We start from the raw sequence: 72,089 nt of genomic DNA on the forward strand, positions 1-72,089 counted from the left end.
GATCCTAATGGATTTCTTAGGCTAATGGCCTGGGAGGGGCCCCGGAAGTTTCTCAGCCTCCAAATTGTCTGCTGAAAGCAGAAGGGGAGGGTGGGGCAGATTCATTTGCACCTTGGGTACATATCTGTTCCTGGCTGTGATTCACTTCCCTCTGGAGCAGGGTCTCAGGTGAGATGTTTACCTGTTCCACCTCCCCTTCACACTGCCTTACAGCTCCCCTCCCCGTGGGGCGGATCTCTGACAGCACAGAGCAGCTCTGCCCTTCTGTCTACCCCACGGAGCCCTCGACCATGGCAGCGCCGGTGGCTAGAGTATCCAAGTAGCAGGCGGCAGCTGAAGGTCTTGGCTCCAACCAGAAAGCCGTGAAGTACTTGGGCCAGGACTTTGAGACCCTGAGGCAGAAGTACTTGGACTCAGGGGTCCTAGTTAAGGATCCAGAGTTCCCAGCGTGCCCACCAGCCTTGGACTACGAGGATCTTGGACCATGCTCCCCGCAAACTCAAGGCATTGTTTGGAAGCGGCCCGTGGTAAGGAGATGGGTTTGCTGTTGAGTGTCAGGATAGAGGGCCCTCGCTTCTGGTCAAAAGTAGCTAAGGGAGAAGTTATGGTTCTTGGCCCTATGTTCCTGTATCCCGTATTTCAGCCTACCCCCACCCCTCCACTTTAAAGAACATCTTTTCAGAGGTGATAAGGTATAGAGGGAAGAGCATTCACTGGCTTTGGAACCAGACGAGTTAGATTTGAATCCTGCCTCTGCCTGTGTGGTCTTGGAGAGATAATTGCTGGGATCCTCAGTTTTTTCATCTGTAAAATGGTGCTACTGGCATCTTATTTTTCAATGTTGGTACAAGGACTGGAGATAAAGGTCAGAGCACAGTGCTTGGCATATAACAGGCACAGAAGGCATGGTAGCTATTGCATAGGACCCCTGGGCCAGTGCAAGATGGAAAAAACCAATGCTAGAAGTAATCAGTCCTGGGGTACATTGTGACGTCGTTGCTGAAGTGTGCAGGGTTGCGAATTGTCATTGTTCTATTGAGGCTAGGGAGTGGAGAGGTGGGGCTGGGGGTCTGTGAATACAGATGGGAGTCAGGGACTCTGGGATGCTGTCACTGATTACACCCCCCCCGCCCCAGATCTCAAGGGCAAGGGATGTAGAACAATCCCCCCAAAACCTGGGCCCATGACCTACTGCTCTGTGACCCTTGTCAGTTATTTAACCTCAAGGATAGGAGCCCCCACACACAGAGTGGTTGTGAGAATTGAGATAATCCTTTGAGGTGCTCTGCTCAATGCCTGGTCCACAAGTCTCATAAGAGAACACGCTCTGTGACCCTTGGCCAGGGTGCCGTTTGTCTTCTAGACCATGATGGGAAAATCAAGCCATGGTCCTTATTTTCTTGGCAATGGTTGAAGAGGGAGGATAAGGAGAGAATAACTCCTTGGATGTGGTCAAAATCAGCCTTTAACTCCAGCTATCTCTACCCCTTCTGTTTTCATCCTATCAATTTTACACAACAGTTACCACCTCTGAGCATAACTCCTTTGCCCTACTTCCCTCCAGCCTCCCATAGCCATCTTCCATGCCCCTCTGGAACCTATGTGGGTGCTCTGGGATGTTGGCAAAATCAAGGTTGGGAACCATGGTTTCATATTCTTTTTTTTTTTTTTGTGGTACGTGGGCCTCTCACTGTTGTGGCCTCTCCCGTTGCGGAGCACAGGCTCTGGACACGCAGGCTCAGCGGCCATGGCTCACGGGCCCAGGTGCTCCGCGGCATGTGGGATTTTCCCGGACTGGAGCACGAACTCGTGTCCCCTGCATCGGCAGGCAAACTCTCAACCACTGCGCCACCAGGGAAGCCCCATGGTTTTATATTCTAATGTCAAGAGTTGGCAGCCACATTTCATTTCAACAGACAGTTATTTTAGGCCTCTGTTTTGGGCCAGGCATTGGCTATGCCCTGTTTAGAAAGGTGGTTGGTGAGAAACTGAGGAATGAGCTGGGATCTCGGCTCTGAGGGAGATTGTGGGGAGGCAGACAGATGAATAAAGGACCGACATCCTGGGCAGAATGAAGGAAGTGCTAACAGAGGCATCAACCACGGGCATGGCAATGTGGGATGTTAGGACTGAATGACGGAAGGACTTAGGGGAGCAGAATACATTCGAGTGGAACTGAAGGACCCCAAGGAGCTTGGGGGAGGCGAGATGGATATGGGGGGAGGGGAGAAGGTTTCACTCTGTGACCAAAGTCAGGTATCTTTAGCCTTTGCCTAGTTTTTCTCTTTCATTTGAAATTCTTAAAGCCCTCACCTCCTCAACCACATTTCACGTTCTCCCCTAAACTGTGTCTTTACCTAGTCTCACTGTCCACGTAAATATGGTAATTTCAGACTGGAATGCTGATTTGTGCCTGTCAACAAAATGCTATAAAAGCCAGACCATGAGGTAGTAGAACCTGATTAATGTGGAACTGAAGTACTCCCATTATTGGGAGTTTTCAGATGAACAAATAAAAGCTTGTCAGAATGTACCCTCTCCATCCCCAGTCATCAGTGAAGGATTCTCACTCAGCTGCTTTTGACCAGGCTGTGCTCACACATCACACGATACATTATAGGACCCAGTTTTATCCTCTAAGATCTTACAGATTATTGAATAGACTCCTGAGTTTGTAATGACCCTGATTCTATCTCTATTGGGGATGTGCCTTGGAATCTGGGAAAACTCAGCCTGTTCCTAAATGCTTCATTTCTTTCTTTCCTTGAAGTCTCTCAGGGGCCTGTAGGAAGGTTGGGGTGTCCAGAAATGAGGTGCACCAATGAGTTCATTTGCTCTTCTTTCCTCCCCTTCCCTCCCCTCCCCCTCCTCCTCCCCTCTCCCTCCCCCTCCCTTCCCACTTCCTCCCTCCCTTCCCCTTCCCCCCTCCCTCCCTCCCTTCCTTCCATCCTCCCTCCCTCCTTTCCTTCATTCCTTCCTTCCTCCCTCTCTTTCTTCTTTTTTTCTTAAATTGTGGTAAAATACACACAACATATAATTTACCATCTTAACCATTTTTTTTTTTTTTTTGCGGTACGCGGGCCTCTCACCGTTGTGGCCTCTCCCGTTATGGAGCACAGGCTCCAGACGCGCAGGCTCAGCAGCCATGGCTCACAGGCCCAGCTGCTCCGCGGCATGTGGGATCTTCCCGGACTGGGATACGAACCCGTGTCCCCTGCATCGGCAGGTGGACTCTCAACCACTGCACCACCAGGGAAGCCCTGTTAGATTTTTTTTTTACCCATATGCACATATTTTTTTTTAATAGAAAACAAGTTAATGATTTTTTTTAATATTTGGAAAAAAAAAAAAAGCCAGTCCAAAGGCACTGTCTTGGCCCATTTAGGTAGGAGCTAGCAGCTTTATACAAGGCTGTAGGGCTGCCACTTTGAGGTAGGTGAGCAGGGAAAGCGTAGGTCAGATGTGGGAATGGAGCTGAGTTCTCCTCTGTATAGGACACTTCCTGACGCCTCAGTGTTTCCATCAGCACACGGGGTCATCATTGAATCAAGTATTTAATGAGTGTCTACAGGGTGCAGGGCATTTTGTTAGAGTGTTATACATTAGCCTCATCCTCTCCCTGTACATAGGGATGTTGTCTGAACGGGTGAGATCACAGTTCCTCATGTCATTATCTCAGCCTTTGCCTTTCTCCTACCCTCCCCCATACCCGCTTTCACACCCACACACCCACACAGTATGTATAGCGATAAAGAGCTGGCCGTGGGCACCAGCTCCTGCTCTGCCTCCCCTGGCTGTGTGACTGTGGGTGGCTCTCCTGCCTTCTCTGGGCTTCAGCATCCTCAGCGATAAAAGGCGGTATGTGCAGTAGATGTTCTCCTAGGTCTCTTCCATGAATTTTGAGACTATCACGTTCTTTCACTCTTGCTGCCACCATCACTGGGCATCTTGTGACTTGTGTTTTGCAATTGCTTTCCCGATTGGTTTCAGGAATTGTGTCCCAGCCCTCAGTTTATCGTTGGTGGAGCCACGCGTACAGACGTTTGTCAGGGTATGCTAGGTGAGTAACTGGGGAGAGTCCTATTTGATTTGGGAGAGGGCAAGCGTGTATGTGTAATGAGTAACGTCAGATTACGCTGTTAGAGTTGACTGACTACATTATGTCTGTGACTTATCCGTATGGGTTTGTGTTTTGAGACTGTACTCTCCATTCTGGGTCTGGAATGCTGGAAGTATATTTGGTTCCTCCTAACAGGAGATTTTCCATAGGCTCATTAAACCCCTTTTAGTGCTAGAGTCACGAGCCAGAATTATAGGCATGCAGTAGATAACCACGCTGTGCTGTGTTTTGATAGTAGTGACCTTTAAGTGGATGTAATTTGCCCTGTGGAATGGCCATGTCTATATAATTATGGGCTGTCATAATACATGCTCTTAGCATGAGCAAGAAAAGAAGAATCCCAGCTTTCCAGCCAAGCTTCTTTCCAGCCCGGAATCCTGGGATTAAGAACCTTCACTTCCCAACCTTTCATATTCCCTCCAAATCAGGCTCAGTTAAGTTGAGGAAATAATTTATTTTGTACATTCTAGCCTTAAGTGTTGGAAACCGAGGTTCTCCTTGATAGCAGATCAGCACCGTTGATCTCATAAGCCCTCCTGATCCCAGGGCATCACAGTTTCTTCATTGAGTGGGACAACACTGACGTTTCAGCGACAACACGGCTCTGAATTGAATTCGCTGGGCTTCCAAACGGCCAGCCAGTGACAGCTGCAGGAAATAGACCTGGAAACGAAGGCAGGAGGAGACAAATCCTATTTGCTGAAAATTAGCCAAACAAACAAAATCTCAGCATCCATGCGGCACCAATCACCCTTTATCCTTCAGGAGATTTCCCCTCCATCCTTTTTCTCCTTGTTCCTCCTGTTCTCTTGAGCCTGTGGGAAACTTTTATGATTTTGAATCACCGGCATTTATTTTAAATGCTTCCAATGTTCTCTCCTTTGACGAGTATAGCCGATATCCCCTTAGCCAGAGCTCATGGTGCGTGAGCACAAAGCAGTGAGAACGATTCGGGTACCACACAGACGCGAGCCCTGTTCCCTGAAAGCCACAGTCTCCTAAGCCTTTGTGTGAGGGCTCACACAGGGGTAGCGTTCTGACCTTTTATTGCTCTGGATGACTGTGCTGTACCCTTTTACTTCCAGCTAAACATTTAACCTAATTTAGCACATGTCTCAGGGAAACACAGCTTCTAATCTATGCTTTCAACAGCTTCTTGTTGTAGATGTTTTGACTTTGGCAAAGGTATTTAATAAGTGTCTTTTAATTGATCAACTTGGATAGATCTTCCTTTGAATAGTTTTAAGCTCAGAGAAAAGAAGGGTTCCCAAAAGAGGCCTGAGCGTTACCATGGTGAGCGTGCACTGCTGATGGAGCCTGCAGCTAGAGGAGCAGTAAATGAACCTGATTCTCCGAATCCAACTCACATCAAAGTGAGGGGGCCACGCCGTGGAGGCTGCTCCGGGTTAGCCCTGCTGCAGTGGTGGTTTTTAATGAGCAGAGCGGAAAGGGGTTGTTGAGTCCAATTTCCTGAAGGATGCTGGGTACGGGGCCGGAGGGCCTGTGGACCAGGTGGAGCCTCAACATGTATCGAAGTGGGTGCCTGCACGCCAGGCCTGCAACTCAGCACCAGGGTGGTTGCCAGGAGCTAAGTGACAACAACCTGTGTGGCCTGTGAGTCTTGAGCTCGGTGGCGTTAACGATGGGTGGATCGTGGCGAGATTAAGAAGAAAACTTCCTGATCAGAGAACCAGGGGGTGTCATGCTGCACCTGTAGAATCAGGGTGTGACAGGGATTCATGTTTGTTCAGTGCCTTTCAGGCTTGACACAGTCCAGCACAGTGCAGTGGGGTCTGTTCCAGGTTTAAAACATCTTTGTTATGATTTTTTATTTATTATTATTTTAAAATTTTATTTATTTTATTTATTTATTTTTGGCTGCATTGGGTCTTCGTTGTGGTACGCAGGCTTCTCATTGCTGTAGCTTCTCTTGTTGCGGAGCATGGGCTCTAGGTGCGCGGGCTTCAGTAGCTGTGGCATGTGGGCTTCAGTAGTTGTGGCTCGCGGGCTCTAGAGCGCAGGTTCAGTAGTTGTGGCGCATGGGCTTAGCTGCTCCGTGGCATGTGGGATCTTCCCGGACCAGGGCTCGAACCCGTGTCCCCTGCACCGGCAGACGGATTCTTAACCAGTGTGCCACCAGGGAAGTCCTGTTATTATTTTTTAACAGTTGATCTATATAATGAAAATGACGTCCTTTACACAGTTTTGTGTTATCGTGATTTTATTATTATTTTGAATACACACTGTTCAAAAATGAAAACCACTGAAAGGTCCACCGTGAAGATTCAGCTTCCTGTCTGTCTCCATCTATTCCACTGCTTGCTGTCCTGTAACCTTTTTTTTTCCTTATCCTTTCAGTGTTTCTTTATGCAAATTCAAGCAAGTCTAAATACGTATTCTAATTTGCATCGCCTTCTTGCCTTGAAGGCAGCATACTGTAAACATTGTTTAGCACCTTTCCATTATTTGTTATTATTTTACTAAATAAAATGTCTTGGAGCTCTTTCCATGTCAGCGTATGAAGGGCTTCATTCCTTTGTAACCACTCAGAATATTGCAGTCCATTGCAGTGCGAAGTACCAGTTGATTTAGCCTGTCTCCTACTGATGGACACGTGTTATTTTCTCTCTTCAGCTATTATACAAAATGGTGCAGTGAATGTCCTTCTCCGCGGTAGTGTGTGTGTGAGGGTTTTTGTCAGCAGGTTTGAAGTGTGGCTGCTTCAGTCACCATGGAATATCTTTCCCTTCTATTTGATTCCCAGTGCTTAGTGACCTCATATTCAGTCCCACTATCACCACTGTCTTATCTACTCTGAGGAAAGGGCCCGGGACAATTATTTACACTTTAGTGTGAATTTGAGTCAGTGGGCTACCAGAGGATTTGTATATTGAACATTATCTCCAGAGCGTGAAAGAATTGTACCGTTACATCTTTAGTTACACCAACTCTCACTAACTTATTTCCTTTTGGTATGAATGCAGACAATGAAGCACAGTAATAGAAATCATGGATTATATTCATATTACATTACAATTGTTGCAAATAATTCAAAATACCACATATTCATCATTACCTCATAATCATGGTGCTTGTTACTCGCCACTCCAGAACTTTTATATAGAATGTTAATAAAGAAGTACAAACCTTACCATATTCTAATGTTAAAAACATATTTTGATAACTATTTCAATGTAATTATATTATATATATACAATGTATTTCTCGCCAAGCCAGGCTTCATCCTCGCCATGTGAGCCCCTTGCTTCCCACCAGAGCCTGTGCTCATGTAGAGTCCAGGAGCTAACTTTCTTTGGAGACATTATTATAGGAAGAAAGACTGGGAAGCCTGCAATGCTAAAGTTTCAATTGCTCCAGGTAATTCTTACTGTGTAATATGACTTTCTGTTGGGTGACTCAGTCTCTGCCTGAGGGCGGTGTGGTTTGCCTCCACAGAAGTAATCAAATGGGTATCTGTTGATGAAACAGCCCCCAGATAAAATCCTTCCCTGGATCCCCAGGCCTGGAGTTCTTCACCCGGACACACTGAGGAGGGGTTCCCTGCAGCTGCAGCCTTACCACGCTTGGTCTTCCTGGCAGAGCCCACGCTCACCAGATCTAGCAAGGGCCACACACACAGCATCCCTCCAGTGTGAGGAGATCTCAGGGCCACACCATAGTGAGAGGGAATAAGTTGTTAAGTGTGGGATTATGCCCTGTCGGGCACGTCTGCGGTGCCCACTTCCAGCGAAGGCTCACGGTTGGCACGTCACACAGGGAACTGCAGGCACCTCGCTTGTCCCTCTGCTGCCTGTCCCAGCACCGTCTGTCTCTCCTTTGCATGTTGGCCCATGTGTGTCCCTCTGAGGCCTCTGTGTCCACAGAAATAGATTCTGTCCCACCACGAAGTACATGCTTCTGGCTTCTTTCACCCGACGCGGTAAGTCATGACTCTGGACTGGCCAGGACTCCTTTAGTCATTGGCTTCAGAAGTTCAACCCAACCAGCTTAAAGAAAAAGGAGAAGTTATTGGCTCATCCCACTAGACCATGGAAAGGGAAGGGCAGTGCTGGCCTCGAGAAGCCTGGATCTAGGGATCTAGGTGTTCCTGGAGCTCTCTCTGCCTGTCCTGTCTCCACTCCACCCTCTTCCATGCCAGGCAGGCTTCATGCAGAAGGAGAGATGACCACTAGTGTTCCAGACTTCGACTTGGTAGTATCGCAAACCACCTTTGATTTTACAAATCTCAGAAAAAGTCTCTGATCTGGTGGTTGGGATCTTTGCCCACTCCTTGGTTTCAGTTATTTCAGCCAGAGAGGTGAGGTACCATTTGATTGGCTCAGCTTGGGTCATGGGCTTTGCTCTTCTGACTGCCAGGCTCCCCCCAAACCACAGGGGGGTTCTCCAAAAAAAGGGGGCAGTGTGCAGTGGGCTGACAGAATGGAGAAAGTGTATCTCAATATGCCAGTGGGGTGGTGGGGACCAGGTCTGGCCAGACTGTGCTCTCCCCGCCCCAGGTCACCTTGGTCCTGCCATCTTCTCCCTGCCCCTGAATCCATCACCCTGCAGTGCTCTGGGACATGTCCCTCCCTGAAGGCTGCTCTCTTTCTCTGGTTCTGTGCTACCAGCAGTGCCTAATGATACTACCATAAATCCCTGACATCCTTGAGAGAAAGAGAGGGAATCACCACCTAGCCCTTCCCTGCCCTGCTGAGGTGCAGGACCTCTGGTGGCACAGAGCCCCTGGCACCGACCCACACTCAGCTCTTGCTTATTACAAGGGCCCTCCTACCTCTTACCCACTCAGAGATGAATAACGTAAACTCTCTGAGCTTCAGCTCTATGGGTTCTAACTAAAGGCAGGCTATCCTCTGAGATGTGGCCAGGAAGAGGGACGAAGTTTTGGAGGAAAGTTGTAGAAATTGTCAGTTAGATCTACACTCATTCTAAGAAGGGTGTTTGGGCTTCCCTGGTGGTGCAGTGGTTAAGAATCCGCCTGCCAATGCAGGGGACACGGGTTCGAGTCCTAGTCCGGGAAGATCCCACATGCTGAGGAGCAACTAAGCGCATGCTCTACAACTACTGAGCCTGCGCTCTAGAGCCCATGAGCCACAACTACTGAGCCCATGTGCCACGACTACTGAGGCTGAGCTCTAGAGGCCATGCTCCGCGAAAAGAGAAGCCACTGCAATGAGAAGCCCGCACACTGCAATGAAGAGTAGCCCCTGCTCTCCGCTGCTAGAGAAAGCCCACGCACAGCTTCGAAGACCCAATGCAGCCAAAAATAAATAAATAAAATAAATAAATTGAAAAAAAAGAAAAGCATTAAAAAAGTATATCTTACTGTATGTCATATGGAAAAAAAAAAAGTATGTTTGTACAGGTAAAGCAGTGGAAACCCATAGGATCTCCAAAGAGAAAAAGGCAATAAAACCTGCCCCAACTTTCAAGGTGGGGTGTGATGGTGGGAAGGAAAGCAAGTATTCCTTACGTTTCAACCCAAGGAGAAAGGATGGGCTGAACTTTTCATTATTTCTATTTACCATAGTCTGCTTACCTCCAAAAAGGATGTGCATTGGTTTACAATGAAAAACATGGACACAATAAAACCATACAACAAAGGTAAAATACACCAGACAATCTAGGCTAAAGACAGTGCTCCAGTTGAGAAATTAATTTTGTTTTGGGTTTTCTGATGGCCAAAGCAAAAAAGGAAACGCAGTGGTTGTCTCAGTTTTTGTTATTTATTAAAAAGGCATGAATGTTCATTACGTGTGTTTGTGTTTCACAAATACGCTCTTTAATGATGTCAATTCCCAAATATGAATTGAGCACATATATGTAAACACTAGGCGAGGGCATGACGGGTCAGACACTGAAGACAGAACGGTCCATCATGTTTGCACGTGTATGCAAAGGCACACGTGGGGGCTCCTGGTGAGTGTTCCGCAGACAATAGGGGAAGGTGGATGTATGGATTTCCCACTATGGGCTTTGAGACAGACTGCCTGGGTGCCTGTCCTCCATCTACTACTTACTAACTAGGTAATCTTGGATAACTCAACCCCTCTGGCTGAGTCTCAGAGGTTTTTTTGTTTGCTTGTTTGTTTTTTTAAATTTTTATTGGAGTATAGTTGATTTACAATGTTGTGTTAGTTTCAGGTGTACACCAAAGTGAATCAGTTATACATATACATATATCTACTCCCTCTGGGTCTCAGAGTTTTGAGAGAGATGAAGATGAAGATAATAACAGCACCCAGTTTATAGGATTGTGGTGAGGTTTAAATGAGGTGATAATGCATCTGAGCTGCCCAGCTCCATGCCTAGCTCATACTACCTGCTCCAAAAATGCTAACTGCTCTGTTCTTAGTATTTGTTGGAGGGCATTGATTGTCAATAGGTCTCATATATTAAGAACTGAGTCAGTCAACTCTCAAATTTTAATCCAAGTTAAAGCAGATAGACACTTGTTTTTATGCTGGACTTACTATATTCAACCAGATTGTGGAAAATAGAGTAGTTAGCTAAGGCTCGAAAACATGTGTTAAAAGCAAATATAAGTGGTTGTTTAGGGGCATTTGAGGAATTGAATGCAGGTCCGCTCAGGCGAGGACATGAACGCAGGGCAGCAGGGGTATGCGTGGTGATTCAGTTGCCTTTGTCTGCGGCCCTTGCAGGTGGATTTCCGGGGCCATCCAGAGAAACTGATGAGACTCCGGAACCCGTGGGGCGAAGTGAAATGGATGGGGGCCCGGAGCGATGAGTAGGTTCTTTCCTCCCTCCAGCCGTGCTCACCTCTCTCTGCAGGAAGGCATCATGCAAAACACGCAGTGATCGTGAGACCCACAGTGGAGTACGCTCGGCAGTGCTTTCCGTCCACAAAGCACACAGCCTGTTCAGAAAAGAGCGTTAGGTGGTTCCAGGTGGGGAAAAGCCAAACAAAAACCACTCAGCTGTAGTCTTCGATTCCTTGCTCCGCTTTGGCATTTGCAAGTTTGGCAGCTCAGTGGAATTTTGCTGAGTGCTGGAGGGTTGGCTGGTTTTCTACCTACCACCGCGGTCTTCCCAAGGTGAGACCCATCACTCTCCATCGGATTCTTTCCACTCCACAAAGCCTGGTCACTCGGACAAAGGCCAAACCCCTCAGCATCAAGAAGAAACGTGCCTAGAAATAGGAACTGGATCCTAGGAGCCACTGGCCTCCAGAGGCAGTGAGGATGAGTGGGAGTGGCGCCCGCTCCCCCAGAGCTCATTACGGGCGGGTATTGATCTCTCCCGACAAAGCCATTAATGAACGGAGGGGCCCAGACCTCTCACAGTGCAGAGTGGCAGCCAGTCAGAGGTGGTGCCTGGACACAGAGGCCTCCTGTGGTGTCCTGGGACAGCTGTGCCCTGGAATCGATGCCACTGTGGTACCGGAGGATGGAGAGAGCATGGCCCAGTTTCCATCCTAGTTAGCCCCACTGGCACGGGGGAGGCAGGTTGGCACTGGGGAAGGATGGAGAATTGGCCAGTGTCGCTGATGAAGAGCCACCAGAAGTGGGAATGGTTATAATAACAACTCACCCCCTAGCACATCCTTAAGCCTCGTATGTACCTCATACGTGCCGTCCACACTGCATGATGCCATCAGGGCTTTGGAAGGGAACTTTATTACATTTATGAACTAATCACACATCATTAGTGCTCGTAACTGGTACTTCCCTTGAGGTTTGTGTCATGAAGAAACACATCCCCAGGGCCACGGATCTCCTCTTATATTAAAGGTTTTTCATTCTCCTGTCTATGATGGAGCAAAACCCAAAACCTTAGTTCTGCCAACTGCCCCAAAAGGATGTCATGGCTGAATGAAATTGAAACCCCAGTTTCGGCCATTTTAAGCAGCAGCTGCTTCCCAAGCTGCTTACGGGGCTTATATGACTTTATCTCCTTTCCCCAAAGATGCTCAGTCCCTAACAGGCTGGGACAGGTCCAAGGGTGTGAGGTGATGAGAGGCAAGCCCCGCAGGCTACATCTGGAGACGCAGCCAGGGGTATTTATACATGGCTGCCGCGGGGAGGAGGGTGCTGCATCTCTGAGGTAACATCCCTAGTCTCAGCTCAATGTCTTTAAATTAGAACTGTTTTTTTTTAAGTTTGAAAAAACTAACTGGGAGATTTAGGTCAGATCTCATATTCTCCAGCTAGTCCCCTAATCTTTGTTTCTAACAAGCACATTCTGAGGTTTGGCTCTTTTTTTTTAAATACATTTATTTATTTAATTTATTTATTTTCAGCTGTGTTGGGTCTTCGGTGCTGCGCGCGGGCTTTCTCTAGTTGTGGCGAGTGGGGGCTACTCTTCATTGCAGTCGCGGGCTTCTCATTGCCGTGGCTTCTCTCGTTGTGGAGCTGCGTGGGCTTCTCACTGTGGTGGCTTCTCTTGTTGTGGAGCACGGGCTCTAGGCACGTGGGCTTCAGTAGTTGTGGCATGTGGACTCAGTAGTTGTGGCTCGCGGGCTCTAGAGCACAGGCTCAGTAGTTGTGGCGCATGGGCTTAGTTGCTCTGCAGCATGTGGGATCTTCCTGGACCAGGGACCGACCCCGTGTCCCCTGCACTGACAGGTGGATTCTCAGCCACTGCGCCACCAGGGAAGCCCAGGGAAGCCCCTGAGGTTTGGTCTGATCCAATGACTATTTCCATGAACTAAATAGGCCCTGGGTGCTCCCATCCCTGATGCCTAGGGGTCCTGAGAGCCCCCCTGGAGGAAGAGGCTGGGCTTGGGTATACCCCAGCTTTTATGCAGCGACGGGGAGGTCTTCACGTTTTGCTGAAAGCAATCAGGGAAGGGATTTTTTAAAAGATGGATCTGGATACTGCTCAGTTATTTAGCGTTGCATACATATTTCAGGAAAACCTAACTCCTTAAAGGTCAGGGAGCTGGAAATGGCATTTCAACAAATTATGTGGGTATTGCTATGGAAAGGCCACCAGCAGGAGGCCTCACAGGGTGACATTACTTCACGGAAATTGTCACAAAACTGGGCCTGATTGTCATTTTGCAGGCTCAGGAAGGGGACCATGTTCATGTGCCCAGAGATGCTCAGACCCTCTCACAGTATCTTCACTTCAGACTGTTAGATAAGCCAGAAGGACGTCTCACCAATTGAGAAGCGGTGGAGTGGCCTGTGGCGGCCATTCTCGCAGCTCCTGCCTTGGACTTGCCCAGGCCTGTGATCAGGGCCTGGGGGGCTGAATCAGACATGAATGTAAAACTTGCCTGGAGAGTGAACTTAGAGCAAAGCCATGGCGCAGTGTTCCTGCTGCATGCCTGGGGTCACCCTGTTAGGGCCCGTGGAGCCCCGTCCCTTCCCCAGGCTCCACCCCCCTCCCACCCCTGGCTATCATTTCGGTATTCCCCATTTCTCAGGGGGAAGTTGAGCTGCAGTAAACAGCTTGCACTGCAGCAAACCCTTCAGGAATGATCACCTCTGCTTCCTTTAAAAAAATCTTTAAATGCTATTCTTTCTTTCCCAGTGCACCAGAGTGGAATTACATAGATCCCAGGCAGAAAGAAAAGCTGGACAAGAAAGCTGAGGATGGAGAGTTCTGGTGAGAGTCACCTGCGGGAGTGCTGTCCCCTTAGTGGGTCCATTCCTGGTTCACAGGTGGGCAGCACTCTCTAGGTGTTCCAGGAATTCCACATGGTTCCCAGCCAGGAGGGCTTGTTTCTCCTCCCCCTTTTACCCCAGAGTAGTTCTACCTCCGTACTAGTACGTCTAAAGCATTGAAACCAAGATATCTGGGCCTCAACACGGATTAGCTATCAGCTTGTCTTCCTCTGTTTCCATATCTTTCCACTGAAATAGGAGCACTGTTCCTATCTCTTTAAGTCCAAGATTTAGCATAGCATCAAAATAAGATAACTTGGGCTTCCCTGGTGGCACAGTGGTTGAGAGTCCGCCTGCCGATGCAGGGGACACGGGTTCGTGCCCCGGTCCGGGAAGATTCCACATGCCACAGAACGGCTAGGCCCGTGAGCCATGGCTGCTGAGCCCGCGCGTCTGGAGCCTGTGCTCCGCAACGGGAGAGGCCACGACTGTGAGAGGCCTGTGTACCGCAAAAAAAAAAAAAAAAAAAAAAAAAGATAACTTCCTTCACTCATGGGCTAAGGAAGATAATAGGGACGCCGCTAAGAATATGACGTGGTTTAGGGGCCATCTCTAGGCTCCAACTTGAACACCAGTTAGATGTAAACAGGAGGGAACTTGGAGATGGTGGTTTGGTTCAATTTACCTGCCAGGGTCTCTCCAGTTGATGGTTTCGTCTCTTTGCGGGGTTGGTTAGATATGAGAGGGGGTTCTCTAAGAAAAATGGAGATGCTAACAATAGTGAGGAATGTGGTCAATGACCCCTGCATATTTGTACAGTGGGCTGCAGAAAAGACTCGAGCTAGCCCACGGCCTTTGGTCCGTCCTGGGCCCAGGGGGCACGCCTTCCATCACTCTTCCAGACCAGCTGTCTCGACTGAGAGCCCACCTGTCCCTCTGCCCCCAGGATGTCTTTTTCGGATTTCTTGAGGCTGTTCTCTCGGCTAGAGATCTGCAACCCGCCCCTGGACTCCCTGAGCAGCGAGGAGGTGCACAAGTGGAACCTGATTCTATCCAATGGGTACTGGATACGGGGCTCCTCTGCCGGCGGCTGCCAGCACTACGCAGGTGAGGTGGGAGCTGCCGTGCTCACCTTCTGGCTTGTCCTCCCAGGGCTGGGCATCCTTATATGTTAATCTTGGGACAGTGCCTTTGCACTCTGTTCTCTGGCTCCTGGCACCTCTTCGCGGCCCAGCTTCTTTCTGGGGCTTGGAGGCCAGGTCAGCAGTGGTGCATGGTGGCTCTGCAGCCATTCACCCGGGACCTGATCTCAGGTAACATCATTCTTCAGCGTCTGTGTGTTCAGACTATCTCTGCTTCATCCACCTGCCCCCTGCCCCACAAGGCCGTTCTTCGTACTAACCATGCACTTGTCACCCTGCACCAAGGCCTCTTGTTTTTCTCTGGGGCTTCCTCCATCCCCATGTGGCCCGGCTGGCTGGCAACCGGCCCACTGCGCCCTGGGACAGTGGCTAATGGTGCGCTAGAGGGACACGGGTTCGGCATCACTGTATCAGCAGACCGCATCCATCCGAGCGGCCGTTCTGCTTTGTTTGCACCTGAGTCACACACAGGGTGTGCGAATGGCCACTGTCCACTCCCCTGGTCATCATCAGAACTCCCTCCCTGGTGGGGATAGTCTGGCGCAAACCGCTGCCTCTGCACTAACCCGGGCCCTCATCTTATTAAAGGTGGGAAGCCTTCCCTGTTCGCGGGAGACCACTAGTATCTACACATATAGGCTCCTCCTAGGTTGAATCAGCTGAGCCAGCACCAGAGGAAGAAACTCCGAAAAACAACCCCACATCTCTAAGGAGAAATGAAAGAAAGCAAAACCCACCCTCTCCACTCCCCACCTCCCCAGGCCCCATGTCTCTCCTGGTCTGATGTTGACATTGTTAACCGACTTCGACTTGTAAGCATTGGGCCTTGTTCTCACGACAGAGCTCATCGCAGTCCTGTGCTCAGGGCATGGAAGCAGCATTAGAATAAAATCCCGTGTGGGTGCAGTCCTGGGTCTTGACCGGGTCTCTTGTTCATTATCCCCATCCAACCCGAGCTCCCATTTCTGACGGCAGAGATGGAAGGAGGGTGGTCCTTTCCTGCCACTGTCGCTCAGATACCTGGTGCAACAGCTCTGGGACCCTGGGAGGGTCGTCTCCCTGGTCTGAGCTTCAATTTCCCAATCGTCAAAGTGGAGGGATAATACCCACCTTTGGAAGTGCTTTGTAAATGGTGTAGTGTTATACAAATGGGATGTGTTATCTTTATGACCCATTTTCCTCTTCCAGCTCTGTTAAGGAGTAAACAAAAAGTGTAGGGATTGCAGTGATGTTGCATTTGGGAGAAATTAAAATATGCTCACCATTAGCAAGCTCTTAGAAAATGTGTAGGAAATTTGCATGGATCATTTTGAGAGCTCGGAATTGTAGGGGTGCCTAAGGTATCTGTCTGCATGAAATCGCTACCCCATCTGTGCCGCCAGCTAGCTGTTGGGACAGATGGACTGTTCCTGCCCTTTGGTGATGATGTAAGTTTAGAAGATTACAGAATTGTCTCTGGCTCCTCTGGAATCGACAGATATTTGTTTTAAAATCTACACACTTGTAGGGGCTTCCCTGGTGGCGCAGTGGTTGAGAGTCCTCCCGCCGATGCAGGGGACGCGGGTTCGTGCCCCAGTCCGGGAAGATCCGACATGCCGTGAAGCGGCTGGGCCCGTGAGCCATGGCCCCTGAGCCTGTGCGTTCGGAGCCTGTGCTCCACAACGGGAGAGGTCACAACAGTGAGAGGTCCGCGTACCGCAAAAAAAAAAAAAAATTCTACACACTTGTGCCTTAGATTAAAAAAAAAAAATCTGGAAGTGGAAGTTCTGGGAGAGTGGAATTGAATAAGTAATTTTATTGTTAAGAAAATATAATAACCAGTGTCTCTTGGTCACGTGTGAATGCCCTGTTATTGTATCAGGTTGGACCCTTACCTAGAAGATCTAAGCACTCTCTCCATCCCCCACCCCTTTCTTCCCCCAGGGCACATCGTTATTGAAATTACTGAGGCCCTGGCATGGAGATGGCTGCCAAGCCTATCTTCCTCAATCATACTCTGTCACTTGAGTCAGTCATAGAATTGCTGTGTGTCCCTGGATGACCCATTTTCCCTCTCTGTGCCTTGGCTTGTAGAGTCACTATTTGGAGAGATTTTTTTTTTTTAAGGTCATATTTGAAATGAAGCAGTGTTTTAAAATATCCATAGGTGGTACGGCAGGCATGCTTCTTAATTGCCAATTATTATTCCTTGGGCATTATTAAATGACGTACTCTTGAGGGAGTGTCCCTCATCGCTGGCTGCCACGCTGAGCCATCTAGTGGGGCCCCTGGATCAATGGACAGAGGATCAGCAATCATGGCTGTTTTGGGCTGTGATCTGAAGCGGGGGCCCGTCAGACAGGCTTCCCAGGGGGCAAGAGTGGTTGGTCATCTTCTTATAGTCTGTCTGTCAGGAGAGGCCTCCTTGGTAGCTAGATTTTGCTAGAATTGTCCTCATCTGTTTCAGGGACCTGCTTTTCCCCCCAGAGACCTCCTTCCTCCAGGAGATGGGTTCATCTTCACAGGTCAGTTCTTCACAGTCTGAGAACAAGGAGATGTTAATCATTTCCCCAGAAGACTTGGAGTTTCCTTCCCAGGGGGACCCAGTGTAGCCCTGGGACCACGGGACCTTGAATATCCCGTCAAGTATATCTGGGCCCTGGTTGATCAAATGGACAAGTGTAAAGTTTCCACATGCTGTGGGGTGTGTGTGCTGGTATGTGGGTGGGGTAGGGAGATAGGAGGAAATGCTGACCACCTTGTAAAGCAAACTTGCCAAGGCCTGCTTACCCGGCACAGTTTGGCCAGAGTTATGCTTCCCTTGGGATGATCAAAATTCCTTCCTCTATTTCATTCTATTCTTCCCAGATCTCCTCACACCCCCTGGGGGGAACCACCATCTCCTGGGTGACTTCTAGCCACTTACTGGACCAATCCCCAGTTCAAAATCTGTTTGGACGAGGTGGGCGACCACCAGGAGGAGAGCATTGGTGAACCCGGCTGCACGGTGCTGCTGGGGCTGCTGCAGAAGAATCGCAGGCGACAGAAGAGGATGGGACAGGGCATGCTCAGCATCGGCTATGCTGTCTACAAGGTACTCTGGAGCTGGGGTCAGCCGTCACGGCACGCCTGATGTCTTTGGTCAGAATATTTTGCCCAGCAACTGAAGCGAATCTTTCTTATTGTTTGGATGTCCCTAATCAAGCATTTTCCTTGCTCCCCAAAATGCCTCCCCCAGTGGCCTTACTGAGGCCTGAATTCCACAATTAGAGACTCATTCCTCTGGCTTAAATCTCTACTGTTAACACTGAGACGTGTAATTCATTAAGCTTTGTCTGTCATTGAGGGTTCAGTGTAACTACACTTATTAGACTCTCTCCAGGTATAGGCTTCTCAGGGGACAGGAGCCAAGAAGGTGACACAAGGAGTATGAGGACATCACAGAGTGGGGGAAGGGAGCCAAAGACAAATCCTCTTTCTCCCTGGGCAACCTTGAAACACTTGTTGGGACACACAAGGCGTGGGCTGCGGTGAAAGGAGCCCCAGGTCATTTTCAGTTCTAGTGTCTCTGGACTGAAGGTCACAGCTGGCTCTGGGCTCAGGCATACCCCAGTTTGCCCTGTAACCACCCCTCTATAGATTTCACAGCCTAACAAGTAGGTTAAAGCAAGACCTCTGGGTCTTGACAAGTCTAGCCAGGATCAAATTGGAATCCACTTATTTTACGTAGGCAAAGACTTTTTATAACGAATTCCGGAGGGATTCATGGTGGTTGTTTTTATAGAATTTTGTCAAAAGTGAATTTCTTGGGAAAAATACAATTCTAATGAGAAACACCAAGAGCTGGCTGGAAGCCCAACATCTCAGTATACATAAGTGCATGGGAAAGAAATACTGTAATAAGAAACCAGTAAGGAAAAGTGCAATCGTCGAGCTCACGTGACCTCCAGCCCCTTTCTTTCTCTTATTTTGGAACTTAGAGCTTTAGAGTTTAGTGTGTGTGTGTGTGTATGTGTGTGTATTTTGTGTTGGAGGAATGGGAGTTGGCAAATAATTGCTGCTTGATGGCTGGAGAAAAGTATTTCAAATAAATAAGCTCCAATTCTACTCCAGCGTATCCCTTCCATCCCCACCTAGAATGTAAGTAGGACCAAAACAGATTTTTTGCTTATAGGGATAAAAAACCAAGAAAGCACTTACCCTATGCATATCGATTCAACACTTCTTTAGTGCGCATTTGCCACGTGCCAGGTGCCGTGCTGAAAGCTGAGATCCAGAGGAAGAGCAGAAGGTTATCGACCTCAGGGTGCTCACAATCTAGAGGGGAAAACCACACACACACTCCACTAACTACAGGGCAGGTCAGATCTGCAATGACGGGGACCAGCACGGTGAGCTGAGGTCTCCTCAGAGAGGGATAGCTTCGTGGAGGAGAAGAATTTGATCAGGGTATCAAAAAATGAGCTGGAGGGCTTCCCTGGTGGTGCAGTGGTTGAGAGTCCGCCTGCCGATGCAGGGGACGCGGGTTTGTGCCCCGGTCCGGGAAGATCCTACATGCCGTGGAGCGGCTGGGCCCGTGAGCCATGGCCGCTGAGCCTGCGCGTCCGGAGCCTGTGCTCCGCAACGGGAGAGGCCACAACAGTGAGAGGCCCGTGTAATGGAAAAAAAAAAAAAAAAAAAGAGCTGGATTTCAAAGGTGGACGAGGGAGAACATTCCAGCCATAGGGGACATCATGTGCTTCTTGACAGCTGGAGAGGAAGTGACAGTTTGGGAGAGCAGGCAGGAGGTGGGCGTGGCCAAAGGGTGGGCTGTATGGGGACTGTGGCCACCAGCTCTTCATCCACCAGCTCTACCTTCTATAACCGGATCAACAAAGAGTTCTTTCAAAGGTACGTGAGCTAACACACGGAAATAGCTTTGTGGGCATGGCATTTGCTCTCGTAAATAATATATACGGCATGTCAAGTTTTCAGACATTAGTTTACAGCTGCTTATAAAATAACCCCATGTATGTGATCCGTGGACCTTCCTCTTACAGCCAGAGGCATATAAATTAGAGCATGACATCTGTGAACACAGCCACTTTAACGTTAGGGTGAGGAAGGTGTACAGCCCTGTAGGGAGTGTCTGTGCCTGGACTTGTAGAAAGTACCTGGTGTTGGAGAGAGGCCATGTAGGGATTGCAGGGGGTACCATTCTCTGACCCCTGGAACTGCCTCTTCTGGCTTTAACTGTCTGCAAACTGGAGTCTTGTTTGAGGTGGGAAAACTGACAGTGACTGAGGAACAGCCAGAAACCCCCAAAGGCTAAAAAGCCCTGCTCGTCCGGCCCCGCTCTCTCCCCTGTAATCTTTCCTGCTGTGACAACAGGCTCCTGCCACGCAGACCTGTCATTTGCATTCAGGATATCTTGCATTTCAAAGGTGACTGTCCCTTTCCATCCATCAGTGGGCAATGCTGGCCTGCGCTCCTGTCTGGATGCTGCGGCTGGGGACTTGTGCCACCTGAGGCCTGGCTGGCTGGCTTGCTCAGTTCCTGCCTGGGGCCTCTTGGCAGTGGATTCAGAGCATATCGCCTGCGGCGGTGGGCGGGGTGAATGCAAAGACAGCCGAGGTGGTTGAGAGTCCCTGCCCAGGGGGTGAAGGCTGTTGGGAGGCAGATCCCCCGAGGACCTCTGCTCTCCCAGACAGCCGGGGCCTCTACATGCGGGATTTTAGCTTTAGATGCAAACTTAGAGGAGTGACAGTGACTGCAGACTTTTCTACCTCTGCTGCCAATTATAAACGGGGGCTCCAGAGTGAGGATGCCAGCTCATCCAAATTTTCCCTAATTTTTTCCCTCAGAGTTGGCAGCTGCCCACAGACCTAAGCCACAGACAATGCCCTTGCTACTCTTCTGGTCAAAAGAGCCTGCTTGGGAGGGGCAAAGGTGGGAAAAGGACAAGGGGGGATTGAACCCTCTTCAGAGCCTTCTCTGGCATGGGAGGACTCCCACTCTGCATCTGAGATCTCCTGTGGGCATCACCATTTTCATTTGCAAATAATAGGACCTAACTCTACCTAGACTAGTGAAAAAGGAATTTACCAGCTCATGTCACCAAACCCAGGGAAGGACAGGGATGCTTAGGACAGGGGACGTGCCTGCTGTCAGGACCCTTTCTCTTCACATCTCCCCTCTGGTGTCAATGCCATCTTCCTGGTCTGGCTTTCTGCACAGTCTCTCTAATATCACCCACATAAAACAAGGGGGCCCCTTCCCTTAGTTCCAATTTGAAAATCCGAGAGGAGTCTGTGATGGACTCAGCTTGGGTCACGTGCCTATTCCTGGACCAATCCCTGTAGCCAGTGGTGATTAAATTATGTCTTGAGTTGAGTGAGACCCCTTTCTGGCCAAGCCCTTGATCTGGAGGCCAGGTCTCTAGGTCTGTAAGATGTTAGTTCTCCTTTAACCCCTAAGGTTAGTCCTCCTCAAACATTTGGGGTCCTGGTAGATTATACAATGTGAAAATAAAGGAGAACCTTTTTTTCCCTTTCGGATTTCTAGGACTCAGTAGTCCACAGATGGCCTTGAAAATTCACCAATGACTTTCCAGTTTCAGAAATGCTAATGACTCTCGCTTTAGCACAGAATTCCTCCCAGTGGCCCAGGACTGCACAGCCTGTGGGCCAGATGTGGGCAGGGACACGAAGGCACAAAGGGAGGCCCACGGCACCCTCAGGTGACATGCTCTTGTCTCCTGCCCTGTAGGTCCCCAAAGAGATATGTGAACACTGACGGAGATGTCCTCCTTGGTAAGGAACAGCTGGGCTGCCTTCGTGATGGGCACCCAGTGGCATGTGCTTCCTCTGATGGAAGCCGGTTCTCCCACAGACCGACTCCCACAGGATCCGGTGAGCTGCTAACCCTGAGAGAGCTGGTAAAGACACTTGGGTCCCACCCACCAGGAAGGGGACAGTGGTGACCTGTGCCCCTTGTGTGCCTGGTGGTCTGATACAAACAAGATGACTGTAGCTCACTTAGGCTCCTGTTTATCTAGCCGACAGAAATAAGGGCCCAGAGAAGGAAGCACCAACTTTATCTTTTTGGCTCCCAGCTTTTCCTGCATCTCCTCAGTGATTTACAGCTGGGTTAGAGAGGCATGTCATCAGGGTCGTACTTACATCGGGGGTTTCCTGCTACGGTCCCAGGCCTCAGCCAGCTATCCCGGTGACCTCGTGGGCAGGGGCTGGTGGGGCGCTGTGAGACTGCCTCATCCATGCAGCTGGCACGCAGTCAGGTCCCAGCTCGTCCCAGCCCAGTGAGTCTCTCCTTGCCTGCACGCTAGGGACACCTGGAAGCTCTTAGACATCTCCATGCCCAGACCAATTACGGCAGAATCTCTGGGGTGATTCCAATGTACGGCCAAGGTTAGGAACCACTTGTTCTGTCTGGGGCTACCCCAGCCGGAGTCTATTACTCGAATGATGTAGGGGTACGTTTGCCCTGCTGTGCTAATCCCTGCTCCCCCGGGGTTCTCAGCCTTGGCCACCTGGTAGCGTGTGCCAATGAGGCCCAAGTTCACAGGTTCCAGCCTATGCCTTCTTCCAAGGCTGCCGATCACTGGTCTACCCTGCCTGATGGCTCCCAGATGCATATTATTGGTTATGGAGGCAACAGACAAGAGCGAATGGACGATTTAGAGCGTGCCCCTCTTCACTACTCAAAAGTATTTAAATTCAAACGTGCATTAAGTCTGTTGGATGGTGGCTCCCATCAGAAGTGGCCCGTCTATGAGAACGAGGTCCTCTGCACACACAGTGGAGCCTCCAGGAGCATCTCCCGGTGCTCTCCGTGCATCGCTGTGGAGCCTGTGCTCTGCAAGTGCCGGTGGCTCTTTGGTTCCAAGGCCTGGGGGCTTGTGAAAGCACAGGCTGCTGGGCCTCAGCCCCAGAGTCTCTGATTCCGCAGGTCTGGCTTGGGGGCCGAGGACCTGCACTTTCAACCAGCACCCCAGTGGTGCTCACGCTGACCCTGGGCCCACACACTCATGGCTGGGCCAGGCCAGGGCCCTGGTGGCACATGCCTGTGTGGAGTCCCCAGTAGGACAGAGGGGCCCCAGCTCCTGCCTCCGTGCTCTCCACCTCCCACTCTGGCCTCCCAGGTGAGGCTTCTGCAATGTGTCCTGCCCCTGGGTTCCTGCTAGAACTCAGTTTGCCCCATTACCTTCCCACCTCCCACCCCACACTTCTCCTTTTCCCCTGCTGGTTGCCTGTTTCCTCCCCTCGCAGTCATCAGGGAGGGCAAGAATGACATTTAGCCCCTTAACACTTGCACTCAGCCAAGGCCTTGCTGGCCATGCCCCCAGCATTCTGCCCAGAGTAGAAAACTCCTGGTGGGGGGGGATCCCAAGGCTGTGGCTGCTCTAGTGCCCAGGTCAGCAGGGGCAGGCTGGGGGTCCCGCTGTGATGCAAAGAGGGTCGGGTGACCGTGAATAGACACTGTCTACCCTGGGGTGGGCAGTCCAGCTCTGGGTCACACAGAAGTCACAGCCCTCGCAGCTTACCAGCACCTGCGCTCTGTCACAGGCATCTTGATGAAGACTGGTCATGAAGATAGAGTGCAATGGGGAGGCTTAATCACAGCAGTAATAACACCGGCAACAGTGTTTCCAAAGCACTCTGTAGCCACTAATTAGCCCGTGGCATATGACCACAACCTCCCTCTCCCTCCAACAAACAGATGGGTCTTGGGGAACATCTTCCCCCTCCCAGGAGGGCCAGGCCTCCCTCGGGGTGGCCACCCCCTCTGTCTGCCTCCCTGCCCCACCCCCTCCCCCAAATCTGATCACCCTGGTTACCTCGCAGAGCAATTTTCCAAGCCAGGCCAAGGTGAGCAGGCCCTCCTGGCTGCTGTTGCTTGGGAACCAGGATTTAAGACACAGGCCTGTATTGGGGAGCTCAGTGCCACACCCCCAGGTACAGCTGCAGAGTGAGAGTCTGTTGGATTCAATGAGGGATGATTCATGAGGACAAGTATCCAGAGAGAAGCTGAGCACACCTGCTGTCCAATCCTTCGTTTACGCGGGAAGAGGGCAAGGGGTCTGGCCAAGGTCAGTGCCTCAACCTGGGCCGGGCACCCAGAGGTGCTCTGAACACATTTGATGATGGGCACACGGTGAGCTCACGACAGAATCCAAGGCTTCCTGATTCTCAGCCCGGGGTTAAAAATCAACTGTCCCTAAATTAGTGCGATAAAACCCAACTCTGGGGCCTTCATCTTCCAGGATTTCACAAGACATTGACCCTGACTGTTGCTTTGCACAGCTGGAGAGCCACACGGATGAGCACCTGGGCCGGGTCTTCTTCCTGGGCCGCCAGCCTTCCGCCTGCTCCAGCACCTACGTCAACCTGCACGAGGTTTCGGCACGTGTGCAGCTGCCCCCCGGGGAGTATGCGGTGGTGCCGTCCACCTTCGGGCCCTTCAAGGATGGCGACCTCTGCCTGAGGGTGTTCTCGGAGAAGAAGGCCAAGGCCCTGGGCGTGTTCTTTCCCTCTGGGGTGGCGGGGGTGACAGAGGGACCTGGCTCCGCGCAGGTGCAGGCCCTGTCACTGTGCGGGACCTACCCCCGGCTCCCAGAAGAAATTTGTAGAACACCATAGATCTCAAGGGTCCTTCACTAGGTGTCCCGCTACTGCCCCTACATGTTGGTCTGTAGGACATGGGGGAGTTTTCCTTAAAAAAGGTCAAGGCTAGAGAGAAAGGGCACCAGTAACAGCCTGGTTAGAGCATTTTCCTCGCAGCGGGGATGGGCACTGCATAGAGGAGGATCTAGATGAGAGCACCGCCTCTTCCCTTACACACACCACACACACACACACCACAGACATACACACGCACAACACAGACGTATACCACACACATCCACAACACATATATACACACACATGACACACAACACATACTACACAACACACAACACACACACACCACAGACATACATACCACATACACAGATCACACACACAACACAGACGTATACCACACACATCCACAACACATACATACACACACGACACACAACACATACTACACAACACACAACACACACACACCACAGACATACATATCACATACACAGATCACACACACAACACAGACGTATACCACACACATCCACAACACATATATACACACACATGACACACAACACATACTACACAACACACAACACACACACACCACAGACATACATACCACATACACAGATCACACACACAACACAGACGTATACCACACACATCCACAACACATATATACACACACATGACACACAACACATACTACACAACACACAACACACACACACCACAGACATACATACCACATACACAGATCACACACACAACACAGACGTATACCACACACATCCACAACACATACATACACACACGACACACAACACATACTACACAACACACAACACACACACACCACAGACATACATATCACATACACAGATCACACACACAACACAGACGTATACCACACACATCCACAACACATATATACACACACATGACACACAACACATACTACACAACACACAACACACACACACCACAGACATACATACCACATACACAGATCACACACACAACACAGACGTATACCACACACATCCACAACACATACATACACACACGACACACAACACATACTACACAACACACAACACACACACACCACAGACATACATATCACATACACAGATCACACACACAACACAGACGTATACCACACACATCCACAACACATATATACACACACATGACACACAACACATACTACACAACACACAACACACACACACCACAGACATACATACCACATACACAGATCACACACACAACACAGACGTATACCATACACATCCACAACACATACACACACACACAACATGCAACACATACTATACAACATACAACACATACACACACCACATACACACTGCACACACAACACACACACCAGACATACACATAGCACAGACATACACACCACACACACACCACACACATCACACATACCACATACATATACACACCACACACACCACAGACATACACACACCACACACCACACATACTACACATACCCACAACACACACGCCGTACATACACACAGACCACATATTACCACACACACACCACAAACAGACCACACACACCTGATATACATTACACATACCATACACACACATCACACACACCACACATACATAACACATACATAGCACACACATATACACCACACACATTCCACATGTCACACACACACGCACACACAAATACCACATACACAGACCCCACACATTGTATAAACCCCCCCATCCACCACACACACCACACACACACCATACATATACATCACACACACACATGCCATACATACACACACACGCACCACGCTGCACCACGTAAACCATGTACGCGCGCGCGTGGACACGTGGGCTGTGGGCTTGGTGGCTCATCCCTCAGACACCATTTCAACAGGGATTCACATAGCTGGGTTCCTAGGGGAAGATGAGAATAGTAACTGGGGCAAGGTGGGGAGAGAATTCCCCAGAAGAGTGATCCACCAGTGGGAACATTCTAGATTCCATGGGGTGCCCACTGAACTTGGCAGTTCTTGTCTCTGGTGAAAAACTCAGGGTGGGGGGCGGTTGGGGAGGTGAAGGGAGGGGACCTGGTTCAGTTTATGCAGTTTGGTGCTAGTAGGAACTGAAGGTCTTGCGTAGGAATCCAATCCCTCAGCAGAGTTAAAAACTTCCTAAAAGAACCTAGCCATTAGCTGTATGTTTGACTTACTCATAGTTGTTTTTTTCTTTCTTTGTGTTTTAGGGAAATTGGGGATGTAGTACCTGGAAACCCACATGAGGTATGCCGCATTTTAGTATGCCAAGCTCTGACACTGATGCATAGCAGTCATTTGGGATTTCTTATTGATTCATAACTGCTCTTTATATATTGAGGATAATAACTTTATTCATCAGGGCCACAACATTTTCTAGGTCCTGGCTCTTCCTGATGAAGATGAGATAGACGCAGCACCCGGAACCCAGGCTTTGTAACACATTCCTACCCCGTAGGGGGAGTCTGAGTGTCCCCCACATTCGGACAGGTGGATCCTCAGAGCACTTGCTGTGAGCTTGAGCACTTCTGGGTAGGATGGAGAAGGCGATGGGAGAAAGAGATCTAGTCCCTGCTCTTAGACAGACTTCCATCCAGTCTTTTAGACAAATGACAGAAGCATAAGGAAAAAGATGAAGGGCAGCTCACGCCAGCAATGGATCTAAGCCTGTGTGAATGTAGTCTGAGGGTGCTGGAGTGAGCACCTCCTTTGGGAGGCTCCGTGGGGGAGGTCATTTCAGAGCAGACTTTGGAGGAAGAAATGCACAGTCTGTGGGTTCACCTGCCTCCCTCCCTCTACCCCTCCCTCCCTGCCCTGTTTCTCAGATGCGGTGCACAGAGGCAGCAGGTTGAGTGTGGCTGTTTTGTAAGGGGTAGTGGTATTATTTGGCATATATCAAATCTTTAAGCTCTTATTTCTGCAGATGCATGGGGAGGTGCCAAAGATGGACCCATCTTGCCCTGGGGGCGGGGCAGTTATGCCGTGAGTCTATTAGATAGAAAACATGTGCCCCATTGTCTGTTCCTTCTCATTCCCATTAGTCTCTGAACTGGACTTGGTGCCCAGTAGTTAAGCTAATGGTCAGTAGCGGCCCCTGCCTTGAGTCAGCTGCAGTTCCTGGCACCAGAGGCCCTTTCTGTGCTTCTGCCGCTGGGTGGTCCCAGATGGTCAGAGCTCTCCCTCCTGCCCCCTTCCCCTTCCCCATTGCAGGTAGATGCCAGCTCAGCCTCTTCCCTGCCCCCCAGGCCTTGTCTCTCACAGTAGCTGCTCCTCCTAGCGGTCCCAAGTGTGTTAGAAAGGCCAGTGTGCCAGTGTGGAGGGTGTGGATCTGAGTCCACAATTCAGGTGGGAAGAACTATCCTTCCCCCACTCCCCCTTTTTTTTCCCTGCTAAATCAACTTAAAACTGACTCTACCATCATCAGAAATTCTACAAATAATAAACGCTGGAGAGGGCATGGAGAAAAGAGAACCCTCCTACACTGTTGATGGGAATGTAAATTGGTACAGCTACTATGGAGAACAGTATGGAGGTTCCTTAAAAAAACTAAAAATAGAGCTACCATGTGATCCTGCAATCCCACTCCTGGCCACATATCCAGAGAAAACCTTAATTTGAAAAGACACGTGCAACCACAATGTTCATAGCAGCACTATTTACAATAGCCCAGACATGGAAGCAACTCAAGTCTCCATCAACAGATGAATAGATAAAGGGCACCAGAGGCCCTTTCTGTGCTTCTGGTATATATGATGATGAAATATTACTCAACCATAAAAAAGAATGAAATAGAATGAAAAAGAATGAAATAGTGCCATTTGCAGAAACATGGATGGACCTAGAGATTATCACACTAAGTGAAGTAAGTCAGACAAAGACAAATATAATATGACATCACTTATATGTAGAATCTAAAAAAATGATACAAATGAACTTATTTACAAAATAGAAACAGACTCACAGACATAGAAAACAAATATATGGTTACCAAAGGAGAAAGGAGGGGGAAGGATAAATTAGGAGTTTGGGATTAACAGATACACACCACAATATATAAAATAGGTAAACAACAAAGACCTAGTATAACTATACTTAATATCTTGTAATAAACCATAATGGAAAAGAATATGAGAAAGAAAATATATACATATATTCTTCCTCATACTCTGAATATATATATTTGAATCACTTTTCTGTACACCAGAAACTAACACAATATTGTAAATCACTACACTTTAATAATAAAAACTTACTGGGCTTCCCTGGTGCACAGTGGTTGAGAGTCCACCTGCCAATTCAGGGGACACGGGTTCGTGCCCCGATCCAGGAAGATCCCACATGCCGCGGAGCGGCTGGGCCCGTGAGCCGTGGCTGCTGAACCTGCACATCCGGAGCCTGTGCTCCGCAACGGGAGAGGCCACAACAGTGAGAGGCCCGCGTACAGCAAAAACAACAACAACAACAACAGCAAAAAAAAAAAAAAAAACCCAAAAACTTACTAACCCCCCATTTCAGGAGTTCAATCTCAGTCATTGTTGGGGTGCACCGTCTCCACCTCCCATGGTCTTGGCGTTTTCTGAAACACCAGGAAGTCTGTACCAGTCACGGGTCCTCACTGTTCTCCCTTGAGATGCCCACTGTCTCAGCTCATAGGTTCCTTCAGGCAGCTCTTGGGCTTCTGTACTAGGTCTGCGGCTTAGAATCTTTGGTAAACTAGGAGTCGCCAGGCCTAGGGGACAACCGTCCCTTGAGGTCCCCAGAGTATCATGTATGGAGCCATACAAGTGTTCCCATATTTCAGGGCCCTGGGAACGGCCAACATCTTCTTGGTCTCAGGGAAACTTGGCCTTTTCTCTTTAAGGTACCCCTCCCCCGACACACACACACACACGCACACACACACACACACACACGCCACAGGGATAATATATTCAGGGGACTTAAGACTTTATAGGAGACAGGAAGAGCCATTGCCCTTGCCTTCAAGAACTTCTGTTTTCCTCCCTCCAGAAATCTCCAAGACTTGGACAGCTGGACATTTAAAGGGCCTGTTTGGAATGGGGGAGGGAAAAAAGAAAGCAATTGAACAAACACACTAGAGAAGTGTTGCAAAGATGCTGTCAACATGTAATATGACAACAGTAAAATAATACCTGTTTTTGCCAGGTTGCCTTCCCATTTCCAAAGCGTTTTCATGTATATTTTCTCAAAGCAACAGGTAATTCCACTACGTTAAGGTCCTTGAGAGCAAGGACCATGTCTTGTTCACCACTACATCTCAGACACAGATACAGAACAGTTCCCAACATGTGCCGGGTGTCCAGTAAATATTTTTTTGAAGGAGTGAACGAACTGAAGTACCGTTTGCCAGACCATGTATGCCATCATTTAAAAGCATCTTTCTCCCTGGTATCCAGAAACTCCCATGTGCAATGACATCCCCTAGTGGTGAAGTACCTGCTATGCACCCGTTTGTGCCCGTGTCCATTTTTTCTTTCACTTTTTTAAAATAAATTTTTATTGGAGTATAGCTGCTTTACAATGTTGTGTTAGTTTCTGCTGTACATCAAAGAGAATCAACAATACATATACATATAACCCCTCTTTTTTGTATTTCCTTCCATTTAGGTCACCACAGAGCACTGAATAAAGTTCCCTGTGCTATGCAGTAGGTTCTCATTCATTATCTATTTTATACATAGTAGTGTAAAAATGTCAATCTCCCAATTCATCCCACCGCCCCCCCTTCCAAGGGGGACTTGAACTTTTAATATGCTTTGATATTGCACGTTTTCATGTATAACGTGTCATTTTTATAAGTACCGTATTTGAATGTCTGCATGATTCCTAGGTAAGAAGGCCATACAGTTGCTTTAATAGAATCCTCCCTATTACTGCAGTTGACTTCTATAGCCAGGACCTTCCCAGCCCCTGAGGGAGAACAGTAGAACTGGAAGGCCAGGAATATTAAGGCCGGTGCTGTAGAGCTGGAGAAGGTGGGTCTGAGCAGCCAGCCCAATCCGCAGCCCTGAGATTTATCCTTATTGAAATGTATAGCTCTAGTCTATTTCTTCCTTTTTTTAGAGATTTTTTTTTTGATGTGGACCATTTTTAAAGTCTTTATTGAATTTGTTACAATACTGCTTCTGTTTTATGTTTCGGTTTTTTGGCCACGAGGCATGTGGGATCTTAGCTCCCTGACCAGGGATCAAACCTCCACCCCCTGCATTGGAAGGTGAAGCCTTAATCACTGGACTGCCAGGGAAGTCCCTCTTCCTCTCTCTTTCTTCCCCCCTCCCTCCCTCCTTCCCTTCCTTCCTTCCTTTCTTTCCAGTTCATACTTATTTTCCCCCAGAATAATAGAATATTACTCTATGTTCAGAATCTGTAGACTTCACACTAGATTCAGGTTATCGTATATTTTATTACATGGATGATAAAAAGCTTTTATTCTACAAGACCACTTTAAAATCATACATGTGTGATGAGAAGTATTTATCATTTCTTCTAAAAACTTTAGATGTATTTTTGGATTTACTCCTCATAAATGTAAACAGTATGATAGGCATTAAAACCCCTGTGTTATCGACGAGGAAGCAGAGCCCTGGCGAGGCTGAGTTGCAGTAGGGTGCTGAGAGCAGCTGCTCTGGGGGTCAGACTGGTGGCTGGCGAAACAGCGCACAAGCTTGACTTTGAATCCTGCCTCCACCATGTACCAGCTGTGTAATCTTGGCCTGCTACTTAACACTTTTAAACCTCAGTTTCTCCATCTGTGAAATGTGGATAGCAATGAGACCAATCTCATAGAGCACTCATGAGTATTAAATGAACCAATCTATGTATAGTACCCGACAGGTAGTAAGTGCTCAACAAAGGTAAGTACTATTTCTACCGCTGCTACTCTTAATAGTACAGTATCATTGGGCCAGATCAGGCCTTTTGTACTTTCCTGAGTGATGGTTTTGGAAGAAATTGACTTGGTTTTCTGAAACTCTTCAAGACATCTGGGAAACTTGTGACTTTTCTGTCTGGTGATGACAGTCATTCCATTTTGCAAAGAGCCCGTGGTCATATCAGAAAGTCTCTAGACAGTCATTCATATAACAATTAGCAATTTTCGAAGGACTTTGACACACATTAGTTCTCATTTGATTCTCAAATGACCCCATGTAACAAGCCTAGTTAATTTAATACTGGACTTCAGGAAATGGATGTCAGAGCCCTGAGATGGAGTTTCGTAATTGGTCAGTGGGGTGTTTGAACTCCTGTCTTCTGGCTTCCAGTTCTGCTGTTTCCACTAGGCTGTGACTTTAACTCCTTGTTAATCATGTTGCTATTTCAGAATCTGGTGAAAGCTAAGAAAACACATGTTAATGTTACTCCCAATTTTCATGCAATACCTGAAGTTCACAGACCCCTTGAAGGTCATCAGTGAATCTCTTTTAGGAGCCCACAGACCCAGACCAAGATTCTCTGCTGTCAGTGTCGCCACCGATCTCTGAAAGCGATTCAGGGTTGAAATCAGAAATTCAGGTTTGGTGGGGATCACTTCCTCACATCGCTGATAAAGGAAGCCCCTAGACCCCTGGACCTTGCTGGATGGAGAGCTCCTGGGGCCAGGACCTTGGACCTCTCCTGTTTACTGTCATGTGCCCCCATCCACCCAGTGTCCGACACACGACAGATATGCGACAGATGTAGTGAATGACGAGCGAATGAATTTTAAATCTTTGTCTTTCATTCTCCTCAACGGGTCCCATCTTAACTTTGCAATTGCCCTGCCTTTTAGCCACACCCCAATGAGGTGGACAAGAAGACGGCCAGCTCTGGAGCCTGTTTGAGAAGCTTGCAGGAAAGGTGAGTACAGGGCATAGACAAGCTCCCAGACAGGCAGGAGAGTGTTCTGGAAAGCTCAGCTCACCTGAGTCTTTCCCCTCGCATCTCCGTGAGTATAAACGATGAGGCCGCAGGTCTCCGGTCCCCCAACTCTGTCTGTTGCCACTTTCCTGTCTTAAACCTGAGAGGCCTTTCCTGCACTGCTGGGGAGAGGAATCTTGGGACCAAGGCCATTTTTCTTGCTGTGTTGACTGCTTTTTGAGAAAACAGAAAATCCGAATCTCCAGATCCTACCAAAAGCCTTTCTGTGTGTAAACTGGCCCTGTTGGATCAGAGCCCTGACTTTATAAAAAGCGGGGAGGCAAAACTTCCCTATATCAATATCCTTCAGAGGTGAGAGGAATCGCTCAGCCCAGGTGGCAGGCGGCTCAGTTAACCTGGCCTGGGATTACTGTTCACCGGCCCGCCACCCTGCCTGCCCTCAGGGACACCAGCGGAGCTTGGGCTGCGGAATTCAAGTTGGCCCAGGTGCCGGCACCGCTCAGGGGCACATGGAGCCAGGGGAAGATACTGGTGTGCCCCCTGCTTCTTCCCTCCCTGTCCTGCTGACTTAGTTTATTGTGATTCCAGTCCTGTGAGGCCATAAGTCAGAGCAGACTCAGGACTGCAAGTGTCAAAACTGGCCCCACAGATACAGTGAACGCACTGCTCTTTGAAGGATAATAAGGTTTGCCAAAGGGCCTTGGAAGGCATCCGTCATCTTGGGCGGCCATAACAATGTACTGCAGACTGGGAAGTGTATGAAACAGAATAAACAGAAATTTGTTTCTCACAGTTCTGGAGGCTGGAAGTCTGAGATCAGGCATGGTTGGATTCTAGGGAGGGCCTTCCTCTAGCTTGCAGACTGTTGAAGTCTCGCTGTGTCCTCACAAGGTGGAAAGAGGGTGAGGGATCTGTCTGGGGTTCCTTTTATAAGGGCATTAATCCCACTCAAAAGGGCTTCACCCTTGGGCTTCCCTGGTGACGCAGTGGTTGAGAGTCCGCCTGCTGATGCAGGGGACACGGGTTCGTGCCCGGTCTGGGAAGATCCCACATGCCGCGGAGGGGCTGGGCCCGTAAGCCATGGCCACAACGGGAGAGGCCACAACAGTGAGAGGCCCGCATACCACAAAAAAAGAGCTTCACCCTCATGACCTAATCACCTCCCAAAAGTCTCTCCTCCTAATACTATGACACTGGGGATTGGATTTCAACATATGAATTTTTGGGGACACAAACACTCAGTCCATAACAGAAGGTAAAAACAATGCTCTCCACCTTGCAGGGAAGCTCAGAGCCACTTTCTAGATTGAAGGATAGCATAGAAGAAAATACATCAGAATCCTTGCAGAAGATAAAACCTGGGAACAAAATTCCTTTATATAGCCATTAAAAAAAGCTTTGCAAACATGAGTCAATCTGTGTTTTAGATGGGCGCTCAGACCAGTGTTTTTGCTAACAAAACCTTGTTGCCTTAGCTGCCAAGGGACCATATTTTATTTAGAACATCAAGACTGATAACAAAGTAAAAGTTCCTATTTGTATAGTTTTTCACATACCTTATCTTTTCTCTCCGGCCTGGTGGGACAGTATTGGTCACTGTCCCTGCTCTGCGGGTGAAGGGTCAGGCACAGAGAGTTAGGGAGCTTGCTGGGGCACAAGGCCCGGTGAGGGATAGGCCAAGATCTCAACATCCCATTCTTGGCCTGGAGGCTTTTCAGAGCGTCCCCAGGTCTTATTATTGGGACTGACCGTGCCGTGCTTGAATGAGGCCAGCTGTGCTCACAGGCAAGGCTTCCCTGTGCAGCTCCCACCTCCCTGGTTTCTGGTAGAATAGCCTGGGCCTGGCTGGTGGAGGCGGGGAGAAGTGGGGCCCCATGGGGACAAGTGATGAGACCACACCTCGCCAGAGGAAGTGACTTGGCTAAGGTCGCATGGAGAGTAAGGGACGGAGTCACGACTGGAACCCAGATCTCAGTCCAGCATCCCTTCTCTGAGCCTCATTCATCGTCCTGCCCGAGGTCTGCCCTCCAGCTCAGAGTTAAGGGACGAACCGTCCTACTGGCTCAGTGTTTATCCCAAATGCACGTGGGAAATCCTACTCCCCTAAATTTCTACTTCCAGTTTGAGATGGGCTATGCGTGAAATAGCAACTCCCATAGGTGCAGTGAGGAAAGCGGGCACTTTGGGGTGAGACAGTCTTAGGTTTCTGCCACTGGTGGCTGTGAACCCCCAGCAGTTACATCACATGGAAATGACGATTACATGGTGAATGTATGTGGTGTTTAGCAATCACAGTTTCCTTAACTCTAACATGGGTGCAGAGCTGTTGTGAGGGTTTGAGGATGTCCCACATCAGGTGTGTGACCTGTCAGCACTGCCTCCTATTATTGCTTCTTGCCATGTCTTGGTCTTGGGTTAGACAAGCCCAGAGAGAGGCAGCAGGCACCGTGTGCAGCCTTCTGCAGAAGGTGTACCCCGCTCACGCCATTAATATACACTTCCCACCCGGCTATGGGGGCCCCAGAGAAACTGTGAATTGGAGTTTTTTAAAGATGTCGCAGCCTTTTAAAATCATAGAGTCAGTGGACCTGGTGTCTGACTCTACATGAACTTAATGTCTTGAAACGCTTGTCAGGGCCTGACGTGATTTGCATTTGGGTTCCTCTTTCTAGGATTCTGAGATCAGTGTCAATGAGCTCAAGACGGCTCTGAATGAGGTGTTTTCCAAATGTAAGTTCTTCCTTGGGGCTTTTCAGGAAGTCTGGGAGCCTAAGACAGATGCTGGGGTGGGGGTGGGGTAAGGATGGGTGCAGGCACTGGGCCAGGGGCACTGCAGATGGGGACAAGGGGCCTTTGGCCTCTGGCCCGGGGCCCTGATTCCCTCTGGGCTGATGGAGCATCCAGCAGGTGGGAGAGGCTGGAGCGGGAGGGGTGCTGGGCAGGATGAAGGCGGGGCTGGTGCTGGGGCCAACCGGCCCTGCAGGAAAGAGTCCTGAGTCTTGGGAGGAAAGAAGTTGGGCTGAGAGTAAGTGAAATTTTCCCGCCAAATTAATAACTTTGCTACAGTGGGAAACTGCGCAGCTTGAAGATCTTGTTCTGTAGTGCATCCCTGGGGAAAGCGTGTGGAGGGGAGGATTCTGACTGTCCTAGGTCGTGACAGTTCTCCGTCTTTAGACTTTAGCAAGCCCCGGGGGCTGTCAGAGGATCAAGCTGCACCCAGGTTGAGGAAAGCCTTGCTCCTTCCCTCTGAACCGCAGCCCCATGTAAGCTGGCACGGAACTGGCTTCTTGTTGGGCCCAGGGATGGGCCAGGGTCAGGCTTCCGCCTGGTTGAGTGATGGGCATGTTCACCCATGGCAACAGGACAGGGGGTGAGCATGCAGGATGGAGGGGCAAGGCCGGGTGTGTGCCCACCTGGGGCCGAGCAGCTCCCCAGGGCTCAGAGCCCAGGCGCAGGCTCAGAGACACCCCGCCCTGCTCCAGCTCTCCCTCCTGCCTTGCAGAGAAAGAGCCCAGGGAAGAAGGGAGGATTTTCAGGGCCTTTGGTTCCTTCCTGCCTTGGCTCTCAGGTGTGGGCAAGGTGAGTATGGAGCCAGGGACTCTCAGGTGTGGGCAAGGTGAGTATGGAGCCAGGGATGGCTGTAGCTCTCAGGAGATACCTGCAATTTAGCAGTAAGGATAACGGCTGCCGTTTGAGGGCTGTGTGTCATGGTTGAAAGCTTGGGCTATGCAGACGGGTGGCCTGCGTTTAAATCCCAGCTCTGCCTGGGTCGTGTGATCTTGAGCAAATTATTTAACCTCTCTGGGCCTCAGTTTCCTTATCTATAAAATAGGGATGAAAGTATCTACCACATGGGGTTATTTGGAGGAGTAGAAGCACAGTGCTTAGAACAGTACCTAGCCAATAAAAAGTTAGCTGGTTTATTAAGAACTTGCCATATACCAAGCACTATGCTAGGAAGTTCACTTCCATTATCTCATTTTAGCCCCAATTAGCTTTGGGGGCAAGTACTGTTCTTATTGATGCAGAAAGAAACCAAAGCTCAGAGATATTAGTTTGCTGAAGTCCCGGTGGCTTGTGAGTAGCAAAGCTGAGGTTCAGACACTGAACCCCGATGCCATTGCCCACCTGTGCCACCCCCAGGGGGCCCTGCCCAGGGGACTGCCGCCATGCTCTCTCCTTTTTGTGGCGCTCACACCTGGCTCCGTACTCTGGCTGGCGTCCTTGGTGGCTTCCTACCAGGGAGATTATTTCCCCTGCCTTCAAATGATCCTGATTCCCTCCCCTCTTTTCTATTTAAATATTTAGGAACAGACATCAAATTCGATGGATTCAACATCAACACTTGCAGGGAGATGATCAGCCTGATGGATGCATCCTTTAAATGTCACATTATTTTTACTCTGATCCTGATTTTCAGGACTCCTCCACCTCTCCCAGTGAGACGGAGGCAAGGGAAAGAGGGAGAAGGGAACCAGCATTTTCTGAGCATATGGCAGGTACTTGCTTGAGCTGTAAAGGAAGATGTCATCTCATTTTTGCTCCTCAGTAAGCGCGAGATGATCCATTTTACAGGTGAAGAAACCGAGATGTGCCCTGTTGAAGTGACTTGTTTAAAAATCCTTTAATTCAAAGACAGCAACTATGTGGCATTTGTGACCCGCCTCCTGTTCATCACAGTATTCCTCCCACGAGGCTCCTCCCACGAGGCTCCTCCCACGAGGCTCCTCCCACGAGGCCCCTCCCACGAGGCCCCTCCCTCCTCCTTCTCCCCGGCTGTTTCTATCCCCGGCTGTCTTTGTCTCCCAGTATTGACACGGCCACCACCAGTAGTTGAGAAATATCACACAGGATAAAACCTTTTTGTCACTCTGACCCAGTTTAACCCTCGCTGTGTATTGAAGAATGAGTAAGAGACTTGGGGAGGAATGGGGAAGGTTAGGGCATCCTAGGTGGAAGGAACGGCTTAAATGAAGCGCAGAGTGGGGAACGGTGGAACATCACTTACTTGAAACTTGGCCTCAGGTGGGTCCAGGTTACCGTTCTCCATGGTGGTGCTGGTGAAGGTGATTTCTTTGAAAACTGGAGCCTAGGAGGGTGCCCCTCAGTTCTGAGGGCTTCATCCGTGATAAGATCTGATGACCTTTGGGGCGGTGGGAATGAACTGTACTTACACGGTAGTCACGCAGAGCGGTCCTGGTTAGCCAGCACGCGTGTGCTGCCCTCTGCTGGGGGTGTCAGCCACGGAGAGCGGGTGCTATCCCTGTGGTCCCAGAGCTTCAGACGCTGGGACTCTCCAGCCCTGTGTCCTTCTATGAGGTCGGCATGGTCCACAGTTTAATTCGTGAGCCGCAAAGAACTGTTAAGCATCGATACATTTTTCTACAAATAGTTCCTTGATTTCTGAATCATTCTTCTCAAACTTGCCTATCGACTTTAACTTAGATTTGAGGGTGACCTTGTAGTCACTCACTCATTGTTCCCAGGGGTATTTGCATTTTCATGGCTCCAGGAGGACTGTGACTCAGTCATTCTTCAAGAGGGTCTGTTCCACGGTTTGGATGCTTTGGGGCAGTGGTTCCGAACCCGGATATGCAGCAGAGCTGCCCATGGAGCCTTGTGTAAATATAACAGCTTTATTGAAATATAATTCACATACCATCCAATGTACCCATTTATAGGGTACCGTTCAATGGTTTTTAGTATATTCACAGAGTTGTATAAACATCAACCACCCATTTTAGAGCATTTTTATCACCCCCAAAAGAGACCCTGCACCCATATTAGCAGTCACTCCCCTTTTCCTCTCAACAACCTGAAACCCTCTGCCCTACAACAACTTTGTCTATAGATTTGCCTGTTCTGGATATTTTCATGTAAATGGAATCATATAACATGTGGTCCACTATAGCATGTATCAGCACTTAAAAACCATGAGGTTTTAACAATCCAGTTGCCTGAGTCTCACTCCTGGAGATGCTGATTCATTAAGTCTGGGATGGGGCCCGGGAGCCTGTAGGCAATTCCATCTGGGATTAAGGATACATTGGTGCTCTGGGACAAGGGCTTTGGAACAGACAGGAGTCCAAGTTCTGGCTCCACCACAGTTATTGAATGCTCTGAACCTCAGTTTCTTCTCCCGGAAAATGGAATAACAATATGTAGCTTGTGAGGATGAAATGAGATACAAGTATACATGGGACTAGCTAGACCAGAGCGTTAGCCCTCCTTGTAGACTACTTTTCTCAGGTATGTTGGTTGAAGTATTAGGACTTGAAGGCTGTGGTGCATCCAACACTCAGCGTGGATCGTGGAAATAAGGACACAGACTTTCTTAAAGGGTGAGGTTTATACTCGTGGGTGTAAATGTGACTTATTGTTTAGCTAGTTGAAGGAGGTGGGAATGATGTTCTCTTTCAGAATTTTAACACCTGAGCTGTAACACACTGGTGTCTAGTGATTAGTTGGGATGGCTGAGAAAAGGGTAGAGTTTCAAAGAGACTGAACTTCATGAGGGTAGGGACAGTTCAAAACCAGCCCCCCAGGTCGAGCCCAGTGCTTAATCAATATTGCTGCACACAGAGAATTGCACACAACCCCTGGCCTGTTTGGGTTGAGCAGTGGCCTCTGAGCCAGCTGTGCTCCTGGGACCGTGTCCCAGGGTCCCAGGAATCACTGTTGAGAAGCTCAGAGCTCCTTCAGGACACCAGACAAACATCTGTAGACCATGTGGCAGAGAATCCCGATCCCGTGCTCCTGAGGACTCTTCTGATAACATTAAAAAAAATATATTTATTTATTTGGCTGTGCCGGGTCTTAGTTGTGGCACGCAGGATCTTCATTGCCGTGTGTGAGATCTTCGTTGCGGCATGCGGGATCTTTAGTTGCGGCATGCGGGATCTTTAGTTGCGGCATGTGAACTCTTAGTTGTGGCATGTGGGATCTAGTTCCCTGACAAGGGATCGAACCCAGGCTCCCTGCGTTAGGAGCGCAGAGTCTTAGCCACTGGACCACGAGGGAAGTCCCTCTGATAACATTTTGACATCAACTATCAATGACATCAATATCAACCAGACATTCAAATCTGGAAGGGAATTTACAACAGACCATAGAGCTCAACCCCTCAATGACCCAGAATGACGAGGGTGCTGGATACTAATGAACGGAGGGCGTTAGGCTCCTGACTTGCCCTTTGCTCCTAGCTCTGTACCTGACCTCAAAGGAGGGCCTTGGTGAGTGTTTGACTCTTTAATCTTTATTTGAATTTGTCTCCCACCAACATTTCCCACCGTGACCCCAGGGCCCTGCTTACTACAGACACGGATGTTCACTGAGGTCTTAAGACACTCACTGTGCAAGGTCACAAGAGAACAAAATCCATAGAGCATGTGGAATCTGGGCTTGATCATGTTGGCCTTTAACCTGCTTAGAGCAATGGGATGGGCACCTTGGGGCTGGTGGAATTCAAGACGCTCTGGTTGAAGATTCAGAAGTAGCTGGTAACCCCTCTCTCCCTGTTGTGCATACTCTGGGCTCTTGTCACCGTCCTCTGTTCTGTTTCTAGACCCTCGCCTTCCGTGACACCCATTCCTGATCTATTTGCTGCCTTGGTCTGACCAGATCGTTCATCATGGTCAAAGGCAACACCAAACCTGGACATACCGTTCAGGAAGGACTAAGGAGTCAATGAGAGATTGCCAGTTCTGTCAACGGAAGTGCTGTCAATGTGCCAGTGCTGTCACAGGAAGTTCCCCTGTTCACAGGGCAAAAGGACTAGCACCGGCCCTCAGCCCAAGCTCTTAATTTTGTTCTGGAAACTTTTTGGGAGGAATCAGTGAAGCCTTCTCTGAGGGTGTCCCTGGCCTTCTGAGGAAGTGGTGGGGTGGAGGGAGATGGTTCTGCAGGGGCCACAAAAAGCTGTTTTCTACCTGGAAATTTTCTTCTACTTTACGAGATCTATCGGGAAACTGATTATAACCACTTGGGGACCATTGATGCCCACGAGATGAGGACAGCCCTGAAGAAGGCAGGTGAGGACACATCCTGTAGACAAGGTCTTGAGAGCCAGATGTGCTCACTTTATTTTATTTTAATTTTTAAAAACTTTTATTTATTTTTAACATTTTAATTGAAGTATAATTGCTTTACAATGGTGGGTTAGCTTCTGCTTTATAACAAAGTGAATCAGTTATACATATATCCCCATATCTCCTCCTTCTTGCGTCTCCCTCCCAGTCTCCCTATCCCACCCCTCTAGGTGGTCACAAAGCACTGAGTTGATCTCCCTGTGCTATGCAGCTGCTTCCCACTAGCTATCTATTTTACATTTGGTAGTATATATATGTCCATATATACACTACCACTCTCTCACTTTGTCCCAACTTCCCCTTCCCCATCTCCGTGTCCTCAAGTCCATTCTCTAGTGGGTCTGCATCTTTATTACCATCTTGCTCCTAGGTTCTTCATGCCTTTTTTTTTTTTTTTACATTCCATATATATATGTTAGCATACAGTATTTGTTTTTCTCTTTCTGACATACTTCACTCTGTATGACAGACTCTATGTCAATCCACTTCACTACAAATAACTCAATTTCACTCCTTTTTATGGCTGAGTAATATTCCATTGTATACATGTGCCACATCTTTTTTATCCATTCATCTGATGATGGACACTTAGGTTGTTTCCATCTCCTGGCTATTGTAAATAGAGCTGCAATGAACATTTTGGTACATGACTCTTTTTGAATTATGGTTTTCTCAGGGTATATGCCCAGTAGTGGGATTGCTGGGTCATATGGTAGTTCTATTTGTAGTTTATTAAGGAACCTCCATACTGTTCTCCATACTGGCTGTACCAATTCACATTCCCACCAGCAGTGCAAGAGTCTTCCCTTTTCTCCACACCCTCTCCAGCATTTATTGTTTCTAGATTTTTTGACGATGGTCATTCTGACTGGTGTGAGATGATATCTCATTGTAGTTTTGATTTGCATTTCTCTAATGATTAATGATGTTGAGCATTCTTTCATGTGTTTGTTGGCAGTCTGTATATCTTCTTTGGAGAAATGTCTATTTAGGTCTTCTGCCCATGTTTGGATTGGGTTGGCTGTTCTTTTGTTATTGAGCTGCATGAGCTGCTTGTAAATTTTGCAGATTAATCCCTGTCAGTTGCCTCATTTGCAAATATTTTCTCCCATTCTGAGGGTTGTCTTTTGGTCTTGTTTATGGTTTCCCTTGCTGTGCAAAACTTTGAAGTTTCATTAGGTCCCATTTGTTTTCTTTTGTTTTTATTTCCATTTCTCTAGGAGGTGGGTCAAAAAGGATCTTGCTGTGATTTATGTCATAGAGTGCTCTGCCTGTTTTCCTCTAAGAGTTTGATAGTTTCTGGCCTTACACTTAGGTCTTTAATCCATTTTGAGGATGGTGTGTTTTTGTGTATGGTGTTAGGGAGTGTTCTAATCTCATACTTTTACATGTACCTGTCCAGTTTTCCCAGCACCACCTATTGTAGAGGCTGTCCTTTCTCCACTGTACATTCCTGCCTCCTTTATCAAAGATAAGGACCGTATGTGTGTGGGTTTATCTCTGGGCTTTCTACCCTGTTCCATTGATCTATCTTCCTGTTTCTGTGCCAGTACCATACTGTCTTGATTACTGTAGCTTTGTAGTATAGTCTGAAGTCAAGGAGCCTGATTCCTCCAGCTCCGTTTTTCGTTCTCAATATTGCTTTGGCTATTCGGGGTCTTTTGTGTTTCCATACAAATTGTGAAATTTTTTGTTCTAGTTCTGTGAAAAATGCCAGTGGTAGTTTGATAGGGATTGCATTGAATCTGTACATTGCTTTGAGTAGTAGAGTCATTTTCACAATGTTGATTCTTCCAATCCAAGAACATGGTATATCTCTCCATCTATTTGTATCATCTTTAATTTCTTTCATCAGTGTCTTATAATTTTCTGCATACAGGTCTTTTGTCTCCTTAGGTAGGTTTATTCCTAGATATTTTATTCTTTTTGTCGCAATGGTAACTGGGAGTGTTTTCTTGATTTCACTTTCAGATTTTTCATCATTAGAGTATAGGAATGCCAGAGATTTCTGTGCATTAATTTTGTATCCTGCTACTTTACCAAATTCATTGATTAGCTCTAGTAGTTTTCTGGTAGCATCTTTAGGATTCTCTATGTACAGTATCATGTCAACTGCAAACAGTGACAGCTTTACTTCTCCTTTTCCAATTTGGATTCTTTTATTTCCTTTTCTTCTCTGATTGCTGTGGCTAAAACTTCCAAAACTATGTTGAATAAGAGTGGTGTGAGTGGGCAACCTTGTCTTGTTCCTGATCTTAGTGGAAATGCTTTCAGTTTTTCACCATTGAGGACGATATTAGCTGTGGGTTTGTCATATATGGCCTTTATTATGTTGAGGAAAGTTCCCTCTATGCCTACTTTCTGGAGGGTTTTTATCATAAATGTGTGTTGAAATTTGTCGAAAGCTTTCTCTGTGTCTATTGAGATGACCATATGGTTTTTCTCCTTCAATTTTTTAATATGGTGTATCACATTGACTGATTTGCATATATTGAAGAATCCTTGCATTCCTGGAATAAACCCCACTTGATCGTGGTATATGATCCTTTTAATATGCTGTTGGATTCTGTTTGGTAGTATTTTGTTGAGGATTTTTGCATCTATGTTCATCAGTGATATTGGCCTGTAGTTTTCTTTCTTTGTGATATCCTTGTCTGGTTTTGGTATCAAGGTGATGGTGGCCTTGTAGAATGAGTTTGGGAGTGTTCCTCCCTCTGCTATATTTTGGAAGCATTTGAGAAGGATAGATGTTAGCTCTTCTCTAAATGTTTGATAGAATTCGCCTGTGAAGCCATCTGGTCCTGGGCTTTTGTCTGTTGGAAGATTTTTAATCACAGTTTCAATTTCAGTGCTTGTGATTGGTCTGTTCATATTTTCTATTTCTTCCTGATTCAGACTTGGCAGGTTGTGCATTTCTAAGAATTTGTACATTTCTTCCAGGTTGTCCATTTTATTGGCATAGAGTTGCTTGTAGTAATCTCTCATGATCTTTTGTATTTCTGTAGTGTCAGTTGTTCTCCTTTTTCATTTCTAATTCTATTGATTTGAGTCGTCTCCCTTTTTTTCTTGATGAGTCTGGTTAATGGTTTATCAATTTTGTTTATCTTCTCAAAGAACCAGCTTTTAGTTTTATTGAACTTTGCTATCACTTCCTTCATTTCTTTTTCATTTATTTCTGATGTGATCTTTATGATTTCTTTCTTTCTGCTAACGTTGGGGTTTTTTTGTTCTTCTTTCTCTAATTGCTTTAGGTTCAAGGTTAGGTTGTTTATTCGAGATGTTTCCTGTTTCTTAAGGTAGGATTGTATTGCTATAAAATTCCCTCTTAGAACTGCTTTTGCTGCATCCCATAGATTTTGGGTCGTCGTGTCTCCATTGTCATTTGTTTCTAGGTATTTTTTGATTTCCTCTTTGATTTCTTCAGTGATCACTTCGTTATTAAGTAGTGTATTGTTTAGCCTCCGTGTGTTTGTATTTTTTACAGATCATTTGCTGTAATTGATATCTAGTCTCATAGCATTGTGGTTGGAAAAGATACTTGATATGATTTCAATTTTCTTAAATTTACCAAGGCTTGATTTGTGACCCAAGATATGATCTTTCCTGGAGAATGTTCCATGAGCACTTGAGAAAAATGTGTATTCTGTTGTTTTTGGATGGAATGTCCTATAAATATCAATTAAGTCATCTTGTTTAATGTATCATTTAAAGCTGTGTTTCCTTATTTATTTTCATTTTGGATGATCTGTCCATTGGTGAAAGTGGGGTGTTAAAGTCCCCTACCATGAATGTGTTACTGTCGATTTCCCCTTTTATGGCTGTTAGTATTTGCCTTATGTATTGAGGTGCTCCTATGTTGGGTGCATAAATATTTACAATTGTTATATCTTCTTCTTGGATCAATCCCTTGATAATTATGTAGTGTCCTTCTTTGTCTCTTCTAATAGGTTTTGTTTTAAAGTCTATTTTGTCTGATATGAGAATTGCTACTCCAGCTTTCTTTTGGTTTCCATTTGCATGGAATATCTTTTTCCATCCCCTTACTTTCAGTGTGTATGTGTCTCTAGGTCTGAAGTGGGTCTCTTGTAGACAGCATATATATGGGTCTTGTTTTTGTATCCATTCAGCCAATCTGTGTCTTTTGGTGGGAGCATTTACATTTAAGGTAATTATCAATATGTATGTTCCTATTCCCATTTTCTAAATTGTTTTGGGTTCGTTATTGTAGGTCTTTTCCTTCTCTTGTGTTTCTTGCCTAGAGAAGTTCCTTTAGCATTTGTTGTAAAGCTGGTTTGGTGGTGCTGAACTCTCTCAGCTTTTGTTTGTCTGTAAAGGTTTTAATTTCTCCATCAAATCTGAATGAGATCCTTGCTGGTTAGAGTAATCTTGGTTGCAGGTTTTTCTCCTTCATCACTTTCAGTATGGCCTGCCACTCGCTTCTGGCTTGCAGAGTTTCTGCTGAGAGATCAGCTGTTAACCTTATGGGGATTCCCTTGTGTGTTATTTGTTGTTTTTCCCTTGCTGCTTTTAATATGCTTTCTTTGTATTTAATTTTTGACAGTTTGATTAACATATGTCTAGGCGTATTTCTCCTTGGATTTATCCTGTATGGGACAAAAAAAAAAAAAAAAAATAAAACCTAGTACCAATTTGTGACTGAGCTATTCCAATTTTATGAATTAATCTTTAAAAAAATTCATCAATCAAATCAACACCAGATGATAAAGAATTTTTACTGAAATTTGTCTTTTAACACCTCCAAAACAGAAACAACCCAAATGTCTAAGAAAATGTTAATAATAACATATTTTCACATATTCAGCTATGTAATACAATTAGGAATAAAAATGATGATTTCAAAAAAAAACAAATCCGGACAGACAGAACCCTGGGACAAATGGTAAAAGCAAAACTATACAGACAGGATCACACACAGAAGCATATGCATACACACTCACAAAAAGAAATAAAAGGGGGAAAAAAAAAATCGTTGCTCCCAAAGTCCACCTCCTGAATTTGGGATGATTCATTGTCTATTCAGGTATTCCACAGATGCAGGGTACATCAAGTTGATTGTGGAGATTTAATCCGCTGCTCCTGAGGCTGCTGGGAGAGATTTCCCTTTCTCTTCTTTGTTCGCACAGCTCCCAGGGGCTCAGCTTTGGATTTGGCCCCGCCTCTGCGTGTAGGTCGCCGGAGGGCGTCTGTTCTTCGCTCAGACAGGACAGGGTTAAAGGAGCCGCTGATTCGGGGGCTCTGGCTCACTCAGGCCGAGGGGGAGGGAGGGGCACGGAGTGCGGGGCGGGCCTGCGGCGGCAGAGGCGTTGTGACGTTGCGGCAGAGGCCGGCGTGACGTTGCACCAGCCTGAGGCGCGCCGTGCGTTCTCCCGGGAAAGTTGTCCCTGGATCTTGGGACCCTGGCAGTGGCGGGCTGCACAGTCTCCCCGGAAGGGGGTGTGGACAGTGATCTGTGCTTGTACACAGGCTTCTTGGTGGCAGCAGCAGCGGCCTTAGCATCTCATGCCCGTCTCTGGGGTCCGCGCTTTTAGCCGCGGCTCACGCACGTCTCTGGAGCTCCTTTAAGCAGCGCTTTAATCCCCTCTCCTCGGGCACCAGGAAACAAAGCAGGAAGAAAAAGTCTCTTGTCTCTTTGGCAGCTCCAGACTTTTCCCGGACTCCCTCCCGGCTAGCTGTGGTGCACTAGCCCCTTCAGGCTGTGTTCACGCCACCAACCCCAGTCCTCTCCGTGAGCTCCGACCGAAGCCCGAGCCTCAGCTCCCAGCGCCGCCCACGCGGGCGGGGGACCAGACAAGCCTCTCGGGCTGGTGAGTGCCTGTAGGCCCTGATCCTCTGTGCGGGAATCTCTCCGCTTTGCCCTCCGCACCCCTGTTGCTGTGCTCTCCTCCGCAGCTCCGAAGCTTCCCCCTCTGCCACCCGCAGTCTCCGCCCGCGAAGGGGCTTCTAGTGTGTGGAAACCTTTCCTCCTTCACAGCTCACTCCCACTGGCGCAGGTCCCGTCCCTATCCTTTTGTCTCTGTTTTTTCTGTTTTCGTTTGCCCTACCCAGGTACGTGGGGAGTTCCTTGCCTTTTGGGAGGTCTGAGGTCTTCTGCCAGCGTTCTGTAGGTGTTCTGTAGGAGTTGAGCCACATGTAGATGTATTTCTGATGTATTTGTGGGGAGGAAGGTGATCTCCGAGTCTTACTCTTCCGCCATCTTGAAGCTCCTCCTTTATTTATTTTTGACCGTGTCGGGTCTTGGTTGCGGCTTGCGGGAACTTTTGCTGTGGTGTGTGGGCTCTGTAGTTGCGGCACACGGGCTCTGTAGTTGTGGTGTGAGAGCTTAGCAGTTGCAGCACATGGGCTTAGTTGCCTCATGGCATGTGGGATCTTAGTTCCCCAACCAGGGATCGAACCTGCGTCCTCTGCATTGGAAGGTGGATTCTTAACCAATGGACCACCAGGGAAGTCCGCTAGATGTGCTCATTTTATTTTAATTATTTAAAAAATATTTCTGTATTTATTTGGCTGGACCGGGTCTTAGTTGCAGCATGAAGGATCCTTAGTTGCAGCATGGGGAAACTAGTTCCCCGACCACGGATTGAATCTGGGCCCCCTGCTTTGGGAGCACGGAGTCCCAACCACTGGACCACCAGGGAAGTCCCAAGACGTGCTCATTTTAAACTCTTAATATGATGGTTGCTAATGACCATCAGTGGCAGTTACCTTATGTTGGATGTCAATGTGACAACAAATATTTGTTGAGCACCTTCCTTATCTGGGGAGGAGGGAATGTTGCCGGATTCTTTAGACTTTTTCTAAGGACTTTGCTTGTTACTGGGAAGGTGACAGCAATCACAGGGGACGGGGCTGTGAAGGGGATGGTCAGGAGAGACCATCCCCTCACCTTCCCTGTTTTTTCTTGCTGGAGTCAATGTGATGCACAGCTGAGTTAGTATTGGAGCTACAGGCCTTATTCTTGGATCAGGGAGGAGGCTTATCCTGTTGAGGATTATCTAAAAGGAGACTGGATGACTAGACCCTTCTGGTATCTTCTGAGGGGGGCAGCGTCAGGCCTGAGCCAGCCCTAATTTCTGCTGTAGACAGGGCCGAGCCCCCCACTCCACCTATAACCTTGGCCCCCTTCTGCCCGTAGGTTTCACCCTTAGCAACCAGGTACAGCAGACCATTTCCATGCGGTATGCATGCAGCAAACTTGGCATCGACTTTGACAGCTTCCTTGCTTGTATGATCTGCCTGGAGACCCTCTTCAGTGAGTCACTCTCTCCTTTGACCCTATCTCATTTCTCCTGAGGTGCGGAGAGGGGCAGGGGGCAGGGCCAGCAAGCAGAACCAGACAGGCTTCAGAAACTGTGGCATCCTTGGGGGAGGGGAAGCAGAAACTAAAGCGGCCAAGGAAGCCCAAGCTGGCCACGCCTAAAGTGCTGCCTTCTCTGGGAGATTTAAAAAGATTGTTGTGGGCTTCCCTGGTGGCGCAGTGGTTGAGAGTCCGCCTGCCGCTGCGGGGGACACGGGTTCGTGCCCCGGTCCGGGAAGATCCCACGTGCCGCGGAGCGGCCGGGAGCTATGGCCGCTGAGCCTGCGCGTCCGGAGCCTGTTGCTCCGCAACGGGAGAGATAGTTGTGCACCTACTACATGCAGTCACTGGGCCAAAGGAATGAGTCCCAGCAACGGTCCTTAAGTGACTTTTAACATCTGTGCCTCCATGGGGATCATACTGAGAGCGTGTGTCCCTTCCCAGGGAGGGAATAGGGGTCTCCTTCTGGAAGCCTTTAGATGGTCTAGTGCCCCCTTGGGCTCATGCTAAGGTATCATATTAAGGGAGGGAGTTTTCCTTCCAGTGAGGGCTGGGAAGTGGTAAATTCTAATGGGGAAAGGTCAGTGACTGGATTACCCACAAATGGGGCAACCACCTCTGTTCCACGACCCCATCCCCAACCCCTGTTGAAAGAATTGCAAGTTTCTAGAGCTTGTGAGGGTGGAGGTGGCAAAAGGACCTTCTCTGCTCACATCTGGAGGTTTGTCTAATTGGGCAAGGGGACATCTGCTGTCTAAAACCCTCACCCTGGGCGCTGGATCCAGATCTAGCTTTTCGGGGTCCCTGAAGCTGAGTGGGAGCTGGGAAGGGTGCAGGGGCCGGGGGAAGGTACCAGGTGGGGTGGACAGAGACAGCTCTCTTTGGCTGTTCCAAAGTCCAGGAACATCCCCATCTGATTTCATTCGTTCTCTGTCATTCTAGAACTGTTCAGCCTTCTGGACAAGGACCGGAATGGCATTGTCCGGCTCTCTCTGGCAGAGGTAAGTGGTTTTGATAAACTGCTTGCTGGTGGTACTTGAACATTCTTGGATGGTATGGCTGCCGAGCGCTGTTCATTCACACTGACCTGTCTTATTTCCGTGCGGATACAACGCATGTTCTATGGCAGGCATTGCCGGGAGGAGTGAGATTGTCATCAATCTTTCAAATATTTTTATTTATTATTATTATTATTGTTTTAAAGATAAAGCTACAGTTACAGATCAGATCATTTCAAGGATGCAAGCTCTTATTAATTTGGATGGAATGGTGGGTGGTAGGTACAATTTAAAGTGCCTAACCTTTAGGACCAGGCATCTTTGATTGACGTCTAGAAGGATATCAGAAACAAAGAATTAAATTACTGTGTACAAAGCCCATAATGTCTTACGCTGACAACGTCGTGCCCTTCCCCTGTGGAGGGCTGCAGCCTATGCAGCAGGGCCTTTATTGGCCTGTGGGGATGCAGGTGTGGGCATGTGCTGAGGGGCCAGGCCAGGAGGCATTGCCCTAGAACTGTTTCTCAGGCAGAGGAACTAGAGCACCAGGTTATTCCTGGCCCTGCCTAGTTGTCTGGGTACAACCACTTCTTTTCTTCTCTAGAATGGGAATGTCATTGACCCCTTTCAGTGATCTAGGGAAGGCCCTCCTGGAAGCATGTCTGTGGATGTCTACAAACACCCGCTCCATAGTGTTGAACCTGAAACTTTTGGAAGTCCCTTTGGGGCTAAGCTTTTCCTAAGTCACTTTTCCATGGGGCTCTGGCTCAGAGGGTAGTGACCTAGTTAAGGGCTTCCTTGCTTCCTCCTGTTGAGCAGGGCACTTACTGGAGGACACAGCTAGAACAAGTCATACCACTTGAGGCAGGAGAGCGCCTCTGGCGCAGTCACACCAGCTCCTGAGGACCCTTGAGCTCACCCCGATCTTCTTATTTTGCGATGGCTGTGCTGTATGTTGGTCTGACCCAGGGTTCTGGACATTGGTGTTGCTCCCTGCCAGCCTGCCTGCCTCTTTTCTCCCTTTCTTTACAGTTTTGTGAACATTTATCCTCAAGGGGGCATTCACTGGTTATTCATCTCTTCCTTGCCATTTGTTGTTCCCTGAGATCCTGGCCTGTCCCACTGGAGCAGTCCGGGGAGCCCGAGATCTCTTTCAGCAGCATTTAAGCTGATCCCAGAGCACAATGGAGAGACAGAAATTAATTAAAGTTGTGGGTCAAAATGGTTTCTGCCTTCCTCTAGTGATATGTAATCTGGGGGGTGCCCTGGGGTGTTCCTGCTTTAGAAAAGACGTTCTTGAGCAATGACGCAGCCCAAAGCTGCTGAAAGATGTGAAATGTGGGTGAATTTCTTGGAGGAAAGGCCTGCTATAGATTAAACTGCCTCTGGGGACTGCCTTCAGGAAAGGAGCTGCCCCCGCCCTTCTGAGGAGGGTGCAGGGAGGGGCTGCTGGGGGGAGAGGCCTTTCTTCCTCACTTGCAGATGGGAGAAATTGCTATACTGCAGGTCAGCATGGGCTAAAGGAAAGGAAAGGATAGGAAAATTCTTGCTGAGGGGAATTCTTACCTGACAAATAGCTTGAGGGGAAATGCAGTTCAGGTTAGTTTTGCTCATGGCGGAACACAACGATCTTTGTTGTTGGTAAGAAAATAGGTGCCATAGCCTAGTGTCCTAATGGGTAGTTGGGGACAGAGCTGACTCTCATACGCAGATGTTGGAAATGAAGCGTACAGGAAGATGAGTGTCTTAGTCAGTTTGGGCTGTCTGAGCAAATACCAGAGACCAGGTGGCTTATAAAAAACAGACACATTTTTTTACAGTTGTGGAGGCTAGAAGTCCGAGATCAGAGCAGCATAGTTGGGTTCTGGAGATCTCTCTCAGACTATAGACTTCTCATTGTGTCCTCACAGGGTGGAGAGCAGAGGGGAAGCAAGATCTCTCATGATTCTTGGAAGAACACTAATCCCATTCATGAGGGCCCCACCCTCATGACCTTATCCAACCCTACTTAGACCCCAGGTCCCACCTCCTGATACCACCACATTGGGGGGTGTGGTTTCAACGTATGAATTCGAGGGGGATACAACCATTCAGCCCATAGCTGTGACCTACTGGAGAGAAAACACACATTTATGCCTTGGCCTCTGTATTAGTCTGATTAAAGGTTAACTTTTGACCTCCAGAAGTAGAGCTGGATGAACGTTCCTTATAGGGACATGATTTATATGTATGGTGTAACACCCGTCAGCTTGTTTTTTTTTTTGAAGTATAGTTGATTTACAATATCGTGTTAGTTTCATGTGTAGAGCAAAGTGATTCAGTTATATATATATATTTTTCAGATGATTTTCCATTATAGGTTATTACAAGATGTTGAATATAGTTCCCTGTGCTAAACAGTAGGACTTTGTTGTTTATCCATTCTATATATAATAGTTTGCATCTGCTAACTTCAATCTCCCAATCCATCCCTCCCCCCTCCTCCCCCTTGGCAACCTCAAGTTTGTTCTCTATGTCTGGGAGTCTGTTTTGTAAATAGGTTCATTTGGGTCATATTTTAGATTCCAAATGTAAGTGATATCATATGGTGTTTGTCTTTCTCTTTCTGACTTACTTCACTCAGTATGATAATCTCTGATTGCATCCATGTGGCTGCAGATGGCATTATTTTGTTCTTTTCATGGCTGAGTAGTATTCCATTTTGTGTGTGTGTGTGTGTGTGTGTGTGTGTGTGTGTGTGTGTGTATACATATATATATATGTATATAAACCACATCTTCTTTATCCATTCATCTGTTGATGGACACTTAGTTCGTTTCCATGTCTTGGCTATTGTAAATAGTGCTGCTATGAACATTGGGGTGCATGTATCTTTTTGAGTTAGGGTTTTCTTTTTTTTCCTGGATATATATCCAGGAGTGGGGTTGCTGGATCATATGGTAGCTCTATTTTTAGTTTTTTAAGGATCTTTCCATAGTGGCTGCACTAATTTACATTCCCAGTGTAAGAAGATTCCCTTTTCTCCACACCCTCTCTAGCATTTATTATTTGTAGACTTTTTGTTGATGGCCATTCTGACTGAACACCAGTCCGCTTTAATGCTGTCTTCAACTCTCCCAAGGCCCAGCGGGGAGAAGGGGTAGGCCCTTAACTGAAGGGGACTGTGGGAGCTCTGGGATCCCACCCCTCAGGGAGAGGCTCTGGGACGGCGCCCCTGCAGGGAAAGCTCACTCATAGGAGGGTGGAGAAGGAGCTGTATTTGTTTGGCAGTCTGTGGGTCCCAGAAGAAAAGAGGTCCTTCCACGTGTAGTCAGAAGTATGAGGGAGCTTTCGTCACCTGGGTCATCTGCAGGACCCAGCAGGTGTACGTCCAGCTGCCCTCGGCTGCCCCTGTCGGCCCAGGTGGTGTTAGGTACAAGTCCCTGACCCACCCCGTTGTTTAAAAATAAAGTACTACAAAGCAGTTCTCCTTTACATTTCGAATATAGCATGGCTGCCTAAGTTGAAAGGACTGTGTTATAATCAGCTGGCAGCAGGTAGGTTTATTTTTCAGGCCTACAAGCTACTTCAGGGAATAGTCTGGTAAGCAAAAAAACCAAACCAAACAAAAAAACCCAAAAGACAGTTTAGTTACAAAATAGATTTGCTCTGGGGGTCCCAGTCCCAGGGAAGTGTTGTGCTGGGGACTTCTTATCAGTACAGCCTGTGAGGCCAGCTAAGGATCTTAACACTGCATAGCTTTCCTCTTAAACACCTGAGAGTTTGCTGTATGCTCCTTTCTGCCCCCTGAATTAAGGCAGCAGAGGTGCTGCTTTTTGGTGTGGCCTCTTCGTCGCCCCTCTATGTGGCTGCATCTCAGGAAAGATTAGCCCCTGCTGGATGGTGGCTCCTCAGCGTGGATTCCCCGGGAGGCTCCTGCGCTTCCCCGGCCGAGCCCTCCCCCACGTTATTGCGTTAACGTGTTTCACATCTTCTCTGTTCCTGTGGACAGTCTGTGAATGCAGAGTTCCTAATTCCTCCAGAGCCTAGAACAGTGCCTGGCACAGAGTAGGCACTCAGTGAGTGAAACCCGCGTCCTTTCCTTTGCACATGAGGAAGTTCTGCAGCACTTGGGCCCCACTTTGTTTTCCTAGTAGAGAGGATGGGTTTGCACTGGTCCCTCACAGCAATTTCCTGCAGCCCCAGAGGGGAACTGCTGATGTTTGGATGCGTTACAGCCAGCCTCCATGGGCGGGTGAAGGGCTGGAGGGGGGGATGGCGAGAAGAAGAAGATGTGTCCCCTGCAGGGTCCTCTGCTGAGCTGCCCCGTTCCCAGGCTCCTTCCCACCCCATGCCAGGAGCCGAGGCAGCCATTGCCTCCCGCGTTGGCGGGTCTTTGATTTGTGCAGAGAATCCGTGGAGGCTCTTGGCTTCCCCACTTTCTGGAAGGAGAGGGAAGCAGCTCGGCAGGAGGCTTGAGGCAGCTATGGGGGTCAGGGTGAGCCTCCTTCTCTTCCTCTCCATCCTCCCTCGCCTGCAGAGCCCCGTCACTTCTCTTAAAGGCCGAGCTTGTTTCCTCATTAGTAAACGTGAGGACATACACGCCACCATGCCGCCCCCAGACGCAACTGAGGCCTCCGGGAGCATGGAACCTGACACTGTGGTGGGAGGCGGTCAGGGGGTAATTCCACAGCAGCAAGGCCACCTCTAGCCAGTCCCCTTTCCCGTGAGAGCTTCGAGTCACGCAGTATTAGCTTTCTGCTCACGTCGCCGGCCCAAGCAGGGCGTTCGGTAATTATGCACAGCCGCAGAAGCCGCGTTGAGCAGGACTGGGAGAAGCCGGTGGCCCTGCCACGCGCAGCAGGGGGCTCTTCCCGCCAAGGTCCCGACGGCATCCTGTGCGTCCTGCCTGGGGCGCAGCTGGCGGAGGCCCCCGCCCTGCTCGGGGCTCCCCTCCGTTCCTCACCACCTCCCTAAAGCCAGCCGCTCCTCCGGGCTGGGGCAGCGGGGCACACAGCAAAGTCCTGCATCAGCTGTTCTCGCTCTGCCACCTAGGCTGACTCCTTGCCTCTCGCTCCAAGCCTCATGCTGCGCAGCCTCTCAGATGCCTAGCATCTGTTTTTTCTTTCTTTTTTTTTTTTTTTGCGGTACGCAGGCCTCTCACTGCTGTGGCCTCTCCTCACGGGCCCGGCCACTCCGCGGCATGTGGGATCTTCCCGAACCGGGGCACGAACCCGTGTCCCCTGCATCGGCAGGCGGACTCTCAACCACTGCGCCACCAGGGAAGCCCCAGATGCCCAGCATCTTTTCACCTTTAGATGTTCCAGTTTCCCACAAGCCCTGATCCTGTCATTGCTTCCACTGTGGCTCCAGGATACGGCCAAACCCCATCTCCCCACCCCACGCTTCTGTGCTCTCCTTCCATGGGGGATCCCATCCCGCCGGTCGACATCTCCCTTCATACATGAACCCTTCCCTTTTCTTTTTTTTTTTGAACCCTTCCCTTTGATTGATGGCCTGGGTTGACCTCGAGAGTTCACGTAATTGGACAGTGGACAACCAAGACACCCCCACACCCCCAACCTCTCTCTGCACTTCAGAATGGTGTCAGGAAGGACCTAGTGCGGGGACACCTACCTGCCACCTTTGCTCTGCTCCGCGGCTCCATGTTATAGACAGGGTGACTGTGGAGCCCATCTGTGTGATACAGACAAGGATAGAGAGAAGCATCTTGAATCCCATCTGCCTTCAATCCTATCTGATGCGTACCTGTCATACCTGAGCTGCAGTCTTTGGGAAGGATAGCAGTGGTCACTTACTAGTGGCAGCTCGTGGGGGAAAGGGTGATGATTTGGAGTTTGCAAGCTGTAAATACACACGTTGAGTCCTTACAGTTTTGGGAGGCCTGTGTTTGCTTCACCCGTTGATTAACATAGGGCTTTATGGGGGATGGAGACGAGGCAGGGGATATTGTCCCAGCCACTGAGTTATGAAGGTCTTGTGAAGGCTGATGGTGCCTCTCCCAGCTCCCTGCTGTGCTCTGGAGCAGAGCCAGGGGTGCAGGCGTGTGGAGACCCAGTAATTTACTGCCATCTGCTGAAACTTGCTTTTTCTTTTGTAATATTTGCTATATTTACATTCTTATACTTTATACATTTATTTCTATTAAAATGATGGTATGTATTTATTGTTATAAATTTATATGTTTATGTACACATTTACATATTTATACTGTATCGATATATAAATATCAAGATATATAATAATAGTATATAAAATAATTATATATATCAATAAATATCAACATATAAATAAAAGGACTGTATACTGAAGTCCCATGTATTATCCATTACAGGGAATGATTTTTAATATTTTACCATATCTGTTTTATCATTTTTGCTGAAGAATTTTACTGAAGATGTTTTTGTGAAAGTAAATTGCAGATATCATGACATTTTACCCTATATTGTGCATCTCCAGCAAAGGGCATTTTATTACACAGCAAAACTATTATCCAGCTTAACAAAATCAGCAATAATTCTTTAATCACATCTAATAGCCAGTCTATATTCAAATCTCCTTGATGGACTTAAAAATACACTTTTACAGTTGGTTTATTTGACTGAGGATTCAACCAGGGTCCTCATTTTTCTGGTTTTAATCTACAGCAATCCATTTTTGGGGGGTATTGAATGATTGATGCATAATTGCAGCTTTAAGAAAGAATATTGGTGATATGAATCTGCTCCGTCTGTTTCTCGGTCTAATTAAATCTCATGCAGAGTGCCCATCCCCTCCGGTTTCCTCCCCCTCCCCAGGACCAGGCAGGATGGTCTGTAGGGACTGGAATCTGGGAAAAGGGTGTCTAGTTTTCCCTCCACTGTGGTTTCCATCCAAGCCCGCCCGTCCTTGCCGGTGGCATCGCCTGCTGGTGGTCCGTTGGCTCCAGAACCGTCTGAGCTGGAGCCTCCCCTTCTGGGCCACACCTGGTTTTTGTTCAGGTCACCTTGTTCTCTGACCCTGAGGTTCACGGCTCCTTTCAGTCAGTGGGGCGGGGCAGTACTCCTCCTAACCCTGAGGACGCCAGGCCCCCCGGGGAGGCCTGCAGACCAGCGATCTGCCTCTGAATATTCACTGAGGGGACCGGCTCAGTTAGTAAAAACAGAGGAAAGCATGTGGGAATTCTCTGGGATTTAGAAGGTATTGTGGTTCTGTGCGTAGTGTAAGCCTTCAATTTCGGCTTGTTGCATTGGATTGAATTCAGCAAGGAAGAGAAGATTAGGAGATGAGAGACATTATCTGGTGATGAAATTCAAGCCCAAATGTTCCTGTAGTCACAGTTATTCTACTTATGCTCTGGGAGGGATTGGCAGGGAGCCCGTTCCAGAACCTCACAGACACTCATGTGTGGATATGCACACTGGGCTTACCCAGTGGGCATGAGGGGCTTCTGTCTGGCCCCTAGGCTACTCCTGGAGACCTGGAGTGGAATCCCCTCAGCCTCCTGAGGGCAGTGGGGTGGGTTCTCAGGGCGTGGAGCCACACTCTTCAATTCTACTCAGTAATTGGATCAGTAAACCTCTTAAGCACCAACTACAAGCCAGGCTCAGTGCTTGCCCTGGGAGTTGTAGGGGGGGGTGAGGTGGGATGGTGGGATGGTGGGATGGTGGGTGGCGCAAGGATGAATAACTGAGGTCTCTGCCTCCCAGAACCTTCCAGGCGAATGGGGGAGACAGACTCCTACACAAGTAACACAATTTGAAACAGTGTAACATCAGTGCTGGAAGAGAGAGGTACAGAAAAGACAGGTCACAAGAAGAGAGAGAGGTTAATGCTGTCTCAAGAAAGGGAGCAGGTTTCCTGCAAGATGGGTAGGAATTGGGCAGCTGGGACTTCATTCAGTCATTTGGTAAATATTAATTACGCATCAGCTATATTCTAGGTATTGTGCGGGCACCAGTAAATAAGAGGGAAAGGTGTTCCAGATGGAGGGAACAGCATGAGAGGGGGGAAGAGCATAGGAAAAGACAGAGCCTGTTTGGAAAAGCCTGGGCTGTGACTTTGAGACTGTCGCTGCATCCCCCCAGGACCTGCTGGACCACGAAGCAGCCACCTTCCTTCCTTGCTTCTTCCTGTCTGCTGTGCCATGATCCTGCCTGGGGTGCTTTGCCTTTCTATATCAGAGGGAAAGAATTTCAGGCTATTCCCCAGAGAGGGCAGTATCCTTGGCCTCCTGAGGTTCAGGTTGCTGGGTAACGTCCACTTCCTCCACTCCCTGGGCTGGAAGCACCCCCAGAGCTCTTTGGGCAGCTGAGAGCCACCTTCTGGGGCTGTTGCCCAGCACTGGGTCCAAGCACCTTGATGTGTAGCCAGCTGTAGCTTCTGCAGCTGTGTCCTCACCACCCAGAGTGAAGAAGAAAAGGCCAACTCTCAGAAAGCCCCTGGGAGAGGCCAGAAACATTCCCCTGGAGCTGAAAGCAATCCAGATGATTGGCGGAGGAAGTGCAGCTGGCCCCCCCCTTCCACCTGCATTCTTGAAACCTTGACTACTAATTAATTTCTGAATTACACAACAATGCACTTCCTAATTACACAGGCGAAACACTAGCAGCTATAAAGGGGGCCTTACGTATTTCACAAGTGATTCTTTTTTTTTTTTCTTTTTTGCGGTACGCGGGCCTCTCACTGCTGTGGCCTCTCCCGTTGCGGAGCACAGGCTCTGGACCCGCAGGCTCAGCGGCCATGGCTCACGGGCCCAGCTGCTCCGCGGCATGTGGGATCCTCCCGGACCGGGGCATGAACCCGCGTCCCCTGCATCGGCAGGCGGACTCTCAACCACTGCGCCACCAGGGAAGCCCACACAAGTGATTTTAATAGCTGCTGTCCCAGAAATGAGAGGGACAGAGGGGTGGGGGGAGGAGGAAGGAGAGAGAGAGGGAGAGAGAGGGAGATTTTGGATCGATTGAGACAGAAGATAAGCCTATCCGGCAGGTCCTCCAGGTCTCAGAGGCTGGTGTCGTCTGGAGGAGCTCAGATGTTTGGGGACCTCAGCAACCCTTCCAGGAGACATGCAGCCGTCTCTGGCCTCAGAAGGAAAGCTTCCTCGGGAACCCTGCCAACTGTACAAACACCAACCAACTCGGAAATGTAAATAATAACACGCAGACATGATGCAAACATAATTATAGCCGAATATTATGAGGAGAGAGACTCATTGGAGACTGGCCATGTTTTCCTGTCTGTAAGTCCCATTTTGCATTGTGGTGATTAAAGCAGACTAATTTTTTTTTCTCTCTCTCTTTTCTATTTTGTTTTTACTGCCACATAGAATTCTTTTTTGTGTGTGTATTTATAGTAGATTGGATAGCACATTAAAACAAGTAAGTGGCTTTCACATCATGTTGGAATATCGAATTATCAAATGTTGATTAGGCTCATCAGACTTATTGAGCTCCTACTGTGTGCAGGGAGGTATGCTGGCCAGTGGGCTGCATGAATAAGGTAGGATCCCTCCTGTGGGTGTGTCTCTGAGGAGAGAGACATGTGTAAAAACAAGTGGCTTCAGCATGTGGTAGAGACAGGCACAGGGAGCCATGAGGGCACTAGCTGCATCTTGGAGTTCAGGCAAGTCTGTGGAACAGAAGAGAGTGTGAACAAGGACTTTCCTCCGCTCTTACCTAGATCATGAGGGCTGGAGCCCTTCCCAACTCTCAGCACCTGATTTACAGGTCGAAGGCCAGGTATGAAGGCTGTAGGCTATGGGTGGTTCTCCTGAGGGGTGAGTTGTATCTGCCACAGTCCATCGGGGGACAGAAACCATAACAGTTATTTGAACAGAAAGAATTAAACGCAGCAAATGGTTATCTAGGTAAAAAGTTATAACTAGTAATTGAATGGATAAAAAGAGTACTTAAAGGTACCGTGGAGGTAGCAGCTGTGGGAAGCAACTGCGTCGGGCTGAGTGAACAAAGGGAAGAGGTTGGAATTATTAAAACACAGAAGTTTAGAGAGACCGCATCAAGCTGAAACTCAGACCCCTGAGAAGCTGGTGTCTCTGGAAGGGCAGGCTGTACCACAAGGGGGCAGGTTTTACCATTGTAGGAGTGATTGCGGAGCGGGTTCATCTGCTGGGGGCGCCCCCTGTTGGCAGAGCTGAATATAGAGCCAGTGGACAGAGATTCAGAAGGTGGGGTGGGTGGCCCCGTAAGCTGGAGATTCATTCATTCCGCCTAGATTTTTGAGGACCTGCAGAATATCAGGCATTTTGTGGCTTGGACCAGCCTTGCAGCCGTGGAGGTGGTGAGGAGAGCTTATAGGATCTGCTGTCGGGTTAGGTATGGGGTATGACTGGGAGGGAAGAGTCGAGAATGATTACAATATTTTTGGCTGGAGCCTCTGAAGGATGGAGCTGACGGTGACTGCAGGTTTTAAAAAATATTTACGCCGTCGATGATTATAAAGGTATGAAAAGATTGCATTTGAATTCACTGAGTGAATTAATCTGAAGAATGCAGTCTTAGTAACCTGAGATGTATAAACCATTTTGAATAATCCAGGATATTTGCGTGTTTCCTGTTCACTACTCTTTATGAAATTATTATTTTCCCAGACAGACCCTGGGAGTGGAAGTGGCCTTGTACACTCTGGGGCTTTACTTTCTCACAAAAAATCTTCTAGAGTTCTTTTGTTTTTGCCTTTTTGACTCCTGCTACCTACCCATAGGTCCCCCCCCACTCCTCCCCATTGCTAGCTACTGAGGATGTGTCTGTCCTCACCTTTACCTGCTCAGAATTCTTCAGGGTTTCCTTCTCAATTTCTCCTGTTTTCCTTCTCAGTCTCCTTTAATGAGGTCAACCTCCAGATCTCCATCCTTTCTCCAGCCCAACTACCTCTGATTTGGTCTTGAGTTTCCAACTGCCTTCTGGGGATCTCCACAAGGTTTTCCTGAAGACACCTGAGGTTCTCCACGTTGCCAAATGAACTCATTCTTCTCCCTTTATACCTAATTCGCACCCGCTCCTCCCAAATCCTTGATGTCACTTAATGTCATCGCCTAGCCATTCTGGCTCCAAGCCCAGTCATCTTTGACGCCTTCCTCTCACTCATCCTCATAGCTGATCCATCACTGATTCCTGTCAGTTCTCTTTTCACTCCCTCCTTGTTTCCCCCTTTCCTTCCCACTGCTTGAATTCAGGCTGTTCCCTTGTCTCACCTGGCCTGTCCCGGTGCAGAGGCCTCCTAATTAATTCTTCTCCTTTCAAGCTCTTACCTCTCTGTCCCCTGCATCGGGAATTGCTTCCTAAAGCATCAGTGCATCACTCTGTCTCCTTCTCAAAGCTCTCAGTGGTTTCCTGTTGCCAGCAGAATGATAGTCAAACTCTTAGCTCGGTGTCCAAGAGCCTCCTTGGATGGGTCCCAAGCCATCTTTCCAGACTTCACCCCAGTTTCATCACTCTTTTTTTTTTTTTTTAAATGTTGAGCCTTCTTTTAATTTATTTTTATTTTTGGCTGTGTTGGGTCTTCACTTCTATGCAAGGGCTTTCTCTAGTTGTGGCAAGCGGGGGCCACTCTGCATCGCGGTGCGCGGGCCTCTCACCGTCGCGGCCTCTCTTGTTGTGGAGCACAGGCTCCAGACATGCAGGCTCAGCAGTTGTGGCTCATGGGCCTAGTTTTTCCATGGCATGTGGGATCTTCCCAGACCAGGGCTCGAACCCGTGTCCCCTGCACCAGCAGGCAGATTCTCAACCACTGCGCCACCAGGGAAGCCCCATCACTGTGTTTTAATCATGCAGGATGGCTTGATATTAACTACAGTCACCAAGCATGCTACCTTTGCTGGGGCTCTTCCTTCCACCTGTGCTTTCCTTTTGTCCCTCCCCGGCCTACAAATGCCCCACCCACCCTGCCAACTTCCTTCTACCCCCCATGAAGGTGAAGAAGAGGACAGTTTCTTTACTTTTTTCCAGCATGCCCAAACTCAAATTAGAGCCCATTCAGTTCTAGCCTCCCAGCCAGGCAGAGAGAGAAGTCCAGAGCCATGGACCAGAGAGGAAGGGTCTGCAGAAACCTGAACTTGAGCCCCTGAAGGCCCATCTGCCCACCCCAGGCACAATTTCAGTTCAGTCCAGAAGATGGTTTTCCACGATGTCTCTCACCGTCTCTGGAGAAGAAGGTGCTTCCCTGCAGTCTGTGATGGGCAGGGCCTTGCATGAATTAATCAGCAAATTCCCTGTATTTAGCCAAGTGTCTGCAAGGAAAACCACTGCAGACTGAAGAGGTGTCTTCCCTGCTGTCTCTGGCCTTTTACTCTCACTGAGTTCCTGGCGCCCCAGGGTCCTCAGACCAGTCTCTCTTTAACTGGATCTCTCAGGACTCCCTTCCTGAGACCCGTCCAGCATCTGGAACTGTCCTCCACCCAGCCTCATGCTAACCTCTCACCCTTGGGCTCTAGAGGAGAGAGCTGGGCATTCCTAGGTCAGTCCTGCTTGTTCTTTTCCAGCAGGGTGGTGACTGCTTCCTTGGCTTCTCTTTTTTCCCACGTGGGCTCCGGTGGGTGCTTTTATTTCTCTCCCTCCCTTGGCCTACCTCCCGACCACACCCTCAGGCCAAGCAGACCAACATTGGGGCCCGCCTGCTCCAGGGATGTGCCCCCGGGGACGACCCAGGGTGTGTCCATACAGCCCAGCACTTACTTGTCCTTGGGCTCATCTGCTCGTGACCTCTGGATTTTTCCAAGGGGACAATTCCTTAGGGGGACAGCTCTGAGCCAACAGGGGATTAGAGGCTCCCCGTCGTCAGCCAGAGAAGGAAGAGATTGCACTTCAGAAAGGCCTCCTGGCAGCTTCACCCGGAAGGTGGACGTCATTATGGGGCTTGGAGTCCTTGTCTTGGCTCTGTCATAAGCTGTCCATTGATCTTAGGGAAGTTGCTTCACCTCTTGGGGCCTCATAAAGGCTGTATGGAGAGACTTGTGTCCTGAATCTGTGTCCCAGTTGTGGTGGGCTGTCATGGAGATGTCTCATGGCTCCTTGGAGCAGCTCCTGGGTTGTCCTGGGCACTAGGTGAAGCGCTCTGTTCTGCATTTCATGTATGTCGAGTTGATTATTACGTTTGAATTCAGTATCCATAAATTCTTTTATTTTGTTTCACATGCTGAATCTCTGGAGGTCAATATGCAAATTTATGGAAAACAATATGCAAATAAGAGCATAGGCTATCAAGTCTGCCGGTAGAGGAGCTGTCAGGGGAGCCAGGCCGCTGCCGCCTCCACTCTGTGACTTTTCCAGGCCTCAGTTTCCTCATCTGTAATGTGGGGGAGCTGGGCTAGAGGGTCACTCAGTTCCTTCCCAGCTCCCCAAACCCAACATTCTGTGTTCGGAAAAATTACTACAGTGTCTACGGAGGGAACAGCTTCTGAAATGGACTCTGGTCTGCTGGGAGGTGAGCTACAGTGGGAAGCTAGGAACCCAGGGTCATAGGGTCCCTTCCAGTGGAATTTCCCATCTGGCCTTTCCTCTCCATCCCACTAATGTGCAAAATTAACAGCAATAACAGCTAACAGTAGTTGATTTTTCTATATGCCAGAATTTCTATGAAATGTTTTATGCTATATCTCATTTAATTGACGAGGCATAGTGGCTAAGAGCAAGGGACGTGGAGGTGACCATCTAGCTCCAGAGCCTAGCTCTGCCACTCGCTGGCTGTGTGGCCTTGGGCCACCTGGTTATTATTTACCTTTCTGATCCTAATTTTCTCATCTGACAGTGGGAATAATTATGGTACCTACCTCATAAGTTTGTGATCATGGTTAAATGAATTTGTCTATGTGTTCAGAACAGTATCCAGCATGTGGTAAATACTGCATTAAAATCTAGCTATTAACACTACAAATGACAGCCTTCCCAACACTCCTGCCAGAGGGTACTGTTATTCCCGCTGACTGCTGAGGAAATTGAGGCTTAGAGAGGCTAAGGGTAGGTGGCAGCCTTGGTCCATTTGAGCTGCTGTAACAAAGTACCATAGACTGGGTGAAACAACAAACATTTACATCTTACAGTTTTGGAGGCTGGGAGTCTGAGACCAGAGTGTCAGCATGGGTGGTGCTGGGGAGGTCCCTCTTCCAGGTTGCAGACTGCCATCTTCTTGTTGTGTCTTCACGTGATGGGAAGAGGGTGAGGGAGCTCTCTGGGGGTCCCTTCTATAAGGGCACTAATCCCATTCATGAGGGCTGCACCCTCATGACCTAATTATCTCCAGAGGCCCCACCTCTGAACACCATCACATTGAGGATGAGGTTTCACATAAATGTTGGGGGGACATGAAGATCCATCCATTGCAGCGGCCAAGGAGGAACTCCAGCCCGTGACTGTCCACATGCATCCACTGCACAGCACCCAGTGCTCCTGGACTGGTCCTCCCTAGCTTGCTCCTCAGCACAGGGTCCAGGCTCCCCTTCCCTCAGGGCACTGTCTCCAGCTGCTCTTTGAGACTCTCAAATTGAGAGGAAAGTGGTTAAGTCAATTCACAGATTTTCTCCTGGAACCAAAAGGAGAGGCAAAGGGCAAAGAAACCAGTGAGGAGGCGTTTCCCAGCCTGATGCAGCTCTCAGGGCTAATGGCTGTGGCCCAGGAGCGGTCACGGGCCGACCCAAAGCCATGTTGCCAGCCACAGACTTGAGCTTTCCTAATGCACCCAGGCTCCTGGCACCAGCCCATGTGAGCTTGTCTCTACCCAGTGCACCCACAAACACTCTGGTTTATCTACAGGACTAATGAATTCTGCCAATGCCATAATCAGCAGGAATGGAAGAGTCAACTAGAGCTAATTCTTTTTTTTTTTTTTTGTGGTGTGTGGGCCTCTCACTGTTGTGGCCTCTCCCATTGCGGAGCACAGGCTCCGGACGCACAGGCTCAGCGGCCATGGCTCACGGGCCCAGCCGCTCTGCGGCATGTGGGATCTTCCCGGACCGGGGCACGAATCCGTGTCCCCTGCATCGGCAGGTGGACTCTCAACCACTGCGCCACCAGGGAAGCCCTAGAGCTAATTCTTTCTAGGGTTCAATGTAATTACTTTAAAATGACTTATTTAGTGAAATGGTAATGACGAGGCTAATGTTATCTCCCCAGATGACGAGCCTATTAGTTGTATGCTGCTTCGGGGTGAAGCAGGGAAGCAGGGCTGTCACACAGAAGTAGAGGCCGTCCTTCAGGGCTGCAGCTTGATTTCTTCTGCTTCTCCTACAGAGCAGTGGTAGGAGGCCCCTTCCCTCAGTGCCATGGCCCCTGGGGACAAGCCCACTGCAGCCAGGTGGCCTTTTCTCTAATCGTCCGGGTGGTACCACTGTGGCTGAGAGAGGCTGATGGATGCTTCTTGTTCAGGAGGAAGTCCGGGGGTCTTACAGACTTGGGAAGCGTCTTCTGTTCGGGCAGGCCTAGATTTCAATCTCATCGCCACCTTTCGACCAGCCGGCCATGTGACCTTGGCTGAGTCACTTAACCTGTTGGTCAGTTTCCTCACCTGTCAATGGGAAATGGCAATACCTGCCTCAGCTACTGCTCATGTCCTCTTATTGGCTGCAGGGAATATTCGAGGCGAAGCTATGGCCCACGCCGAGCGCAGACTTTATGGACACACTTGGCTCTTTAATCTTGGTTTATGTGCCCTGTTACTACTCTTTCTTCTTTTGCTTCTGCTGTTAATCCATGCTAGTTGGCCTTTTATGTAGTCTCATAAGGCTTCTTACCCCATTTCTGGAGCAAAGTGGAGGATAAATTACAAGTAGCGGGCAAAGGCACGAGCATTAAGTGACAACTGTAAAGTGTCTAGCACTTTACGTCTTTCCCTCCCTCTCTCCCTAATGGGATTCTGTTGTCTGCTTCTCACTGGGGCAGGGTAGGGGTGGGGGGACATGGACGCTGAGCGGGGGGTGGGGTGTGGGCAGGGAGAGGCAAGGGGCCAACACTGGAAGCAGAGTCTGAGGGAGCCGAGGTCTGAGCTGAATGGATGGTCCAGAACTAGGTCACCACAGAGTCAGACACAAAAGGCCGAGCGAGGGAATGAAGTGAGGTGCCAGTGAGTTTAGGGGTTGCTGCTGACGAGGAGGGTCCAAGTGGGTGGAGTGGGTTCTTGAGCTGAGGTAGTTACAATGGCGGCAGGTGTTTATGGGGTGGGTAGGGTACTTTCAAGGAGTCAGAGTAGGGGAGCCAGTTGGGAGCCCATTTGGTAACTATGGGGCACAGATAATCTGGGAGGGTTCTGTGTATCCAGGAGGGATGAGAGAGGGGTATTCTGGGGGTGGGGGAGGGGGACTAATTGACCCCGGAGGGACACTGCAAGTGCTGTAGGCCAGTGGGCAAAGTCTAGGGGACCAGCCTAATCGAGGTGCAGCGAGCTCTTCTCAACAGCCCCAATGGCCAAACAAAACTGTTGGAGTAGGCATCTCAGGGGAGCATACCTGGAGGACTGGGTGCTACCAGGCCTTCAATCTCAAACGGTCCAGCGCCATCAGCATGCCGGGCTCTGACTCACCTTGGTAGAGAAACTGTCTTCTGGGATTTGCCCTCTGTACCAAGAAATAAGTGAGCATCTAAATGGATAGAACATTCTTTCTCTGGGCAGAAGTTTAGTTTTCTTAAAGCCTGACAAAAATTAAGTATTAGAAGCAGTAGAAATAGAGAAGGTTTAGACAAGATTGCAGAAAAAAGTCAGGATATGTGTTGACTCAAAACTCAGGCTCTGAGTCAGATAAACTCGGAATCCCCATTTCCTAGCCGTGTGACCCTGGATGAGTTACTGTCGACTGAGAAAAAAAAATGCGTAACCTAAAAGTTGAGAGTATGTTTTATTCGATGGACATTTGTTAGGACTTCAAGCCCAGGAGCCAGCATCTCAAATAACTCTGAGACTGCTGTGAGGAGATGAGGTGGGTAGCCGGGTACATAGGAGTTTTTGCAACAAAGGGCAGGTAGTCGGAATGTGAAAAGATTATTGTTAATTAAAGAAAACCAGATATCACAAGTTAAGGAATTTAGTGCTTTTCTATGTATGGGAAGATGCAACAGTCTGGGCTCACTGAATTTATTCCTTTGATATGCACCTCAGCTCTCTGGGGCCAGGATCCTGTGTTTTCTCATCCTGAGTTGCCTCAGGGCTCACCGTCTGGGCAACTGTAATGTAATGGCTTGATGGCTGCAACATCCTTTGTTTACTTGATATGGCAGGCAGTATTTTAGTCCTCACTACTTAACCTCACCGAGCCTCAGTTTCTTCATCTGTAAAATGGGGCCATAGTGGCTCCGACTGGCCTGGGTTGCTCTGAGGGTTAGACGGGTTAATGTATGTTCAGCTCTGGGTTCAGGAGTGGGCCCCGATCAGACACTCCATCAATGTTACCACTTCTCATTATTAAAAGCAAAAATCCCATTAAGAAAATTTGGAAATGTTTTTATCCTTTAAAAATACATTTATTTATTTATTTTTTTTGAGGTACACAGGCCTCTCACTGTTGTGGCCTCTCCCGTTGCGGAGCACAGGCTCCGGACGCGCAGGCTCAGCGGCCATGGCTCACGGGCCCAGCCACTCCGCGGCATGTGGGATCTTCCCGGACTGGGTCACAAACCTGTGTCCCCTGCAGCGGCAGGCGGACTCTCAACCACTGTGCCACCAGGGAAGCCCCAGGATGGGACTCTTTTTGTTTGTTTCAAGCTCAGAGCTAGGACACCAAAGTTGTCCCACTAAAGGATTGTGTGCTGACTTTTACGCAATTGTATTGTATTTCTGAGAATCTTTTCACACTGAGAATGAAGCTGACTCAACACTGTCCAATTAACCATGGAGGGAATATGTGGGGCTGGGGAAGTTTGGCCTTGAGCTGTACTTGGACGTGACATCTAACTAATGCTAAACACCATGCTACTGGGGGAAAGAAAACTCCCCTTCACAGGCTCCATGGCGCTCAGAGAATAAAGAATTAGCGACCACAGATAGGATGTCCAAATAATGGTTATGTTTGATCATCTCACTCTTTGCAGAGAATTAAAAGCAATCATAGGTAGAATCAATGCCACTCTAAGTTTCCCAGATCAGGGCTGTTTTAATATTTTAAGTGGATTTTACTGCTGGTGATTTTTAAAACACATACACGCGTCTCCTGCTGACTGCTGTGGCAACCGGGAAATGAAGACGAGGGACAGGGTCCCTGCTGACATTTAATTCTCAGGACACTGCAGGTGCCTTACTCCCAGAGACCTGCTTTCCTGACACGAATGTGTGTGTCTCTGCCTCTGGTGATAATTTTTTCCCCACCGTCTCTAGCATTTTATATATATGACAATCACTTACAGGGCGAGTTATTTACGTGACACCTTGCAAAGGGCTTTAAGAATACAACTGCTGTTCAGTTATTCCTTACAACTCCCTTGTGATGGAGATCATGTCTACACATCAAGCTTTAGGGGATCCGGAGGCTTAATGCTTCTTGCTTGAGCCCTATAAGAAGTCACAAGCAGGGACCCTGGCTGCCACCCCAGGGTTGCCCGGGGGCTCTGGGTATCTCTGTTTGTGCTGGAAGTTTCCTCTGAAGGAGATAGTTCCAATTCAAATGGGAGACTTGTGGGGATCAGAGGACGGTGAAAGCAGGGTAGCTGGTGTTTGGCCAGGGCATGGTGCTCAGGATAGCCAAGGACACTCATCCAGGAGCCTAGGAGCTTTGGAGCAGAAGAGCTCATCTCTATAGACAGTGACTTCCCTGAGGACACTCTTCCGGATTGGTCCACGTGGGCTCTTGTTCTCATTTAGATCAGCACTGACTCTGCAGCATAACTGGGACATGGGCGGGTCCTGTCCAGGTACTCCCAGGGCAAGGTGGGAGGGAGGCGGGGCTGGTGTCCTTAGTCTCTGAAGGCCAAAGCTGCTCCCGCCAGGTGGTTGAAGCTGGGGGTGGGGACAGCAGCCCCCATGAGGGCAGGCCCGGGGAGGGTTGTTTGGAAAGAAGGGGCAGGAGGAAGGAGCCGGGACCTCACAGCAGCAGCTGTGCCTCTTTGTGGGGGTAAAGAAGAGATGGCTCCCAGCCATTGGGGTGAGCAGGGCTGCGTCTGTGATTCCTCCAAGGAACCGTCCAGGCTTTGGCTAATGCTCCGAGTGGGGGGGACTCATGGGTGGGGTCCCCTGCCTGCTTCATCCCTCCTTAACTGGCAGGCTCAGAGCTGTGTTGGGGAGAGAAGAACATCTGTGCTGTGATGATGTATAGCCTCCGGCTGCCCCCAAGAGCCCCAAGGCGGAGTAGGGAGAGGGGTAGGAAGGGGGACGGTCATGGAGATGTCCCGGTCCAGGAAGATCTGCCCCCGACCCGGCTCATCTCATTTGGTCCTCATGGCAGCTCTTTGCAGTCGACATAATTAACTTCATTTTACAGATGAAGGAACCAATATTCAAAGTGGTTATGCGGCTTGTCCAGGATTGTACAACTAATTAGGAGCGGAGGGTGGGCTCATTAGCCTCTCCAGTGAGCCACAGTACCTGTGTGTCTCTCTCCGGGGCTTCTGTTCCCTTAGGTATAAGATGCATGCCTCTCCCTCCTTCTGCCTCGATGGTCTGCGCCCTCTGCGCTGTTCCAGCTCTCGCCACAGGGTCAGCTGGGGCTAAATCCATGTCCAAGCTCCGCACTTGCCACGATCTTTGGTGATGTCTCACTTTCCTCTGGTTTCCTGGAGGAAGCTGAGTGGACACAGAGAGAACGCCGGTAAGAGGCCACAGAGCTACTGAGATCAATGCAATTTTGTCACCATGGCAAGTGGAAGAGGCTGCGACATTTCAGTTAGTCCCCATCTGCATCTTGAGGAAAGAGAGAGCGTCCAGCCCACAGGTCCCCGCTAGGGATGGGGACCTCTGCAGTCTGACACCTTTTGCCTCTGAACTACGGTTCTCTTCTCTTGAAAGCCATTTGGTTTTAGCTCCTCTAAGGGGCCCTGCGTGACGCATTTATTTTAACTCAAGAGTGCTGTCCTCAATTTCCCTGGGAATGTGAACAAGGCCCTTCTATTTCCTGATCTGAAGGCAGGCCTCCCTGAGGTCAAGCCCGGGACTGGCTCTCTCATCTTCACGGGGACAATTGTGCTTCTGTCAGCAGCTCTTCTCCTGCGGGGTCTCTGGGCTTCCACTGCCTGGGCGCATAGTCTCTTGCAGGAGGTGGGAGAGCACGATAGTGGCAAAACACAGAATGGGTTCTTTTACTTGTTTCCTTACCAGCCGCTTCCAGGACAGGAGGAAGGAAAATGGGGTTCTTGGTGCCTGTGAGGGAGGCTACTGAGCCTGGACATTGAGATTGAGTGAGTGAGCACCGGTCCCAGCTGGCTCTTGGATATTTTACTTCTTAGCTTGTGTCTACTGAGCACCTACTGTGTGCAGAGCATTGAGCTATGGCTTCAGGAAAGAGCAGAGTTGGCTATTGGTTGCTGAACCAATAACATTTCCCAACCTCCTCCTTCCTTTCTGGTCAAGCATACCACACATGAGACACAGCCTTGATTACGGAGCCAGCAAGAAAAGTCTTCTAGGGAAAGATTGTCTCTCTGACAAAAAGAGAAATGGAAAGAGAGGTTGTCCTCCTTCTTTCTGATGTGATTGGTTTAGGATGGGTGGCTGGCAGCCATCTTGCCACCTTGAAGGGACCGAGCAAACACTGAGGATGGCAGAGTGGAAACGCGGAAGTCAATAAGTCCTTGATGACTTCATTACACTGAATTAACCAACCCTAGACCTGGGAATATTCCCAGACTTCCTGATGTGTGAAATAATCAATGTCCTTATTGTTTCAGTTATTTTGACTGGGATATTCTGTTTCTTGCAGCCGAAAGCATTCTAACCGATAAACACAGACAACAGAATCTTTCCCTTTAGGAGATTAGCATCCAAGGGAGATGGGAAATGCACCCATGAGGCCTCTGGAAAGCACTTACCAGCCCATGCCATACCCCTAATGCATAGTTGGGTCTTTTTTTATAAAGAAGTTGCATTCATAAAAACAGTGTGTTACACAAATTGTGATTCTCCAGTGATTTCATAACTGCTTCTGCGATACTTCACCTAATTAATAATTGGTATTTAACTCACAATAGCTCTTAATACTGTAGAGTTTCTTTCCTCTGTTTTGACAAGTGGTAAATATCTGGAAATCCCTATTATTCAGGTGAAGTGTTCTATAAACAAGTTATCCTTTACCAAATGAGTATTAATTCTTTAATTTATCTCCTTTAATTGCAGATATTGGAAATAAGGGTCCTAAAGAGAAGGGTTTCACCTGAATATCAGGCTGTATGATCACATCTTTTATTCCCAAACAGAAGACTGGGGTAAAACATGGAATGATGTTCATACCTTCCTTATTCCAAGTGTTTATTGTATCCTAATTGATACATGTGTAATGAGATGTTAAAAGGGTGCTTGTGGCTGAAGCTCGTGGACCATACATGCATCATTCAAAGGAGTGGTGAGGGCTTCCCTGGTGGCGCAGTGGTTGAGAGTCCGCCTGCCGATGCAGGGGACACGGGTTCATGCCCCAGTCCGGGAAGATCCCACATGCCGCGGAGCGGCTGGGTCCATGATCCATGGCTGCTGAGCCTGCGCGTCCGGAGCCTGTGCTCCGCAACGGGAGAGGCCACAACAGTGAGAGGCCCGCGTACTAAAAAAAAAAAAAAAGAGTGGTGAGACTGTTTGCAGGATTTGCCGTGGAGCTCGCCAAAATTCAGTCACGTGAGTCTCAAACCCCTCATTCTTAGTGAGGGCATCAAAGATTGGTGATGGAAAATTAGGAAGTAGATTCCAAGTGAGAACTCCTGCTGAACCCAAGGCGGGGAGTCGCTCACCCGGCTCTAGCTCTCTTCTCTTTAGGAGTCTAGAGGCCGGTTCCCAAACTTTCTTGTTTGCAGGGTGGTTTAATTCTACCAATGAGATGCCCTGTAGCTAGATTTGGAAGCCAGAGTAGCAGGCAGAGCCGTTCTTTCTCCTCCAGCATGGCGGCAGGTGCGTGTGCTCTGGCCAACATGAGTTTTCCCAGTGGATTCTCTGTTTGCCAGCCGGTCTCCTGCCTCAGGGCTATTGAGAAGATGTGAACAACAGCAGTGGTTTCCATAATTTTCAGACTCCAGGTAGCACAACAACTTCCTGATCTTTGGGATCACTGCCATGGTGATAAATCTGAAATTCTATGGTGGGCTAGAGAGGCACTCCTGAATCTCTCTCCTCTGGCCCTTCCAAGAATTTGACCCGCACCTGATTTCTGCAAAAGTTAGCCAACTGGGAAGTTAGAGAGGACAGTCTATCAGACTGCTCCCACTTCTGACACCAATTGTAAGTTCAGGATGTTCCAAAATCTCCCTCAATTTTGATAATTGACTAGAAGTACTCACAGAAGCTCACTTACATTCTTTTATTCACAAATGTGGTTTATTACAGGAAAAGGGTATAGATTAAAATCATTCAAGGGAAGAGATGCAGGCAGCAGAGCCCAGGAAATTTCCAAGTGTGGACTCTTCATTTTCTTCTCCCCATGGAGTCAGGATGCGTTACTCTCCTGGCACGTGTGATAACACACACAGAGTATTGCCGACAAGGGAAGTTTCACTCTTTCACCCTTTTTTCACTAAAATAACAAGTGGTTTCTATTTTCTTATCTGAAAACCATGACCGATAGAGGGCATGGAAACTATATCCTCCTTCACCTCAAGTCAAGATGGAAGAGTTTTAAATACATCACCCAGAAAGGTCAATATGGATCTCCTTTAGTTTGGGGGACAGAGCGGTCCATGGTCTGAGTCCCCCTGAAAAATCTAGAAGGCGAGAGACGGGCTCACCAGCAGCTTTGTGAGGGGAGGCGCAAGGCAGATGTTTCTGCCACACCGGGATTGGCCTGTTCTCCTGACATCTGTCAGGTCAGAGGGTGCAGGGTGATGCCCATGGACCACTTTGGACCATGTGTGAGAGAGGGCTAGTGTGGGCCATCTTAGGACCTGTCCTAGAGGGTCACCTGGAGGGCCAGACAGACACAGCTGAAAGGAGCTGGAGGGATCACTGATAGCTTAGAGACTGAGGCAAGAGTAAGGAACCAACCTGAATAGAGGTACTTTGACACAGGTCAAGGGAACTGATGGCAAGAGAGCCCCAGTTTTGAGGGTGTCTCCAGATGTGCCCTCATAAATGCACATGAGACAAGACTCTTCCCTCACTTAAGAGGAAGTTGGTGCTAGATCACCCAGCAGTGCCCATCAAGGGAAAACTTTCTGCTCTCCACTCCTTGTTTCTCTTTCCCCCACCTCAGTCCAGTTCCAGTGGGTCTAA

General features: G+C 48.6%; 1 protein-coding gene across 1 annotated transcript; it reads left to right on the top strand.

The window, feature by feature from the left end:
* Positions 1-290: 290 nt before the first annotated feature.
* LOC136118565 (calpain-8-like) lies at positions 291-49,743 on the top strand. Its single transcript, XM_065871797.1, is given in 18 exon segments — positions 291-527; positions 3,991-4,060; positions 8,005-8,060; positions 10,801-10,886; positions 13,637-13,711; positions 14,657-14,817; positions 17,750-17,925; positions 24,134-24,351; positions 26,712-26,748; positions 32,291-32,309; positions 32,312-32,358; positions 35,052-35,109; positions 36,688-36,752; positions 39,810-39,874; positions 40,327-40,409; positions 47,620-47,736; positions 48,724-48,781; positions 49,719-49,743. Coding segments are annotated over 18 exon segments (1,653 nt in total).
* The last annotated feature ends 22,346 nt before the right edge of the window (positions 49,744-72,089 follow it).

Source organism: Phocoena phocoena, chromosome 1 (genome assembly GCF_963924675.1).
Source record: "Phocoena phocoena chromosome 1, mPhoPho1.1, whole genome shotgun sequence".
In the NCBI taxonomy this organism is placed as follows: Eukaryota; Metazoa; Chordata; class Mammalia; order Artiodactyla; family Phocoenidae; genus Phocoena; species Phocoena phocoena.